Source organism: Phalangium opilio, unplaced genomic scaffold, assembly GCF_054372755.1.
Source record: "Phalangium opilio isolate 3A_F unplaced genomic scaffold, DU_Popi_V2 ptg000013l_1, whole genome shotgun sequence".
Taxonomy (NCBI): domain Eukaryota; kingdom Metazoa; phylum Arthropoda; class Arachnida; order Opiliones; family Phalangiidae; genus Phalangium; species Phalangium opilio.
In genome coordinates, this window is record NW_028324148.1 from 10,088,631 (window position 1) to 10,149,578 (window position 60,948).

At 35.9% G+C, this 60,948-nt stretch overlaps 4 protein-coding genes and 1 long non-coding RNA gene across 5 annotated transcripts; 1 reads left to right on the forward strand and 4 right to left on the reverse strand.

The window, feature by feature from the left end:
• Positions 1 to 5,162: 5,162 nt before the first annotated feature.
• LOC149708957 (uncharacterized) lies at positions 5,163 to 10,677 on the reverse strand. The gene is made up of 10 exons (XM_089863889.1): positions 10,564 to 10,677; positions 10,299 to 10,408; positions 9,122 to 9,173; positions 8,665 to 8,795; positions 8,119 to 8,204; positions 6,812 to 6,969; positions 6,652 to 6,750; positions 5,945 to 6,053; positions 5,344 to 5,410; positions 5,163 to 5,274 (listed from the first exon to the last, which is right to left on the reverse strand). The coding sequence occupies exons 1-10, from the start codon at positions 10,675 to 10,677 to the stop codon at positions 5,223 to 5,225; spliced, it is 978 nt and encodes a 325-aa protein (XP_089720015.1). The 3' UTR covers positions 5,163 to 5,222.
• Positions 10,678 to 11,580: 903 nt separating this feature from the next.
• On the reverse strand, positions 11,581 to 14,161 carry LOC149708958 (cytochrome P450 4V2-like). The gene is made up of 4 exons (XM_089863182.1): positions 13,994 to 14,161; positions 13,720 to 13,786; positions 12,885 to 13,064; positions 11,581 to 12,266 (listed from the first exon to the last, which is right to left on the reverse strand). Exons 1-4 carry the CDS (start codon positions 14,141 to 14,143, stop codon positions 12,109 to 12,111), a joined length of 555 nt encoding a protein of 184 aa, XP_089719308.1. The 5' UTR covers positions 14,144 to 14,161; the 3' UTR covers positions 11,581 to 12,108.
• Positions 14,162 to 35,752: 21,591 nt separating this feature from the next.
• On the reverse strand, positions 35,753 to 43,590 carry LOC149708959 (uncharacterized). Its single transcript, XM_089864405.1, has 8 exons — positions 43,490 to 43,590; positions 42,949 to 43,118; positions 41,828 to 42,867; positions 41,427 to 41,524; positions 38,164 to 38,320; positions 37,894 to 38,111; positions 36,516 to 36,811; positions 35,753 to 36,413 (listed from the first exon to the last, which is right to left on the reverse strand). The coding sequence occupies exons 5-8, from the start codon at positions 38,267 to 38,269 to the stop codon at positions 36,176 to 36,178; spliced, it is 858 nt and encodes a 285-aa protein (XP_089720531.1). The 5' UTR covers positions 38,270 to 38,320; positions 41,427 to 41,524; positions 41,828 to 42,867; positions 42,949 to 43,118; positions 43,490 to 43,590; the 3' UTR covers positions 35,753 to 36,175.
• Positions 38,380 to 40,001, reverse strand: LOC149708960 (uncharacterized). Its single transcript, XR_016380077.1, has 3 exons — positions 39,616 to 40,001; positions 38,836 to 38,862; positions 38,380 to 38,659 (listed from the first exon to the last, which is right to left on the reverse strand). It is a non-coding gene; the product is annotated as an uncharacterized LOC149708960 (long non-coding RNA).
• A 48-nt stretch (positions 43,591 to 43,638) lies between the features above and the next one.
• Positions 43,639 to 59,799, forward strand: LOC149708961 (uncharacterized). The gene is made up of 6 exons (XM_089863890.1): positions 43,639 to 44,200; positions 56,929 to 57,033; positions 57,626 to 57,723; positions 57,852 to 57,945; positions 58,425 to 58,589; positions 59,782 to 59,799. Exons 2-6 carry the CDS (start codon positions 56,983 to 56,985, stop codon positions 59,797 to 59,799), a joined length of 426 nt encoding a protein of 141 aa, XP_089720016.1. The 5' UTR covers positions 43,639 to 44,200; positions 56,929 to 56,982.
• The last annotated feature ends 1,149 nt before the right edge of the window (positions 59,800 to 60,948 follow it).

Sequence of the window (60,948 nt, forward strand, 5' to 3'; positions counted from 1 at the left end):
CTAGGTGTATTTAGAAAACGATCAATCGCTTTGAAACGAATATTCGTCTGGTAAAACCGATTAATCGAAAAATAACGAGTACTCGAACAAGAATTTTTGATAAACGAGTAATATTCGTTTGAACGAGTACTCGATTCGGATTTCGAATAGGAGATTTACTATTCGATTCGTATTCGATTCGGTTTGAAAAACCACTATTCGCACAGCCCTAGTTATTATGTTAAGAGGGATAAGAGTTATTAAGTTTGAAATACGGTACCTAAGCTTTGAATTGATGCTTTATTCGCAAGATACATTTTATAACACGGCTTGCAAGCTTTATACTAAGTAGACAGTATGATGCTACTTCAAGATATGTTATATACAACAATATATAAGAAAATAAATATAGAAGTGAAATGTTACTAATAATAGGTAGATTGTGCTATATTGTAATCTCAATGAAATTTACATCATGAACAAAAACAACGCTGCAATACACGTAGTAGATGTGATATTTTAACTTGCTTCAGTGACTCCATTGAGTCAAAATATACTGTGTGGATTTTAGGTGCGAGGAAGTCTGAGTAAACGCAAGTATCTCGCTCAGATGTAACTCCTTTTGACATGGGCGTTGAAACGGTTCAACTTGACATTAAATTTCCACTTGGACATTAAACACAAAAAAACTCGCAGCTTGAGGAAACCATTTTAGAGCTTGGACTATCAGAACTTTCGCTTGATAGTTTTACTTTTAATTTCCATCAACAGTGATTATTGTAACGTGTCGATACCACTAAATATCGTTAATGGTTCTCGAAAGTTCTAAAGGAAACCAGAGGGATAATGGTTATACCTTTCCTTGGGGGAATAACATTACTTTGGGATCGACTATTTTCACGGTATTGTAAATGAGGACACGATGTCACTGACCCATCATTCAATGTTACGTGTAACTCGATAGAAAGACTGAAATGGGTCTTCCGGTCAAACTTTGTTAGATTGTCGTGGTTATATCACCGTTTGCATCGCAAACAGAGCAGACTCCGGTAAAAATCCGCATGGGGCTTTATCACTTTTACTTTCACATGAATTATCTTTTTCAAGCACGTCTCAGAGTTTTCTTTGATAGGGAATATAATAGCCTGGTTTTCATTTACGTTAGGGTTGGGGGTCTGCTCAACTCATTGAATTCCTAATATTCCAGTTTGGGTATAAGGTACTTGAAAAATATTTACTTCCGATCTGACACTGTTCTGAGAGTTAGGATGTGCAAGAGACATTATAAGAGTACTTTCAATTAAATCGTAGATGAGCTCCTATTCCTGTTACCAAAACTGTTGATGGGAGACGCTGTGTGTTTCCTTTTACGTTCGATTCCAGTTTTTTTTTCACTTTTCCCTACGTTGCTCTTCTTGTTTCTCTCCCGCATCTCTTAATGCCTTTTAAAAATCTGTACCACTTGAGACATTTGAGACAATTTTTACACCAGTGTATAAAAAGGTTCAGCCTAGGAATGTCTATGTCACCCTCTTTAAGTTTTGGTATGGCTGATTTAAATGCTAAGAGCAGCATGCTTCCAAGGCCATAACCTCTTTGCACGGCTAAACCTCGATATATAGGTTTATCACCTTAACCCAATTTGATCAGATTATAGATTTTATAATCGCTAACAGCAAAGTGAACGATATTATATGGTGACATCCATCCTCTTTGACAATCTCGTAATTAATTTAATTTGAGTGTTAGTTCTAAGAAAAGAAGCCAAGTTCTTCTGAGTCTCAAATGAAAGGTGACGTAGAAGTTTCCTCGTTCGTACATCACCGGTCTGCCCATTTCTCTCATTATGTTTATTTAAACTGTCTGGAAATGGTTTTTTCTACGGGCAAATATTGTACCAAGGTAAACTCCTCCACAGTGTCCCCATCCTTCCCGCTTATATTTTTAATTAATAGGAGAGGGACACAAGTTTAAAACCTTGTGAACCTTACCATCATAGCAATGTCGCTTGGAATGAAATGTTGATTTCTCCTTTTAATTCAATACTCACTCGTCGATTTCGTTTGTTCTATAAATACTCAACCCTAGATTTTATTTGATGACGTTCATCATTATTGTCGGTTGAAAATATTTCCAGTAATTCTTCAACAGATTCTGCTGAAAAATATTATTGTCAACATCATCAAATAAGATCTAGGGTCGAGTTATCCAGGGATATAAAGACCACGTAAAAGAAGTTGTTGGTCTGATCTCGTCCACACTGTACATCAAATAAATCTTAAAATTATTATTTAAACGAAGTTAGTGCTACCACGAGTAACAAAATAATAAATAGGAAGTCGTCTCTGCCGGAAAGATAATTTTATTAACAAAGGTTTGTTCCCATCAATACAATAAGCAGAGTTAACTCGCTTAAGAGAAGGTTCATCATGAATGGCTTTATGAAATGTTTGAGCAATGATGACCTTCTCTAATTTCTGCTATGTATACTTTGATGGTTCCAAAAATGGCTTGTTTTGTAAAAGCACCCACCGGTTTCCAAAGCTAATTGGTATTCAAATCAGTGCGGTCCAGAAATCTTGGGATGCAAGCTAATTAAGAGATTTTATAGACGCTACAAATTTAATCAATTGTAAAGCTTTTCGACATTGAACGTATGTAGTACTTTTCAATGTTAGTTTTGTAAATAATTAAACACATAAGAGTTCAATGCTCGAGAACTTCGCGAAGCATGGCTTGATGACACCCCCGTGACGTGGCACTTACAATAAGTTACTTATTAACTACATCTCGGTAACAATGTCAAATTAGCCGTATATCTGCAGCTTTTCCAATAGTTTAGAAAGTTCTCCACTCTCTTTGATTGTGAGATTTAACATAAACTGACTCTTTGAGTGACGCAAACCGTTTTGAGATTTCGATGGAAACGCGACCAGAAAAGTTGAATACTAGCTGCCACAGAATATCGTGAAAGAGCGGAACTGACATGCCCAACCAAATTCCTGTCGGGGTTTAAAAGTCAAGATTAAATTACGTTACCAAAATTAATATTTCCTGCAATTCTACAATAGCTATACCTATATATCCACCGATATTACTGAACAAGTCCAAATTCTGAAATTAACGTTAATTAGTAAATACCAGTGGCAAAAACAACCCCCTTGTATAAGGAATACATAGAATTCTTCTACTTGGTATCTTTAACCAGCCATTTTCTAGGTCTTACTGCTTGAACTAAAGGGGAGGAGATTTAAAAACCGTCACGCCTCACGTCCTACCTAAAGGGGTTGAACTTAAAAGCCAAGTGACACTCACATAGCTATCGACCTATCGACCTATCCGTGTAGAACCCGATTGTAAACAAGTTATCTTTGCAAGTGAATAGTCAATAATACGCGAGGAGGGAGGAGCAGGCGGTTTGACGTATTTTTAAACCCTACCCCTTACATTGAATCTGATATATGGGGTCTATGACCTCTTAAACATTCCAAGATGAAGAAATTTGTGTATTCCTGCTGGTATAAAATGTAAAAACGAAGCCACAATCCGGTTGTGGATTAGGCATGGATTGAATTTCTTGTGTCATATCAAAGACTTAGATGAGACCAAAGAGGGTAGAAAGAGGGGGAGTAGAAGCTAGCGGCTTTGGCAAGGCATTTTGGGTGTTCTCGCTTTTCTTTTTTATTTATTTGTTATATTTTCCTCCTAATATCCGGTTCACCGTATTTCAACCAATAAGAGGGCAGAGAAAGATGCGCGCGCACCGGAAGCTTAGAGGTAAACTTTCAAAGCGAGAACACTCCAGCGTAGCCTTCTACTCCCCCTCTTTATACCCTCTTTGATGAGACACTTAAGGTAGGAACCACGAAGTTTTTTAAAGATTTGTACTTTTCAAGTACAGTAGCGCCAAAGTGGCGAGTTCTTACACCAAATTGATCGGTCATTTAAAACTTGTCTACAGCATTTTTTATTTATTCCACATCAAGCATTAAAATAACTTTATAAGCTTAATCCCATTTTATACTTCAGTATCCCCTTAAAATTTCACTGCTTACTGATATTCTTGGTTTATGATAAAATTCCAAGACAATATTTCCTCGAAGCTCATGATAAACCTCTGCGGCGGTCGAAAAATTATCACTATTGATAAAAATTTTTGAATCATATTTAAACTTTTAATCTAATTTCTTCCGTACTCGGCCCTATAGCATGTAGGCCTATAAACCTAGTGACGTCAATATGTCAAACAATGGCGAGAGGCCTGCCCAAGGCACACTGGGAGGGTTTCAGTGCCACAGGTCGCCCATCATCATAACGCTCTATCTTACCTCATTTCTTCTTGCATAAATTTCCACTTATTGGCGATGGGTGGTGCTTTTAAAACAGTTTATTTCCGCATGGTTCATTTTGCTCAATGAACTATGTTCGTAACTGTGTTGGAGACACCAATGGTGCCACCTATCGCCTATAAGCAGAAGCATGGTGCGTTCTCAATATCTTTCCCAAAAAATAGGACTTTAACGTATTTTTTTCATATTGACGCTACTCGGTCTTGTAGATGCTCTACTCGGTCCACACCCTGGACTACTCTGCTCTATTCTGCAAGACCAAAGTTCAATACACCTCGTAAAAAACGTAATTTTTAATTGGCATTTTGTAGCACAAACTCGCCGAAGTATTAGAGCAATTATCGAAAAAGATAAGAATCAAACTCCGTTAGATAATCATAAAATTTCCATCGAATTAATGAATAAAATGTTGTTTAATTAGCTTTAAGTGAAATAGCATGGTAGGTAGTAAAACAGTGAATTTCTACTGGTGAAGTTCTGTTGTTCCGTGGGTAAGTTCTGATACTACGCTACCTTTTTACTAACCATTTTCTTACTAGCCAATAGTTTCTTGAGTGTTGGGTAATTAATTAGGTTTGCAATTTTCTTCACTTTTTGATATTAATCAAGAAACTTAAATAGGACTCATGAATTAGGGATCCGCCATTAAAATAGCTGCTCTGATTGATAAATGAAAATAATATTAAAGTTTTTGCCCATACCCATATCGTTTTTCGTTCTAAACCTCTATTAGATGTAGATTACTGTAGTGTAATTTCAATTAGATTTAAAATTCAAATACCATTTACTACTGTAGATGTATTTAAGCGACCGCTGGAAATTTTGGTCTAATTTATTTCCTTTGTCTAAACGAGCCAGTACCGTAATGGTTACCGATAATAATGAAATAAAAACCTACCAATGATCGGCAAATATCTGAGTAAGGCTAAAGTCAAGGTATTCAGCTCTGGAAAAAAATAATATATTTACAACGACTAGTGACAAATTACTTTTCGCAGTTCCAGAATCCACTTACTTGCAGGCCTGCGGACATTCAAAATTACATGTTCTTTCTACTTCTTTAGATGAAAATTCGCATAGTTCTAGAAAAAAAACCGGAATTTAGTAGAAAAATTTAATTTAATTGTGTCAAATGCAAACGCCAGGCAAAAGTTTCTTTACAAGGTAATGTTCCTGAAGAAAAATATTTCAAAAATTTTATTCAGTTTTATGGAATTTCTAAATTTTTATGTCAAAGGGACGAAAACTTCTTTTCGTTTTACCCTTATCCAAAAAGAAGTATTCATATTTTGCATTATGGTGCAAATATGCATTTAAAAGAGACATGGAAATATTCCAAAAAATCCCTGTCATGTTGAGGGGTGGAGGTTTTTGTTGGGTTTAGAGTAGAACCCAAGGTAAGGTTATAGGTATTTCTTTTATAAAGCTGTGTATTAGATAAAGGCAGAACCTTTCAAGATAATGCGTGAATCATTTATCAATTTATCATTTTTGTGGATTATATTTTATACTTTCAAAGCACACGTTTTAAGTGAATAAAATCACGCAGTTGCTTTTTATAGTAAAAAATTGACAAAACTCACACCTTTGCGTAAACATATGTGCGTTATGCTTACCTTGGTCCGTTGTGTTACACGCGAAGTATCCTCTAATGAATGGGATACCTCTAGGTATGCATCCGCATATATCTTTCAGAGATCTCCATATACAGTTGTAAAAACATGTCTGAAAAACATTCAAATTAAACAAAACTTGCGCAATATATTTACTGATATGCAGACTTTAGATTAAAAACAATTGAAAGTGCCAACAGGTATAAAGTTATATAGCTCGTATGACAGAGAGCTCATGCATGCGTATTAGCTTGAAGAAATATACCTTTATATGTATAATTCTTCTTGGTATGAGTGTTTAAATCTTATCCGTGACATAACAACATCATTTCTTATTACCAGAAGTAAGATAAGGGACTAGAAGTAAAGAGCTCTAGCATTGGTAATAGATCCTGGCATTAGTGAAGAAATTTGAGGATTTTATGCCGCTCCATCGCGCCTACACTACAGAGAAAAAAATTGGTCGAGTTCCAAGAACATTTCCTACCCCTTTCCCCTCAACCTAAAGCCGCGGAACACGGACGCCTGTGCTTGAACCTAGTTCGGCCGTCTACCGCCACGAGCGTCTCACGTTTTGGAGGGAAAATTCAGAAACCGCTACCAGAGGGCCAACCGTTGGTGTCTTATCAAAAATATTCACGTTCGCCAAGTGAAGAATTTAGTTACCGAGATACTTTTAGTCCCTTATCTTACTTCTGTTATTACTATACCTCGTAGCCCATAATATTGGCTCCGTAGTTTTTTAGAGATGCTCTTGTATAATTATAGCATTTTGTTTGGTACGGTGGTTCCATGCGATACACGATTGTCTAGAATGAAATTAACTTAGTATAACCCTTCTACTTAAGTTTCGTACATATTTTTTAAAACCTTTTTAAACGTAGCCTTGTAACCGTGACCGGGAAGTATGACGTATGATCTGACCCTTCTTGTAGGCACTTCTATAGAACTGTGCATTGACACGTCAAAACCGATAACCCAACCATTTTTTGGTTGCTTGAATACGGAGTTTGCTCGGTACATAAATTCTGAAAAAGCCAAAAAGTTTAAAATGTACACACAATCGTTTTTCAGATGCTATGGAATTAATTTTATTCGGGCTCAACGTCCTTTTTTCCACTCTAATCCTGACTCGTTAAATAGTAATTTTCTCAAAACCTTGAGATCATAGCAGAAGTGAGATGAGACTAGAAGTACTGAGCTAACCAAATTCTCCACTCGGCGAAAGTGAATATTCTTGATAACACACCAACGGTTGGCCCTCTAGTGGCGGTTTCAGAATTCCCCCCCCCCCAAAACGTGAGACGCTCGCGGTGGTAGACGGCCGAACTAGATTCAAGCACCCGCGTCCGTGTTTCGCCGCTTTAGGTTGAGGGGTAGGGGGTAAGAAGAATCCTCAAATTTGTTCACTAGTGCCAGGATCTATTACCAATGCTAGAGCCCTTTCACTTCTAGTTTCATCTCACTTCTGATCATAGTAATATCATACTCGGAAATCTAAGTCAAATCATAAGTATTAAAATTTTGATCCATGGTTCATACAACTTTATTTATAAATTAAAATTAAAATGAGATCTGCTACTTCATCGAGGATTTTTTTAAAAACTTTAATTAAAGTTTTTAAAAAAAAAATCCTCCATAAAGTAGCAGATCTAAGTCAAATGTTCTTCTTAATTGTTATAGACCAATTTTCAGAATTAAATGAAAATTAGAAAGTCTCAAAAATTTTTAAACTTTCTGAACTAGGCCTATTCAGATACACGACATTTTACGTTGATGTATTTTGCTAATTATATCGTGGTTGTTACGCTTTCTTGTAATGGGTTATAACATAAATGCATAGATATTTTCTACTTGCGATCTTGGCTGGTAATTATTTGGCTGAGTTTGCTTGAATAAATGAGGAGGGTATAGAAGCTGTCACCCCCCTGACGTCATGCATAATTTATCTGAACTTGCATATCACGTTATTTCGACGTATCTGGTCTCAGGGTTGTTTGATTTATATCAGTTGAATTAAAATCTCTAATTTAAATCACAAGATTTTTTAAAAACATCTTCGACTAAAATCAAATATTTATTCATTTTTCAAAAAAAAAAAATTTCCAACAAATACTGTTAAGGAACTTAGCTAGAAAAGGCCTCATGTATTCATGGATATAATTTTATCGACATACCTCCAAAACTACCGTTGTAAGTCAACGGTTCATTCCATGCGGCATTTATTATTGAGCACGGTTCGTAACCATTGAAAATCCAAGTTCTATAATTTAATTTTATTTTAGTTTAATAAGTTTAATCACCTCAAAGCCAAAAGAGAAAAAGATAGGAAGTCGGAAGTGTGCAAAGACGTTTTAAACTTAAAGAGAAAATTAATGGTTTTTGGATGCTTAGAAAAATGTTTCGACGGGCTGAGGGGCAACCCCATGTGCCTTTGCGTTTAGTTATTTTTTATAACCTTTTGAATAAAAAAGAAGAAATCCAAGGCCAAAGTATTCCTTTACCTAGTATCCTTTACCTAGCAAAGTTTCCTTGTTAAAGGAGGCTTTCACAATTATTGTTAAATCGTGTATTGATATTTGAAAATTTATAAATAGATATTAAGAAATGATAGACACTGGCAAGTAGATAAAAGCTAAAAACAAGTGTCTTTTTGCTTGGTTTAATAATATTTCTTCTGAAATTCAATTTCTTGAAGGATTAATATTTTTAAAACATCATACCCTTCACAGATTGTTAGTGGTACATGAACTTCACTATTGTTATAGCAAATGAATTTGCAGTAACTAAGAGCGCTGAGAGCATTGTCCGGTTGACTAAGATAATAGCTTGCTTCTGGTGGTCTATTTTCACCCTATAATGGAAGGTTATATTATAAAAGTATGTAATACGTTCTTCTTCACGATGGACCAATAACCTACGTTATTCACTAATTATTCGACATTACTCTCCAAATTGTTAAAGTACAGGAAATGTAAAAACAAAGGCTTCACGAAAATTTTAATAAATTCACAAAAAACAACCTGTAACTTTACGACGAACTGATCAGCGCGGCATATTTAATATTAAAAGTAAGACTTAGTTAATTGTTAAATTCTTTATCTGCAACTGGTTTTTCTATTACTCTTTATAACAAAGGCCATTGTTTCCATCGTGTATTCACCAATCAAAAACACTCACTGCTAATCTGCAGTAATCCTCAGATTTATTACAAATAATCCAATCCAGTAGTCTAAATTAAAAGGGAGGATTATATACCATCAGAACTGCTACGAAATCGTTTTCAAAAAGGTATCAAAATTTGATCAAGATTATGAGTTTTACAAATGCGTAACTCGTTTTCTATCCAACTAATCAAAGTAGACCAGAAATGTGGTGACTAGTCTAATTTGATAGTGTGGTTCAGGGTTAAGTAAAATATTATGTAACCTGGTTTATATTTTGTTTTAAAATTGTGATTCAGAAAGGTTTTTACCTGAAGAAAAGTATATTTAATTACTCGAATTTATGACTCGAAATTTATTTATAAATAAAAGTTAAAATACCGTCAATTTTATTAACTGAAGACCATCCACGGTAAATTTCTCGTATAATAGGAATTTTAAATTACCAAGGTAAATTTCCCGAATGATATAAATTTTAAACTACCATGGTAAATTTTTCGAATGATGTAAATTTTAAATTACCATAGTAAATTTTTCGAATGATATAAATTTTAAATTACCATAGTAAATTTTTCGAATGATATAAATTTTAAATTACCATAGTAAATTTTTCGAATGATATAAATTTTAAATTACCATAGTAAATTTTTCGAATGATATAAATTTTAAATTACCATAGTAAATTTTTCGAATGATATAAATTTTAAATTACCATAGTAAATTTTTCGAATGATATAAATTTTAAATTACCATGGTAAATTTCGCAAATGATATAAATTTTAAACTACCATGGTAAATTTCGCAAATGATATAAATTTTAAACTACCATGGTAAATTTCGCAAATGATATAAATTTTAAACTACCATGGTAAATTTCGCAAATGATATAAATTTTAAACTACCATGGTAAATTTCTCAAATGATATAAATTTTAAACTACCATGGTAAATTTTTCGAATGATATAAATTTTACACTACCATGGTAAGTTTTTCGAATGATATAAATTTTAAATTACCATAGTAAATTTTTCGAATGATAAAATTTAAATTACCATAGTAAATTTTTCGTATAATATAAATTTTAAATTATCCTGGTATATTTACGGTATTGTCTAAATTGGTAATTTAGAGCGGTATTTCGTAAATTACCCACTCAATCTTGTATAATAGAAAAAACACAGTGCAATACTTACATTCGATTGTAGCAAATAGTTATACCAGGAAGTTTCGGGTCTGGATCAATTAAAACATCGGCGTCAACGGTCGTTTCAAATAGAAAAAACAACTGAAAAAACTTAGCTAACTGATAAATACAAACGATTAAACAAATACTCCACACTATCAATTTTGTGCCAATAGTGAATTTTCCGTTTAAATATCTTTCGTATTTTGTTAAGCTATTGGGTGAAATATTTCTTCCTGGGTTTCTAGTCTCCATTGGATCCTTTTGTGAAATACAAAATCCTTTCTTTGTAAAATAACAGTAGAATGAGATCGGTGACACGTTGAAAATTCCCTTGTAACGTATCGCCCCTTGTTCAATTCTGAAAGCTCGAGATCAATATAAGACATCTGTGTTATTCTCCGCATTTATTATTCAAAACTAAGCATATGTATTTCCTTTCAAGCGATGGAAAATTTCTTAATTCTTTTTCTTCGTGCAATGAATAAACTATAACAGAACCAAATTAAAGGGAAGTTTCAAACTAATTGTCATGATACGTTTTACGAGTAAGTTTCTGGTGTTATACTGTACTCTAATTCCATAGATTCTTTCTGTACATCGTTATGTGTAATATGTAGCTTAGGATGTATTCAACCACAGGAGAATAGGTTTGACAACTATGACAAAATCATACTACAACTCTTTCAGCATTGAATAGCCTGTAGTTACTTAACGACGAGGGTTGTAGGCGAACTGAAAACCGAGCTTATGAATGCTTGTATGTGAATAAATACCACGTATTATGAATTTAATATTATCTTGAAAGGAATATTGCTTAAACGCCCGTTGAGGAGAGAAAAAACATGATTTTAATTCCCCCCCCCCCACCCCGTGAGAGAGAGAGAAAATTATTCCTTTTCTTCTGCAAATGAGCGAAATTTTAAACTCATCACTCAGGATTCTCCGGAAAGCTGTAGTTCCTTTTCCCCAAGTGACGGAGCTACTTCCGACTCAGTTTAGAGCTACCTCAATTCCCGTGTTGTACTATGTACTTTTGTAGGCCAGCTTTCGACTGGGAATTCATAATACGTTAAATTTATACAAACCCATCAGTTCTTGTAAAGAAAGTTATTCTAGCATGAAAACAATTTAAATTCGACTGTATGTGCTGTATTCAGTCATCGAAGTTTTATTTTTACTGCGATGAAGTACACTATTTTGAAATTTGATTGAACGTTTGTGAGATTGTTGAATCATTAGATTGTGTTAAAAGTGGATTTTGCAACCCAAATTTAGAATCATAAAGAAGTTTAAAGGTAAAGAAAAACTAATTTTAATTAATATTTAAGTACAGTGGTAACGTTGCGTAATACAATAGATCTTGAAATTAATTCGTATAGATCAAGAATAATGGCAATTGTCTGCAATACATACAGTTAAGGAATAAATATGGGATTTGGAACATTTTAGGTATATTTGAATCGAAACTTGTACTGTACCTAATTAAGGGTTGTATGTACCTTGAAAGAAATATAACTATGAATAACGGGGGTCTCTAGATATTCATGCAACTAAACATTCATAAAAATATACTGTATGGATTCCTTAAGTTTATATGTTGCACAGACTCGTAAGCATTGTATGTATATCAACTTTTCAAACCGATGTTTCATTTTTTTGCACAGAATTTAATAAAATTGTGGGAAATATTTTTCGGCAGTTTGAAGTCTCTTGTAAATGTGTAACGATAAAGCTCGGTATTATTTTAAAAATTCAAGAACCATTCTTAAGTTTCTTAATTCAAATATGAATTGTAGATTAATTAATTGAAGATAGTTCTATCGAAGTAGAAAGGTGACTGGTAATCCGCCAACCGGTCTTTGCACCAATTCAAGTGAGAGAAGAATTTTGTCACGAGGCAGGGATGATTTTACAGTGAAACGTCTCAGTATTGTGCTCAGCACCACTTTCATCTCCAACAAAGCGTAGCGATATCCTGTAAAACGATAATCTAGTGTTTTTATTATCACCACACGTTTTTCTTCTATAAATAATCTTTCTAAAAATCGTTTTAATTCGACACCTTCATGAACGAAGTGAAAATGACTCGACAGTCCCAATGCTGACTTTGCAACGTTTCTCTATATTCTAAAACCACCGCCCAACCCCAAGCAACCACGAGATGTTTAAATCGCTTTTAAAACATTACTATTTGGACCTGTAGTTGATAAAGGATGAGTTCACCCCACCTTCTTATTCTGTAAGTGTGGTTTTTATATTATGAATTGATGTGTGATTTGTAAGTAACAACAGAAAGTCAATGAAGGACCGCGGTCTGTATATCCCTGGTAGGAATTATATCAGAAACAGAAATACCATTTTCAAAAGTCGGGGGTTAAATTGAGCTGTTTAACCACCGTGTTTTATTAAGACGGAATAATCCGGTATGTGGATCCAAGAAGTTAGATATGGATTCTAACAAAGCTCTATTTAACGTCTTTGAATCCACTTTGCATATCAAGCAGACTCTATTGTGGCTCTCATTTTCAAAAAGGGCTTTAGAACACATGCTAACTGATTCAATCGTCTTGACGGTTTAATTGATTGGTATTACCTAGGCATCCTCTGGGACCCGCAGAGAAGGCAAGAAATCCGTTATTGTTAAGTGGTGTTTCGTCGTTAGACAAAAATCGTTCGGGCAAGAAGTACTCGGGATCAGAAAACGCATCAGGATCATGGTGAATTGCGTCCAGATTTATAAAGCATTCAGCTCCTTTCGGTATAACCACGTCACCTATGGAAGAAAAAGGAAACACTTGTAAGTTTATGGTGAAAATTTCAACTGTTTCCAGCGACATCATGCACACCAGGAATATGTACATTTAAAAGAAGCAGGCATGAAGAACAGTTAACCTTTACTTCAGTCCAACTCATAGCCCAATGAAAATCTCCAATACCTTTAAAATATCTGATTGGCTCTCTTAAATCTGCGTTTTGATGGCCTTGCTGACGACGATGACGAAAAATACGGACAATCTGTTTAACTAATTGGCCTCTTATAAATTGGAATAAGCCCACCCTAAAACCGTTGGGGTTCAAATAACCAAACCTAGCCTATTCCAAACACCATTGTGGGTTCCAATAACCAAACCAAACCTAGCCTATCCCAAACACCATTGTGGGTTCCAATAACCAAACCAAACCTAGCCTATCCCAAACACCATTGTGGGTTCCAATAACCAAACCAAAACTAACCTATCCTGATACTAATCTGGTTTAAAAACTAGACCAAACATAGGGTTTTCTATTTTCTAAGGAGTCTAACAACTAAATGATTTCGCGACAACAAATTAAAACTATCGCGCAAAAACTCAAGACCGATTTGCGTTTGCACTGATACAAATTTTTGCATTAATTTCAACCTCAAATCGTCAGGTTATTTAGATTACCAATTTTCAAGTCTTCGTCCAAACGTCTCGCTATTATTGGTGCCGGAGTGTACAGCCTTGTCGCTTCCTAGGAAATAAAAATTACTTTGTATTTGAACTAGACTTCTTTCTAGGTCAAAACAAACACCCTTCATAATGTGGGTTAATGGACTAGATTATAAATGCAATAGTAAAAATACTTTTATGCGTTATCTTTCAGGCCATAAGGTTTATTAGTTCCTACCCTGCAATTGATGATAAACTACAGCAAAAATGAATTCATGGTTCCACGTACCTTGATGACGCAATCTAAGTAGGGTAGTCTTTTCAAGTCGTCTAGTTCCACTGGAGTTTCAGAATATGAGCCAAGCACTTCATCCAGTTCTTGGTGCACTTTCTTTTGGGAAGACTCATTCTGCCCCAACAAGAACAACACCCAACTCATAGTAAGGGTTACCGTATCGTGACCCTATAATTTGATGGCAATTATTGCGATATTTGGATTTCTGCGTAAGAAAGGGTTAATTTCTACAGAGTATAGGCACGAAATTTTCAGATTAAAATCCCTGACTTTTTCTACGATTTTGCCTGATGTTTCTAGGGTAAATTTTAGTTGTTTTTAATTAATTTCGTTTTAATAGCATGTTATGAATATTTAATGTAAAGCATTGCGAAGTTAAGTTCGCCATTTCGATGTCAGATCAAACGAGATCTCTCTATAAAGGCGTTTAAAATGTCACCCAATTGGATGGTTCAACCACAGTTATTTTAGCAACTTTAATTCCCTGACTTTGTTGAAATTCTTAAAATTCCCTTAGTGTGTGAAAGTCTTAAATTTTTAAAACTTTCTTGAAATTCTAAAAATTGCCCTATTTTCCCTAACTTTTTATCACATTTTGACTTTTCCAGGTTTTATCAAGAAATGCTTACCGCAAACAAAATGTTTTCGACTTCGTTTTGAACGTCTTCTAGCCTGAATTCTTCGTCGTTAAAATGCATGTCCAAAATAAGATCCAAAAATGAAACACTTCTATTAAAAGCGGGAACCTCTTTAGACGTTTGTTTTTTCAAGAACATGGATTTTCTTTCCTCTATAATCTGTAATTTAATTAAATTCAGTACAGCAATACCACAAGAGTCTCTCTTCCATTTTGTAGTACTAACATTCATTGTTAAATTCCTTGAGTATTCGAGGGCTTTGTAGTATCGTTTCCCTACTGGAAAAAGTTTGAATATCCAATCGGCCATGTAATATGGGTTTAACAATCGAATCATCAAGGCATTGCTCAGTCTAGTTCGTTGTAAAAGTAGTTAGTTAACACTTGCCCCATTTGCACTTCAGAAAATATATCCCTCTTACAAGTCAATAAGACTTCTTACAGAAAGTGTGTAACTTCGGCTTAGGCGAGCTACATGATACATATTTTAAGCGCCTTGGGAAGAACCTTCCCGCTTACATAAGAAAACAGCTCGGCTATCCGATTTACTAGGTACTACGGCTGTGCGAATACTCGAATTTACGAATTGTAAGTAATCGATTCGGCGAATCAAATTTGCAATTTTTGGAAAAAAGAGTATTCAAATTACAAAACGATTATTCGAAAAGAAATTGGAATAACCGATTAGAATACGAATACAGTTCCCTAAACCGAATAATCGTTGTTGAAATAGGGTTGCAGAGCTAGTAGGAGAGAGAACGAAAGGATATAGGAGCGGTCCGAGATGTGCTTAGTGAGCTCCAAGAAAGAGAGAGAAGAATAGGGTATAGAAGCGCGTTTGAAAATTTGGCCCATAGATCTTTTGGTTTCTTCTTAGTTACATGGAATCGATGGGACCAAGAACGAATTCAGGATACTATAAGAACGTTGAAACAAGGCCATGAAGTCATACTTTTCATAATATGAGGGAGGGGCCTATATTTCTGGGAATATGGATAATGGAGTCTCCTAGTTCCAAGAATGTTGGTGTCTTTGTCAAGAAGAAAACTGTTAAAATCGTTAATGATGAACTGATATATTTAAAAAGTACAGACCATAATGAAGTTATAAAGAATCAGGATTTTTCTATTAGAGCCAGATTTATCTGGGGCAAAGTCAGTACAACGGATTTCTCGAACTTTGGCGTATAAGCTGAATGCGATACTAGCCACTTTAATTGATTTATAACCCACGGATGGCGCTAAAAACGGAATTTAAGGCGTTACCTAGAACGAAGGCGGTAACGGTTTTCCTGAATTCGTTCTTGATGGGACTAATAGTTTTACCCGAGTAGTATTCAAGAAAACAGTTTTGGAGCCGTCGCCAGTTGGTCTATCATAAAAGATCTTATATAAGGTTAGAGGCTTATGATTGAATAACCGCTTTTTAGTTTTTCTGCTTAGGCATGGCGAAAGCTACGGGTGCCTTAGACTCTTGCACTTTATGGAAAAAGCCTATTGACTTTCGCTCTTACAAAAACTTAAGGTCTGTACTTACAAGTGAATGGCTTTTAAGTACTCAGAATCCTCGTTATTCTGAAATCCCAATTTTACACCCAGCGTTGATTCTGCAATGTGAAATAATTTTTTTTAAAATTTGCTATAACACATGATGGTTCCTAAAAGTAGTGGTTATTGAACTATTAGATTGAATTTGTGATCTAGAGCAACAAAATTGCCGAAAATAATAATACAATTTCCCCTAATTAGTGTCAAAAAATAAACAGTTCATTAACCATGCACTTCAGGGAACCCTTACACTTGCTTAAATATAGTACCAGCAACGATGTCGAGTGCACAGTAACTAATAAGTGGTATTATGTCGACTTCTTTACCCGCTGTTTCAGTTAACTTCTTTGTTAGAGTCAGAGTGCATTCTTGGAAAATTGGCAAGTAAGAGTTTACCAATACCGGGTGCAATGTTGGCGCTAATTTCTTCCTGCGATCTCGCCATAAGTGCTTTTCCCTACAAAACAATAGTTTAATTTAAATTTTATGACAATTACATCGCAAGAGTGTAAACGGTTTTAAGAAAGAGAGTCAAATCAAGATAGAACCAAACTTTATAATTTACCTGGTAAATATCCCGTTTCGAAGCCAGGTTTTTATGAAATGGTACGCTAATGATTTCTCAACATTCTCCTTGCTAGACAAAAGGCTCTGTAAAATTAACCATTCTATTAATCAATAATTTAAAAGTTTTCGGTTCTACCGCCTCTTTAAGTTATGAACAAATAGCAAGAACTGGGAACTAAGCCAGGTCCTTGGGAAAGGGGTAAGACAGTGACAAATCACCTTTGTCTGGGAATGATTTAATTATAAGTTACATAAAAGGAACACGAGACAATTCGATTGCGAATGATAAAACTTCATCTAAATCTAATGTATTTGCGGCAAATTTTTTATTTAGTTAAATAATAATTTTAAAAATTAAACTTTTAAAAACCTGAACTGTACAGGCTTTCGTTAGAAACACAATTGGCTGAAAGAAAAAGCTGGACAAAATAATTCCATTTCTCTCCAAATTCGAAATGCCACGAAAGACCTCCAGGCTAACTGAAATTGTAAATGACTACTTTTTAATTGCCGTTACGACTCACAGGCAGAATTAAAAAAAAATTTCAAGAAATTGTTTCTAGTTAGTGTCGGGATATGAAACCGGTATATCTTTATCTGACAAATCGGACCAATTTAAGGAGATATGTTGTAAGACATTGTAGAGATGAAACAAAAATAATAATAAAATAGGAAAAAACACAGTTCTAAGGGTAACTTAAGTTTAAAGCATCGATATTAAGCTCGTCTTTGAAGGGAGTGAAAGAAAAAGGATTGTGATAAGGTTATATTTTTCCCTTCATTAATTTCTTGTAGGGAGAGGATTGTGGTAGTAAGGTTAAGCATATTCAAAGGAATCAAAGCCATTACATAGAGTTTAAATTCTGTGCAATGGTAGGCCAAGCTTTTTGGGTTCCACATACCGGATTAGACCTAGCAATCAGACGTTTTTACCAATTTCAATTTAAATTAGGGTTTTAAGTCGGAAAAAGTTTCCGTACTTTTCCGCTATCGATTTTAATGTTTTTAGTCCCATATTATTTTGTGAACTCCATCACGCTAGTTATTTCTTTTAGGGTAAAAGCGAGGGGGGTCGTAGACCTAGACATAGTAAATTCCGAAGAACGGCATTCGCTTGGAAAGGACTGAGCAACAGTATTACTTTTACATTAGGCTTTAGTTGGAGTTGAAATTGAATCGATAGCGAATTAGATTCAATTAATTAAATTTAAATATAATTCTAAAGTGTAAAAGAACATTTTATATCAATTAAAAAAATGAAAATTCAATGATTTCTTTAAAATTATTAGAAGGTTAAAACTTGAAATTGAATGTATTTATTTTTAATTTAAAAGCAAGGGGGATTACGAACAAATAATTTTGTAGTCAATAACACTGTCTTTAGAACGGTCGAATTGTTTTAAATTTAATGGATACGGATAATCTAGTTGCAAATCACTTCGATAAATTATATATTTCTCGTTAAATTGTAATTGGTTACTCACTGATATTACTGGCGAAATTTCTCTTGTGAAATTGCATATAGCTCATTAGTTGAAAGGTGCTCGCGTAGCCAAGACCAACTTTCGGTATCGACTTCATAGAGTTATAAATTTTAATATTCCTTGGTATCCTTGTGATGAAGCAGAAGATAAAGCTGAATGCGTAAGACATGATCTCCACGACATTATCCAAGAATTTAAAAACGTAATGCATATGAAATTTCATCATCTTTGCTTTAAATTTCAATTGACGTTTTACAAGAAAGAAACTCCTTAATCTTTTACAACCATAGGTACTTTAATATCAAAACTTGTAGCGTCGTGGAAGTTTAATATAAGCAATAGCGCTTTAAATTCATAAAACAAAATAACTCGCTTCACTTTGAAGTAAAGATAAACTTTGCTTTGTTAAGTAATTTGATTAGAAGTCTCTAAGCATTTGGAAAGGCATCCCTCTTAAGAGGACGTCCCAAGCACGTCTGCCTTAACCCCTTCCCTGGGCTCACTCCTTGCAGCTCCCTCCTCAACGTACTACTTCCCCCATTTTCCTCATTTTCGGAGATTTTTTCACATCTGGGCCAGAGAAAGGGTAAGGTTTAGTGCCCACGATAAAGATAAGCTCAAAATTAGGTTGCTTCACATCAAAACCTGAAAACAAAAGACACTGTGGAGAGATGAAGCAAGTAATTGCAGGGTCATTCGAATGTCTGCTTTTACACTGTGTCTAGCAGCAATGGCGCATTTTTATTACCTACCTGATTTTTAATAAATATTTTCAAGAGTTGACGTGCAAAGCTTAATGATTTCTTTCTTATAAACCGCTTTTTTTAAGATAAATTAGCCACGACAACACCATGCTTATCAGCTTAAAGCACTTTCTTTTAATCTTGCGGTTTCATATGACGGTCTTGCTAACGTTTCGTATATTAAAATTAGCCTTAGGTTCAGCACGCGAGCCTTTTAAACTTATAATAATAATTTAAAATAATGGATAAATTTTGCTAACGAATTTCAAGTTATTCTGCCAACTAAAATTGATAAAAATAAAATTGAAGTTAGGCAGTTTGTTTCTTTTACTGCAGAGCCCAAAACACTTTACTTATAGGAAGCTGAAATTTCACAAACGTTTTCACAAGTAGCATGTCTCACTTTTTTTTTCTTCCATTCTGATGCTGTTTTAGAATATGACGAATAAAAATGTAAAAAAAGCTTCCCTACTTAACGTCGTTAGAGACGATTTCGCAATCATTCAGCAAACTGGTTCGCTACATCTTATAGACGGGATTTTTCTTTAAAATGACGGCTGCAGAAAAATAATTAACGTTCTAACATAACTTCTGCCATTAGGGGTTTTGTAAATAATTAATTATTGTAAAATGACATTAATGAACCAGTTTTATGTTTTTATTAATGATATCTGGTTTTAAAATTAAGAAATGAATATAAAATTGATTGCAAAAGGTGTATTCTTAATTTAAAAGTATTGAAAATTGTCGTTATTTCTTTCCACATGAAGTGTAACATTAATTATATGCAACAGTGAAAATTTCCACTACATAAAAAAAATTGGTTTTTCAAATATACATCTAGGCCTAATTGTAGAAGTTAACTTTGAAATCAAACTCGGTAGCATTTAATATTTCCCCTTTATCGGAGATAATAATTTCTGTCTCTATATAATTTTGTGATTTCTTTATATGCAGTGGTGAGTGTTGTTCAACAATAGTTATTGCTTTTATTTATATTTCTTACTTTTTTTCAAGAAATGTATCGTTAAATATATTTCTAATTTTTAATGCAACCGTCAAAAGCCTTCATAAGTTACGACAAATACATTTAAATTTCCATCAAAAACTTTAGTTAGTATAGGGCGCTGTAGGTAAGCTGTGGCATATGGGCTAGCTATGCAATGTAAAGGGACCCACCTGTAAACAAGCCATAGGCTTAGTGTGGAAATCCCTTCATAGACAAAGCCAAGATTATTATTATTGCTAGCGACAAATAATTCTATTTTGTTGTGAAATTCGTGTTGATTTTAGAAAATGAAAAAACAATATCTCAATAAAGAGCATAAGAACTGTAAGTGATTGTGCTATCAGTAATATGTAAATAACTGGTAGAATGTGATCCAAGCCCAGTCCTAGACTGTCGGGATTTTCATTTTGACTTAAACAACGCCTTTCGTAATCCTTATGACTATTCTCTATCCAACGTTCCATTAACTGAGCCTCAAACATCCATCTTACTCTAAAGAAATGTTTAATATAAGTCTTATATTGAAAATCATTGGGTGTTGCAAGAAGAAATACACCTATTAGAAAACCTAAATTCGCTAGATTTTAGGCTTCTACTCTGACGCCGGTGTGAGTGGACAAGTAAGACCCTCCCCTTTTACGTCCGTCATTGCTCTGCGCTTTCCCATTGGATTCCGTATGGATTGGTCATATAGACGAGAATTATACGAATGGCGTTTTTCCGACCAGAAGGGGATAAAAAACTAAGCAGAAAATGGAATCTGCCCCCGGTGCTGAAACGGTACGCGAACTGTTTTAATTGCTATTAACAAGTTAGTTAAAGATTTTGAAACTATATTGCTGGATTTGGAATATGTACCCCTAGGTGAAAACCGTTATATAATTATTTCAAATGTAACCAAGTGTACCATCCTTATGATTTCGTAAGTGAGTTCCAACTTCCAAAAACCAAACCAAGGCTTAACGAAAAGGTAAAAGCGGTAGATGGTGGAGAACATAGAGTAAGATAAAGTCCCACCTCAGTTTCCGCCCCCACCCATGGGGGGATTATCACGCGAGCACCAGAGGCGAATTTAAGCCTTCTTATAGGTACATTACTTCTTGGTGTTGTTCATACCTCGTGTTTAATTTTCGGAGAAAATCATCGGGAAAACTCAGTGTAGTATAGAAAATGAAGTAATTTGAAAGTACCGGTTGTTTCAAAAAGTACAGGCATCGATCACCCTTCATTTCCAAGCAGAAGCTTTGAACCAGGAATTTTACAACTTCCTGCGGATTCAATACGACCCCTTTCCCGGCTTTAGCTGCTTCATAAGGCATCTTACTGAAGAGCTGTTCGATAGTTATTAGTCCATCCTTTCCTTTATTAACGATATTTTTCCAAACTTTTCTGTAATCAGCAGCTGGTGATTCCTTAAAATATAAAGAAACATAGTTATTAATAAAACCAGAAGTAGGATAAGGGACTAGAGGTAAAGAGCTCTAGCATTGGTAATAGATCCTGGCACTAGTGAACAAATTTAAGGATTTTATGCCGCTTCCATCGCGCCTACACTAGAGGTCGGTTCCAAAAAAGTTTCCTTCCCCCTTTCCCTCAACCTAAAGCCGCGGAACACGGACGGGGGTGCTTGAATCTAGTTCGGCCGTCTGCCGCCTCGAGCGTCTCACGTTTTGGAGGGAAAATTCAGAAACTGCTACCAGAGTGCCAACCGTTGGTGGGTGATCAAGAATATTCTCTTTCCCCAAGTGAAGAATTTGGTTACCTCAATACTTCAAGTCCCTTATCCTACTTCTGATAAAACCCTGCTGTTCCTAATGTTTAGGTTAAAGCAAGAAGTTATATCAGTATCTCAGAGAGAAGGTATAAGGTGCCTTTGTATTCGCGCGCCATAGTCCCAGTCCCCCTTTCAAAATACAAGGGGGGACGTAAAAGGAGGCGCCGGGCTATTTCGCCTCTCCTCAGTCGGAAAATATGACTGTAATTTTCGTCACTCGCGCCGTCGCGCTGACGTGAGTTTTCAAGAACCAATGAGATGCTGGTTGTAATTTAGAGACGGGGACTAACTCCGGACCTACGTTTGGACTGGAGATAAGGCTGGAAATCTGGCGAATTTATACCTTCTCTCTGAGATACTAGATATAACTTCTTGGTAAAAGAGATCCCCGATTCAACACAAGCAATTATTCAATTTTTCGGCATAGGCTGTCTGGAGTTTCAACGCGCTTACACTTATTTTGTTTATCTCCAGAGATATCCAACTAATAAATTGTTTTCGACTTTTTAACCTTCTCATTGTAGAACCATTTCATCGATACAATGAGTTAAAAATGTATTATTTATGGTAAATATTTTCTTCATTCAGGTTTTCTAACTGGTTTGACCTTCAAACTAATAACAAATGACACCATTAAGCCTTGAAAATTCATAGAGACAATAATATCTGTCTCTATAAACTTTATATTTAATGTTGAGTGTTGTGCAACAATAGTTTTTTCTCTTATTTAAGACTTAGTGGTTTAGTTTCTTCTATTGTAACTGGGATCTACAAAATATAATCCATTCTTCGGCGCCAACAACGCGAGGTGTTACGCGTAATAGCGACAAAGTATTTACTTGTCGCCCATAGATAATTAATTATTTCATATCCTCTTATTCGCGTTCACGATTTTTTGGCAAAAAGCCTAGCCCATGAATAAGGAAAATTCTATTGCCATCTAGTCATTAGGACGGATTCCAAAATAAATAAATAAATTAGATGTCATACTTCGAATTGTTTTTCTAGGTAACCAGATTTTCGAATGAAAACAGTCAAATCTGGTCTTTCGGATAGATCTTTGATGGTGTACATCGTATCACCGTCCCCTTTCACCATCAGCGCAGTTTTCAATTGACAGGAATACGCGTTCATCATTGTTAAAACCGCCATCAACCAGATTCCGTATACAAAGCGACTTTTGTGCAAACTAGGCATCCTCGGTGTTCCTGAAAGTACACTACCACGTTTAATATAACCAAAAGATTATAGATAAAATCAAAAAGTATACTTCATTGAACCTTGCTAGCGCCGTGTAATATAAGAAAACCCCTCCTCCCTTTACATCACAGAATAATGTATGATTGCATTCCCGACCATGCTTGAATAGCTTTTTTAAGATGCAGATAGTTCTAGTACCAAGAATTAACGTTTGGATCGCCACCATAGAGTTCTATTTTCTATGCCTTTGACCTTCAGAGACCTCCCCTCTCATTGGTTGTTTCGAGTTGAGGTTAAGTGGAGAGTCATTTGGTTCTCATTTTACATGGCGTCTATAGCCAAAGGCGGAGAAGTGTGACCCAGAGACCTGCACGGACCGAATTTTTCGGCCCAATCCGAGCCCGGCCCGGAATACACCGTTTAAAAAAGCCCAGAGCCCGGCCCGTGTCCGAGTATATAATTGATTTTCCGGCCCAGCCCGACCCATTACATGCATTGACCAAGCTCGGCCCGACCCATTGCATGAATTGACCCGGCCCGGCCCGTTACATGTAGTGCAGTTGTTACTGGTTTTACATATCATCAATGAAATGGGTTCATATTTGCTTTGGCGTCATGTGGTATTATTAATTTCTATTAATATTAGTTTTGTCCCAACGTCGCATTTGTTCTTAGAAGCTTATATTCATTTAAATTATCTTTCATTTGAATTATGAGAACCAAGTCCAGTCCGACCCGAATTTTGAGAAATTAACGGCACCCCGGCCCGGCCCAGCAAAATTTATCTATGAATTTTAGATATTGCAAATATATCGAAGTAGTATTGGAATGAAGATACCTTCTAAGAAAAAAGATGCCATGAACATCCAGAGATTTGTTTCAAAACATTTAAGCTTGTTTTTCACTATGTGCCCTCGAAACCTTTCATCACTGATATCGAAAATCGTTACCGAAATTGCCAAAATTAAAATGAATGCCAGCAAAATGTACCAGATCTGGAAATGAACCAAATTTATTTCGATATCTGAAATTTTTAAAAACTAAATCCCAGGGTTGGCAAAAATCCGGATTTTTCTTGAAAAAGCCAGTGGTATGGTTTTTTGCTGGTTTAAACCGGATTTTATTGGATTTATCTGGCTTTTTTTAAAACTACTCTCTAGTGCTTAATTTTAGCACTTCTTTTTACATTTAGCGCGCTAGTTGTCTTCTGCTAGGCCGTGTAATTGAGAATCATTTTTATTGTACATAAAAGTTGATAAAACTATAGACATTTCCCTTAGAGATGAGTAGGGCCATTGATTTAATCAGGATTTTTCTATCCAACCCGACCCATATCGGGTCGGAAAAGCCTAGGTCGGGTTGGGTGAGAAAATTACTTAAAATGTTTTGCTGGTCGGGTCCGGTAGGTTTATCATTCCGTCTACCCGGGTAGACATTTTTATTATCTTCAATAGGGCAGGGTTGGGCCCGGGTAGGCTTTTTTGTGATCTTCAATAGGGCAGCTAGGGTCGGGCCCGGGTAGGCTTTTTTGTGATCTTCAATAGGGCAGCTAGGGTCGGGCCCGGGTAGGCTTTTTTGTGATCTTCAATAGGGCAGCTAGGGTCGGGCCCGGGTAGGCTTTTTTGTGATCTTCAATAGGGCAGCTAGGGTCGGGCCCGGGTAGGCTTTTTGTGATCTTCAATAGGGCAGCTAGGGTCGGGCCCGGGTAGGCTTTTTGTGATCTTCAATAGGGCAGGGTCTGATAAAGATTTTTCTAAATGCGCGGTCCGACCCAACAATATAGCGTTGCGAAAAATTCAACTCAGTCTCACGAGTTTCTGGTGGGCAGTGGGAGGAGGGTGCGTGAAACTAACCCACAACATATGGGAATCGACCATTTCGATGAAATAAAGAGGTAAAGACATGTGGGTCAAACGTTTCTTTCCATCTCACTTTATGGTGCCTGCGCTGTACTCTTTTATTATATGTTTTGAAAAATCCACTGGATTTTTCATCGTGGATTAAACCGGTTTAATCCAGGTGGATAAAACCGGACTGGATACCAGCGTGCCAACCCTGCTAAATCCTAATGAAACGTAAAGACGTTAATGGATTAAATTTAAAAACTTCTCTTTTCATTATGCGTGTTCATTTAAAATATTAACCAGTGAAAAAAAAAATTTACTTCAATGTCGAAGGCCAGGATAAGCTTGGAAAAGTCAACAATATCCGAGACTCCTGCCGAAGCAAAGAAGACGAAAGTTCCGGCAGTATAGTAGTTGCCAAATTTCACACCCTCCATTTGTTCGGCCATTAGTACTTCAGGACCGAGAGCCAAATCACTTTCCTAAAATTGAGTAAGCGATTTATCATATCAAGCTTTTTGAAAATTGGTTGATATCGAGATTTTGTTACATTTCGCTCTATCATTCCCCGAAATGATGTCCATGATCCGTTGGCCATCTTGAAAGATACTGAACAGTTGTCTGAAGGCACCAAAAACTCGTAACTGTAGTATGACAACATAATTAATTCTTATCGGGAATTTAATGATAATATACAAGTGTTCCAAGGGAGGTCGCCCGTTTTCGCACAGTTTTATTTTTAGCACCTTAACTACCTATAACCCCTTTCCGCTCAATTTTTCATAACTCATTTTCGCATAGTTTGCAAATAAAACATTTTCATTTTCTTGTTGGTTACATTTAAAACCATGAAACTTATGCTGCTGGCCCATTGGACCGAATATAGCCAAAATGTGAGGTTATGATCATAAAACACTTTCCTACATCGATAGTGATATTGCAATGAGTTTAATCCTTACCTAACCCTAACCGAACCTAACCCTAAATCATTGCGGAAATGGGTTATGGTAAAAAAAGAACTAAAATTTCGATGTAAAAGCTGTACGCAAATGGGCCGTAAAAATTGTGCGGGATTGGGCTATGATTCTCGGAAATTGTGCGGAAATGGGCATCCTCGGTTCCAAGAAAGGGTGATAGGACAAAGCTAATGCGGGTTCTATGAGCGAATTTAAGTAGAAAATGTTCAGTGACATTATGTCCTAAGGGCCACTGTTTATAAGTTATTATTCGAGTGTTTTACTAATGATCACTTAATTAAATTTACACTGATTTTAGTTTATTACTTAATTTTAAGGGGCCATAATCATAACTTTTAAACGGTTGACCCCTTGTGAAAAATGTCAAGGAATTCTTTCGACTCAAAATCACCCATAGAACCAACTGTCTATCACCCTTTTCGAAACACTTTGTAATTCATAAGCTTATAAATTACGTGAAATTTAGCCGTTGACTTAAGTTTTCAATCATAGTGGGGATTGGACCAACGAAGGAGTTTTTGCCATCACCTGCCAGCAAGGTGTATGGCGGAATCTAATAAAATATCGAACACTTTTATTGAAAGTACAATATACAACATTAAGGGCAGAGTGTAAAGAGTCGATATAATGTATATATTTCATAATTAATATGAGGGAAGAGTTACCCCATTTCATTAGAAATCATGGAAGATCTCTCCAAAGTTAATATAGGACACGAAAAATTTATAAAAACAGAATAGAGATTCTGATTTAGTTTAGTTAACAAATGAGGTATCTCGTAAAGCTCTCTCAATTACTGTAGAGATTATTCATAACATAGGAAATAAGCAACCAAAGCTATAGTTCGACACATTCAAATTTATTTAACGAATGGTTAAGATAAGCGATAACATAAATATTCCATATGACATAATTGGAGAGGTAATATTTTGGTTTTCCCAAACTTGTTGAACCCAATTTGGGACTTAGAGTTTAATACGAGTCTGTTTGTCAGGATTTTAACCTCTCCCAGTGATCATGTCTTCATGGAGAAGTATTACACAGGACATGTCTCTGTGTGTGTGTCTATCTCTTACCGCGATCACAAATCGAAACAAACGTGTTGTCATATGCGGACCGCGTTCGCAGTTCACAGAAAGTAATATTGGCTTCTAATTCATTATCATCTTTAGAGTTAAGATATACGGTTAATGTTACGAGAAACGTCTAGCCCCCCAATGGCAGGGCTTCCACCAATGGTGCACCCAATTGCCTATTTCTTACCACTTATCGGGACTCAATCGCCTCTCTAAATTTCCAAAAATTGTGAAAAAGGTGTTCGCTAGAATTCAAACGTAAACAATAGCTATGTTTAAAATGATTTTAGGAATAACGTTTCTTAAAACAGAATTAAGGTATTTCAATTGTAACAAGTTGGGAAACCAAAATAAACCTCTCCGATTTGAGACGCGAGCCATCTAACCACTTAAGATTTTTCTTAAGTAATTAAATATAATTGATATGAATTATTTTGAGAATGAACACTTACTGGAAAAACAGTAGCTCTGATGTGCATGATAGCCAGAAGCTGCTGTATTGCGTTAATCTTTCCGTAAAACCAAATAAGAAATCCTTATCCAACTTAAGAATTCATTTTAATTTGCATAACATATCCATAAATTGTCTTATCACGTTCTACGATTTACCAATATTTCCCTTAGTTCGAATGTTCCGGAGTTTCTAACATTGTGGATTGAACTTCACAAAGGGATAATGAAACAAGAAATAAATATATTGTTAAAAAATAGTGCTTTTAAAATAAGCATACTCTCGTGAAAAGTAACTAATAGTTTCTTGTGAAATAATTGGAATTATTAAAGCTAGGTCTCTAATTTTAACGGTAAAATCCGTGGTTAGTCACATGATTTTAAATATTTCTTTCGTTCAGGTGTGATTACGATTGGTTGAACCAAGGACTATTATATTGGTCCAACACCCTTGGTGGAACATTTTTTGAAGAATTTTACCATTTTAAATGATTTTAGGCTTCACTAAATGAAATCGTATCTCGTTCTACGTTACTAATTGTAACGTTATGCGGCGTTAGCTACTCCCGGTTGTTTAGCTCCTGTTCCGCTCTATTGAATCCCATTCCATATACGCTTCCTTCGCACTAACTAACAAGTAATCGATTTTTAAAACCCCTTATACAAAAACCAAAATTTCAAAAGTAAATAAATCATAATTCGTTACTATGAAAACTGACAGTTATGGATTTTTCATGTTCTAAATTATTGGTATCCAAATATTACCAGAGTAGCTGTATAATTTTGTAATTTCAACCATATAAATAAAACATATAAGATATGTTCCATAAGTATGACACTACGTATTCTTAGTAATGCTAGAGACTTGCTGAGAGCTATTTCGAAAACGACGCGAGAATTGACCACACTCAGTTTCGCGGTCCATCTTTTATTTAGTCTTTACTAAGCCTTTGACAGCGCCTCACTACTACACTAGGCGTCGCTTTACGAGAATCTGTGACGTTCACCTACGTAACTTCATGACAAGATCTCATTAACCAGTGACAAACTTGTGAAAAATATCTTATCAATTTAAGATAAAAGCATGTGGTGGTTATAGCAAAGTTCGTATATATTTCGATAGTGTAGTGGCTTGCTTATAATACAAAACCTTGTCAAACAAAGCAAGGTCAGGAACATTTTCATATTTAGTTAATGCAGAAGTGAGATGAGACTAGAAGTGAAGGGCTCTAGGATTGATAGTAGATCCTGGCACTAGTGAACAAATTTGAGGATTTTATGCCACTTCCATCGCGCCTACACTAGAGAGAAAAAATTGGTCGAGTTCCAAAAAAATTCCTATCCCTTTCCCCTCATCCTAAAGCCGCGGAACACGGACGCGGGTGCTTGAATCTAGTTCGGCCGTCTACCACCGCGAGCGTCTCACGTTTTGGAGTGAAAACTCAGAAACCGCTACCAGAGGGCCAACCGTTGGTGTTTTATCGAGAATATTCACTTTCGCCAAGTGAAGAATTTGGTTACCTCAATACTTCTAGTCCCTTATGATCCTTATCCTACTTCTGGTTAATGGTATGGCTCCCTTTTGTTACTTATTGAAAACGTTCTTATTCAAAGATATTTTTATCGCAAATAAAAATCATTTTATTATCCCTTATAAAAAAAGTTTTATTGAATTTTTTCTTTGTAAAAAGAAACTTTCTAAAAAAACTACATTATGCAGATATTTATTACGGGTGGGGTAAAAACTGTTAGGTATTTAGGGTCTGTTTAGATTTGAAAACTCTTCATGGTTTCCAGGTCCATAAAACACCACGGGCAACGCCAAGTAGCTTAGCTCGTAAAAGATAAAGATAAAGCATATAACGATCAATAAGTGTGTTGAAAGAAAATTTTCTAGGCGTATTTTTTTACCAGTTTAGTATTTTTCGATTCGGAAATAATCGCCTATTGTTATCTTTATATCCTATGGTTTGCTTGTTTGTTAGTTTTATATGCAAAGCCACAAATAATTACGGAATTTGACCAAACTGCAAGGTTGATGTTGGGAAAAGAGAAACCCCTAATAAAACATCGTTTTAATGAATTTAAAACTTAACAAGTTGGGAAAACCAAAATATTACCTCTCCGAGTCAAGAGGTCTACTACTACAAACTTATTTACCTAGATATGGAATTATTTCTCTATTTTGAAGTAAAAATTTACGAAATATTGAAGCAGTATTCCAAGCATAGCAAATAATACAGTAAAGCAGACGACATTTTACATCCAATAAGGATAAATCTTGGACACATGGAAATCAGTCAATGGGGAAAAGAACAGGGAATGAAGTCTACGCTTCAGCTGTTTACCGTATAATCTGATAGCTACATTCACAACTGGTCTGCAGTGTAAACACTATCGTCTCGTCTCACCTCAACAATATTCTTAGTTTGCCAACATGAATGTTAACGTTAAATAACACCAAAGCTAAATTATAGCTAGACGCACTAATAGTCAATGCGCACCATAAAGAGAATAAAAAGTCTGTAGCTACTACCCGTTTACCATTAGCCCTTTTACTATTCTAATTGCCACCATGATCTTTTCTTCTATTATAAAATCATAACCTGATTATTTAATAGTGTATTTAACTTTCGGCTCACTCTGAACCGTTGATGTCTCTTCATTTCAGACACGAAAATCAAAGCCCAAAGTTTACTTCACCTCAGGCCTCAATTATTTACTCTTTGTTTCACTAAGACTATTGCGGATGATACTTTATATACCCGCCGGAGTCTAGGTCTTAGTTTTCTTCATGAAATCACTAGACCAATGATTATTCTATATTCAGATGTAGTATAGCTTAAGTAATATATAAACGGCCATTTCAAATAACAATTCTAAAACAAATCTTTGGAATATCAAAATGAAACAGAGCTTTAAAGCTACAAAAGTACTAAATGCATCATAATTACGAAAAATACTTCCACATATTCACTTTATATTATGGAAAAAGGGAATATTAAGGTTCTGTATGCTTTCTTGACACATCAACACAAGGCTAACTGCTAACGCGACGCACTAGTGTAACAATGGACGGACACACACAGACAAAAACATAGACTGCTTTTTAACTCTTTCCGTATTAATTTTGAGTTGAGAAACAAGATTATCTTTAATATTTAAATAAATATAATTATTTTTAATTATTTTAATCTTCAATAATTAACATTAATAATAGTTAAATCGTTTAAAATAAAGTTATACCTATTATCATCTCAAACTTTGCTAATATTGACGTTTAAAGTGAAGGGTACCCCTCTTCCCGCTTTCTTCAAATTTTGGGGTATATATACGATTCGTTTCCATTATAATAGTAAGGAAAAACCGCAAATGCGAAAACCTTTGGTAGCGATCCTACCTTAGGGAGGCTAGACGTTTCTCGTAACCCTAGCTGATCGCCGCGTATATCCTAAAACCAAACGATGATAATGGAGTAGAAGCCAATGATACAGATTGGTGTCTATGTGGAATAGACGGAAGACCAGTGGATGGTGGTGTTAGAAGCCAGAATGTACAGACTGGTGTCCAAGTGGGATGGACAAAGACCAGAAGATGGTGGTGATTAGAAGCCAGTATGTACAGACTGGTGTCCATGTGGGATGGACGAAGATCAAAAGCTGGTGGTGATTAGAAGCCAGTAAGTACAGACTGGTGTCCGTGTGGGATGGACAAAGACCAGAAGATGGTGGTGTGAGAACTCAAGTAGAGGAGCCATTTCCGTGACTGTGAAAGCAGTTCGGCAATGGCGAACACGTTTGCTCCGATTTGGAAACTGCGAACGCGGTCACGTGGGGTCTGACAGACAGACAGACAGACACACAGACACACAGACACGGCCGGTGTAATACCTCTCCGTGACGTCATCGTCACTCGGAGAGGTAAAAAGCTTCGATTCTTGAGAAAAAACAAGATATTTTTTACTAGTGGAATCAAAACTGTTTAATGTCTAAATAGAAAGGAAACTCATCCCGCTTTCCAGTCTTTTAAAACTAAACAGGCATCGCCAATTAGCTTAGCTAGTAGTTTTTTTCTGATTTAAAAGTTGTAAAAACATTAGTCTCTAAAAAACTACATCATGCAAATATTTGGTTTTTACTGTCTGCGTAGACAGACTGTTCATGGTTTAAAGTCCTGTAAATAACCGGGTTATTAATTTATTAAACGTTATGTTTAAAATCGTAAAGTTTTTTTTTTTAAAAACAATTAAGAAAATTTCTCTTAGTTTTTTTTTTTTTTTTTTTGCGAAAACAAGTTTTGTATTCATAGTGATCCACGCTAAGGCATTTGAATTTTCACTCCGAATAAAATAACTCGCATTGTGGTATATTTTTTCTCAATTTTTTCTAGCCTCTAGTCTGACGGTACCTTTCAGAGAGGTAACATAGGCACTCTTTATTTAGTCTATCCGAGTGACTCTTAAAGTTTGCAAATCGGGCCTAACTTGTTCCCAATTTCGAAAATTCTTCTACTTCATCATCCTAGTTATAGTCAGGGGACACTTGTATTTTACTTGGCAAAATTAGCCAAGTTTGATTTTATAAGTGAAATAGATTAAACACATCATAAACTATCGATTTATACTTGTCTTCAAAATTTTATCAGCTGAAATTAATTAGTTTTACTCTTTCAATTAAACGAAAAAAATCACTTTTTGTTGCTGGAACTTTGTGATTCTTAGACCTGAAGCTTTTAACTTCGCTACGCTTCCCATACGCTTAACACTACTTACCTATCTTACACAAAATCTAAGAAACATAATACATTATATTTAAATAAACTAAATTCAACCAAGTAAAGTATATTTAACATATTTAATGCAATATTTTGGTTATTTATGCTTGAAAGTGAATTTTTAAAACAGTTTAAATCAGGTAAATTACAATATGCAACTCATAAAAAGTTCAAATTAGCAAAAGTCTCTTCTTCAATATTTTGAATAATTTTTCTGCATATGTTTTCTGTTATGACATGATTCGTTGCAACTACAAAGGTCTGTACAGTTCAAATTGTTCTCGAATCAACCACATCTACCATGACAGCCATTCTTGCAAGAACATTTTCGCAAAGCTAAAAGAGCTTCTGGTGCTGGAGGCAACGTACACCGCTGTGGATGGAAAACACCATTCCTTTCCTCCCAACCGAACTCCGTTGGTTTGGGAAAGTTTGGCGTTGTTGTGTTAGATTTTTTAACCACTAAGCTTTGTAAATAAGCTCTCTTAATGTGTGGTATCAAGGTAGCCATTGTTGGTGGAAGTTGCCTTCCTTCCTTTCCGGATTTGGCAAACATATCCCTACGAAGGTTTTTCAAAGACTCAAAGGATGATCTGCATTCGTTTTGTAGAGAAGGCAGACGTACCTTTCCATTTGTACAACGATTTCATAACATATAAGGGCATTGGTTCCAAAAAGGGCAAATGCCTCCAAGATGCTGTCATCACATGCCATTAAGGTTTTGAAGTGGGATTTAAGAGCTTTGGTTGCGAAACATCCAGTACTATCACAGCCTTTAAGGCAATACCAACCGATCAACTCTGAGGCTTTTTTTGGTCCTAGTCTGTAGTAGAAGTCGTTAATTTTATATTGGTCTTTGTTTCGGATCATCGTTGTACTAGTTGGTATATCTTTGTAAAATCATGTGAGGAACACTAGTACATCAGTGTCTAGCGAATATACATCCAGTTGAGTGCCTCTGGGACTTATTCTCGCAACGTCTTGGGCGTGAAGAATAATTTGTTGATCTGCTTCTTCCAATGAATGACGACCGTGTCTCATGATCTCTTGGCTTGCAAAAACATCTTCCAATGGACGATTCGCCGAAATCAGATTATGATGAGAAACTACTAAGATCGTCTCACTGTCTTTAAAATAAGACAATAATTTATCCGAAAGATAAGAAGTCAATTTGGACTTGGTTTCAGAATGGAGAAGAAATGTTTTCACGTTATGAAATTTGGTTGCGTCGTTTACGTGGTAGTGGACGGCTGTATTTTTCCCAATTCTCTTAGAACGTGTTGCATCTTTCAAAGAAGCCACAACGTATTAATCAAACTGAACCCTTATTTCGTCGTACATAAACCCATGCGCTCAACTTTTTGCAAAAATATATCTGAGAGTTCTTGTGCCGAGGTAATACCCTTTGAGCTTTGGAAGGATTGCACGACGCACATGGCATCAATAATGAGGACCTTTCTTTCAGGAAGTGTACGGCCATAGATGTTTAGGACTTCTGGTAGTGGCAGCTTTAAGATTTCCGTTATAAGTTCGTGTTTATTAGCTAGCATGTGCATAGTGCCGTCGGGATTGAAAAGTGATGGAGGTGACACCTGAAACTCGTATTCCCCAATGGCATCTTTTTTAATGGATTTTACTCGGGGGTATTATTAAGCATTTTTGGTGTTTTTGAACTATTTTTTCATTCTTTGGATTATTAAACATTTTATGAGATAGTTATTCACTTAATTTCAGTTTAGTTAATGTATAATGTATCATATTAGTTGTTTGATTAGCTGAAATATAATTTTAATATAGGCGTGGAAAGTTGTTCGTATTGTGTGCAAATAAAAAATTTTGAAAAATATTCCAAACTTAAACAATGAGCTCTTGAATTCACAAAGTTCCAGCAACAAAAAAGTGAATTTTTCGTTTAATTGAAAGAGTTAAAACTAATTAATTTCAGCTGATGAAATTTTGAAGATAAGTCTAAATCGATAGCTTATCATGTTTTTAACATATTTCACTTATAAAATCAAACTTGGCTAATTCCGCCAAGTAACACCGAAAAATTAACAACTCTCCCCTGACTATTAGGAATACGAGAAACGTCTAGCCTCCCGATGGCGTGTTTCTACCAAAGATTCACGCAATAAAGTAATATTGTACCAGGGATAGATAGACTTTTTTAAGACGGAATAAACAATTTTTGGCCTTTACTTCAGTCCGACTCATAGACGAGTATATAGTCCCTTCCTTCAACACGTAACCAAAAAATTAAATTATCTTATTGGCTCACAAAAACTACGTATTGGTGACGTTGCTGACGGGGAGGGCCAAAAATACGTAATTCCTGTTTACCTCTGTCGCCATGACTACGACCCCTCTTGCGTTGTACCATAGCCCACTCGATCACGCGCGTCACGACGCAAGCTGCTCGCGCTATAGCTATAGAGCGCGGATCGAGTGGGCTATGGTTGTACAGATAAGCGTCTTCACAGGGGTTCAAAATGGAGCCGTCTAAATGCGAGGGTCCGGTAATTATTCGGGAATTGTTTTTAATAGCAATTAAGAAGGTAGTTAGTGAATTTGGTGCCGGTGTTTTGGATTTGGAGTACATCTGTAAAGGTGAAAAGTGTTCGTTAATTCTTTCTTAAGCCAATCATTTCTACTATCCTCATGATTTTGTAAACGAATTTGATGAAGTTAACCAAGGCTTAGTGAATGGTCAGGAGTTTTGTGAGCTTAGTGTTTGGTTAAAACCTGTTCGTGCTGTAATATCTATGAAGACTTTTACTCAATTCTAACTCACTTTTAATTTTCTTGGGTCTTCCCCGTTTTTTTTTTCAGTTGCAAGCCCTATGTCTTGTGTAACTTCCATTTTTAAACAATGTTATTTCAAAAATTAAAATCCGAGCCCATTCCAACTTGGCAGACGAAGGGGCAGACGACGTTTATTTGACCCGGATATACATACAACGCCATAACAAAAATAAGACCCGCCTCTTCTTTCATACCCCTCCGTCACGGGTAAGGGGGTCGTGGACTAGGACGCACACCCGAATAACCCTGTTACCCATTCCGTCTTAAAAAAGTCTATCTATCCCTGATTGTACTTGACTCGGAAATGTAATATTTTTTTGGCCAACTTGTTCACTTTGCACGCATTTGCTGTGAATGTCTGTTTTAATGGCGTTGAAGCAATTAAGTACTGTTAGAACTACCTTTCAATGAATCGGTTTTACTTCAATGTTATCAAGAAACTTAATCAGAATTAACCAATTAGTATTGATGACTGTTAATATATTTCTATTATCTCTCAATATATTTTAATATTGGCTCTTACACTGCTACCTAATTGCATGAAACTATATTATACATTGGCTTGTAATTATGAGACGCAATTTCTCGGTTCAATTTTCGTAATTATATTATGAAATGAAATGAAATATATTTTAGTGTGTATAAAAAACTACAAAATATACACAGTTAAATTCAAATCAGAGTTATAAAGTAACTATATAAAATATTTAAAAATTCAAAAGGGGTATGTTTATGAAACGTATTTACAAAAACGATTAAGACCACTTTCATTCCTGCGATGTGGTAGTTCAGATTGCCATCCGTTCAATGAAACAATATAATTAATTGCATTGGTAAAACTCGTCTAAGTCGGGTTCAAAACATTTATTTATTTGTGTTTATAATACATAACAATATTTTTGGTAATGCACAAAATGTACTGTAGTATACAGAAAATGTTTCCATAATGCACGATGGCATTTGCGTTCTTCAGAATAACATATACGTAATTCACAATAATAACGCGAAAGTACTTCAAATTCAAGATGCTAACGCTTGGATCTGCTCCTAAAGTCTTCGAGTGTGTTTTGTATTGCATAATAGAGTGTACAATTCAATACAAGGACCTTGAACCCCTAACATTCATGTTCGACGTTGTATTATAATTTAAAGATATAATTATATCTTAGTTTATGAGATAGTGGATATTGTACATTTAAATGCAGCGTTACCATATAGAAAAAGTGGCCTAGCTCTTTCCCTCTATAACGATGGGCAGTTTTCATGTAACTCTAAGTTTTACCAGATGTTACTTTATCGCTGTTTCTTGAAGCGAAATGATATTATCTCCGCAAACAGAACAAGAACAGTGAAAGATTGCGCGATTAACGTAATGAAAACAATTGGCTGAATGTGCTCCAGACCAAGTCCTTGAGTTTCTGTGTTTTCGCTATGCAGACGTTCACTGCCGCTTGAGCAACTTCTTTCGTAATCTTTGTGGGTGTCGTCAATCCAACGCTCCATCAAATGAGCTTCTAAAATCCACCTTACTCTGCATTACGAAGTATAGGTAATGTCATCTTATAAACTTATGGTTCAAGTACATAAATGAGATTATTCACTTCTTGATTTGCTTATTAGGAAAATAGTTCACCTTTTATTTAGTTCACGAATATAATTTTCAGGAAACGTCGGTGAAGTGTAATACATGTAGAAATTCGATAGAACCGGTTCGTTCAAAAAGTAGAATCGTCGTCCACCTTTCATTGCTGGGCAATAAGATTGCAACAAGAACTTGACCACTTCTATTGGGTTTAAAATGACCCCTTTTCCGGCTTTGATTACTTCGTAAGGAGATTGACTGAAGAGTTCTTCTATGTTTAGTAGTCCATCTTTCCCTTTATCTTCTATGTTTTTCCACACTTTCCTGTATTCAGCCGTTGGTGATTCCTAAATGTATAACGAGATTGTGGTTTTGTACATCAACGACTAGTATTGTCAGAAGGGTAACTCGAGTTCGACTAATTTTCAAAATACCCAACAACTTTTCCAACTTTACAGCGAAAATCCACTCACTCCCTAGATTACCCTACTTGTTCCTCAAATGTTTTTTGCTACAGTGTTGCACGACCCTAATTTCGGAAGATTTCGTTTAAAGAATGCACATTACACTACGAACTATCATTTTTGTTTCCATACGCTCCCTCAAGACGTTTAACGTGACCACGACGACAACAATCGGGGAAGGGAAGTTAAGTGTGTTAGTGGCCCTTAAATATGGCTTTTCTACTACACAGTTTAAAGGCTAGTTTAGCCAAAGGCAGGAAAAATTAGATCTGATTGGTTCCTGCCATTGGCAAGATAAAATTCATGTTCAGAAGATTAGCCGGAATGTTAAGTGTGATCATGGAACCTCCTGTTGCTTTGAAATTGCTACCCTCAAATCAATATGCATATAGAAATTTCCACCCTTCTCTTACTATTCTCTGGTATTAACCCACATCAGTCTTGATCTCACTTGCTATAAATGTATTTAACCAAGCTTTTATTGACAGTAACCGTTATGAATGTCCATCTTGCTATAGAACCTAGCTAAAATATGATTAAACTAATTGTCGGTGGATAAACAATTACATGGGACCAACGAATTACTTACATATTGTGATGGGTTAGGTGCGGATTAGTTTCCATAGACCATTCCATTGTTGACATAGGTGAAAAGAACTTTACAGGGCGTAGGGATGCGTCTAGCGACACCTCTACAGGCAGTGCGCGTTGACTAGCCTCTTGCGTGTAGGGAGATCTGGCTTCATCTGGCGTTGCCTCTGGCGAATTGGAAGAGACCCTCCCCCCCCCCCTGAGCCTTGGTGTCTCTACACGTATTTACAGGAATGGTCTATTGTCGCCACTACACTCTTTCGCTTAACATATGCTAGTGGTTCGCATTCATTATTGGTATATCGCGCCCCGTAATCTTCCATGAACATGTCCTCTATAGCATAAATTACAAAAAAAGTAAAGCGCTGACATACTTCAAATACTTTTTCTAAGAATCCAGATTTTCGGATGAAAACAGTTAGGTCTGGTCTTTTGGATAGATCTTTAACGGTGTACATTGTATCTCCGTCACCTTTGAGCATCAGTGCACTTTTCAATTGGCTCGAATAGGCGTTCATAATGATGACAACAGACATTAACCATATCCCAAATATGAAGCGGCTTCTCTGTAAACTGGGCATTCGCGCTGTGCCTGAAAGTACTACGTTTAATTTTAAAGGTAAATTTTTGCCATATTAAGGTACCTTCTAAGAAGAAGGAGGCTAAGAACATCCAGAAATTAGATTCTAATGCTTGAAATTTATTCTTAGGACGTTTTTCTCGGAATATTTCGTGACTGATATCAAACATCGTTACAGAAATTGACAATACTAAAATAAACGCCAGCAAAATGTACCAAATCTAAAAGAGAAACATTCATATATTTATTTCATTTAAAAGTTTGAAGTTAAAATCCTCAAACAAGCAAAATGCTCGCGCACTAAAACTATTTTGTATTGTCGCATAAAAACTTTTCGTGCAATTTTAGTAAATCTAGCGGCCAGTTTCTATATAGAGATGTTAGCTGTCCTAGCTGTATAAACCATTAACAAAAAACAAATATACGTCAATGTCGAAGGCAAGGATTAGTTTCGAAAAATCTACAATCTCAGAATCCCCAGCCGAGGCGAAAAAGAAGAAAGTGCCACAAGCGTAGTAGGTTCCATATTGGACTCCTTCCATTTGTTCGGCCACCAAAACCTCAGGTAGAGCTCGGCATTTTCGATCAATTATCCACGTTATTTTATCTTTATCCATACCCGAAAATTATCCACAGAACTTACATGTTAAATCGTATTATAATCCACAAATTTGTTTATAAATAATCGGTTATCCACCAATTTGTGGATAATTGATCGAAAATGCCGAGCTCTAACCTCAGGGCCAAGAACTAGGTCAGTTTCCTTTAAAATTCAAATTGTTAGTTCTAGGAGCCATCTATGGGACCGGGCGGCGAAAAAGGTTTCCAAAAATGTAAATACGCGGCACTTCCCATTCCCTACTGATACTCAAAGTGGTTTGGGAGACGCTAATTTCCCCACAAGACCACCAACATCATACTCTACTGGTTCATATACTCTCTCCTACAAGGAGTAAGGACAAATGAAAAGGAGAAGGGACAGAAAAAGAATTGGGCTGCGCTTAGAGACACGCACACCAGAGTATTCTAATCGTAAACTAGCCAAGTTAAGCGGCGTTGCCCGGGGTGTAAAAGGGCGTGTATTAAAAAACCGGAAGGCGTTTCCTGTCTATGTTTACACTAAACAGGAAATAGTCTCTGGATCTCCCCAGTGAACCATGATATTTTACAGACTAAATTGTTTCACATTTTTCAACTTCAATAAAACTATGCTTACTTAGGAGTTAATCATAATGGCTAGGGGTTCTACGACCCAACCTTGTGAAGACCTCAACAAAACCACTTCGAAATCCTAGAAATGGTGTTACTGATATCAACTATAGTTTGGTCAAATTCTGTAACGAATTGTCACTGTGCATAAACTACAAACAAACCACTTTCAAAAATATTTTTAAGATTTTATAACTCCCCATTGTTATCGTATCAACGCAGTTCACCACTTTTTTAAGTATGGTGTTGCTCAGACCTTATTCGCTCGCTCGGCCAATAAAGATTTAATGGATATGAAATATATTACATTGCGATCGATCATTCCACGAAAAGATGTCCATGACCCATTTTCTAGCCTTACAGACACTGAGTTATCGTCTGGAGGTATCGCTAAATCATAACTGTTCAAATTTGACACGTCGTAATTTTTTCATTTGTATAAAAAATTTGAAAATGAAGTTTTGGTCATAAGATTTCACTCGAAAACGATATCATAAGTGAATCATATTACAGCTCCCTATAAGTACTGGACGTAGGTTATGCTTTTGTAAACAGCGTTTTCTTCCAAGACATCCAAGCCCGCCATCTATAGCTCAGTTTTACAAGTATAGTTTTCCCATTAACCCGGATCTTGAGTTAGGTTAACCTACGGAAGTTCCGGTTGATGATAATGGCTGTCAGACCGCCGTCAGTGTCGTGTGATTAGTGTGAATCTTATTATCGCGTTATAATTTTGATTTAGAACGGCTTATGTTAGGATCAATGTAACTAATTGCAATGGTTGCATGCCCACATTAAAGAGACATCTGAACACGATCTATGTGATATTAAAAGCACTTAACCGTAAGCAACTAAAAAAACGTTTTGTAAAACTGAAAAATATTGACCAGCATCTTTCGCAAACGGAAAACGTTACAGCATTGAAAAAATTTGTCACACTTAAAAAAGGAAAACAAATTTCCATGTCGACGCACATAACCTTTAATTAGTAATAAATCGGTCCAACTATCCCCGCTAAAAACCTTTAAATCGGGTGAAGCTTAGCTCAGTGCTGTACTAGGGATGCATTAAAAATATTCTAGCATGATGAAGGCTATTTTGATAATTTGAATTCATATTAATTTCCTTTTCAACACAAGCGTTTAAAAAATACCTATAGACCGCCAATTCATATTAATTTCCTTTTCAACACAAGCGTTTAAAAAATACCTATAGACCGCCAATTATTTTTTAAAATCGGAAAAATAAAGTGGACTTCTACTATTATATTCACAACCCAACACTTTGTATGGAGCAACTTGTTTCCTTCCGCGCTCTTCTCTCTAACCTTTCCTCATTGGCTACCAGCCTACCACTTACTTCCGATTGCTTCGCCCGCTTATTAAAAATTTCTTTCGCGCCAAAATCATTCCTCTGGTTTAGTTCACAAATTCGCCGCTGCGTTTCGCATATACCGTTTTCTCTTCAGTGCTAGGAGACAATGCTGATGCACGGCGATGTTATATCGTCCAGTACTTCTAGGGAGCTGTAATATGATCCACTTCTGACGATATGTATATTTGTGATATAGATCTAAGTTCACATGACAGGCTAAAATTTTGATATATATATATATATATATTTAGATTTATTTGATATTCATAGTTTGGAACGCTACAAAATCCTAGGCTCTCAGTTCTCTTCGAAAATGACAGTACCAGTTACTACGAGCCAGAAAAAATAGTAGGGAGTATAATATGTGGGTAAAAATTTAACTATAGCGCAGCTTTCCACCTCGTTTGAGAGTCTCCAGTTTATTACCCCCTAAAACTTCAAGTAGCCAATCAGGAGGCTAGAGGTTAGATATTGAGTTTTTCCAAAAGTAGCGCTGCTCATGGGATTCTCGGAGAGGGAGCCTATCCTTGTCCGCCGCCTCTAAGCCCGTAGTGCTTTTTGGGAACTATTTTTCTCCCTCTACAAGCTGTGAGGAGGCTTTCGTGGAAGGGGGTCGCGATAGTAGAGCGGTAGAACTCTAACCCCTCAAACGAGGAGGCACAAGTTTTATACTCTCTTCTATTCTCTCTTGTTACGAGGTATACTTTGAGGTGAAGTTCAGGATTAAGTAACAGTTATGCTTACGTGAAATTGAGGCGTTGGCTAAGGGTTTCAAACATGGTTGGAACTGGACCAATTAATGGTTCGATTGCATTATTTCCCCTAATTGCGTAAGGCGCAATCTATTAACGAACAAAATGGAAAATAATATTTTCTATTTGGCTTCGATAGAAAGTTTTAATGTTATGTAATTACATAATGTTTAATACAGAAAACACTCATGTTTCTAAAACCATGCAAATAAATAATTATTGCACATCGTAACACATATTTCAGTCACAGTTATAATTATAATTGGATTCATTGTCAAAATTGTAATTAATCAAATATTATAAAAGTAACTGTTGCTCTCGTCAACACAATATATCGAAACGTATCCAGTTCTGGTGCTATTAGTTACAAAGACAGTATAAAATCATATTTACTGGGTAAAGCGAAGCTCTGATATGCATTGTCGTCTGAATAATAAACCGTACGGTTTCACTGTTTTCTTACAAATAAATTGCCTTCTCTCAAACTTGAAACTTATCCTTGCTAGAAATCTATTTGTAATGAAACTTAACAGTTGGAGAATTGCCTTTTACTCTTTTCAATATAGCCTTACTTAAATAATTTATGAGGATATTGGTGTACAATATTTTAAATGACTTCGTATTTGCAAGCAAAACGCTATTTCCAATCAAAACAAAAACCGTCCTTGTACAATAAATTATTTATCAAATGGATTTCTTGTGTATAAGATAATTAAGCGGAAAAAGTACTTTTTAAGTCTGTTTCTGTGTATTATTATTAAGCTCTGTTTCTGTGTATTATTATTAAGCTATCTTAAAAATTAATAGTAACTATTCATTTTAAAATTAAGTGCTACATGAAATAGTAATTTAATGGGTACCAACAACGTTAACTGAACTTGTTTCTAATTCTAATATCTTATCTTAACAAGAAAAACTAATAAATTTTCAACTTAGTATTCAACGAAAGAGGTTTCGAACTAATTGATTTGCAATTGAACCCAATTTAGAGATAAATTTCCCAAAAAAATATACTGTGCTTAAGGGCTTCGAGGACCGTTATCAGACCAAAAAGTTACACTTTTTTCAATAAATCTCTTTGAAAACCTTTTTTTTTATTCATTAAACTAATGGGAGTGGGGGTGTTTTTCTTCTCTAATAAAACACATTTTCCCAACGTTCAATAACAATTTTGAAAGTCCTCTGTTATTTAACCTTACTTGTGTTTCCAACAAGTAATATGAACCAACATGGGTTATAAAATAGTTTATTTAAATTAAGATATAATTGCAACGTTTATTTTACACTATGGCTTGCACGTCAAGAGGTAGACACTGTTAAATCAGAAGACTGGGTGCCGATGCATTAGCAATGCTCATGACTGTTATATTGTATTTGCAGACAAAAAAGTAGTATTGAGTTTAGTTCAGTTCCGTTCACTAAGTGTTGGATTTCTAGGCAGTTTGGGTTGGAGTTGGTCAGTCGGTACATTAAGAAATTAAAATTTACTATATTGTCCATAAAATCATACTTACCATCAGCCTATGTAAATTCCCTCTAAGAAGATCATGGGTGCATTGATTATGACCAGGGGTAACCCGGGTAAATAACGAAAGGAGTTAGAGACGCTAGCTTCCATAGTGTAGAATACAGTGGGACTTTCAAACGTAGACACAGAAAAGAGAAAACGCCTCGGTCGCGCCGTCTATAATTCAAAATAAGTATGATATTTTCCAATCAATAGCGTGGCAGCAAAGTTTCGAAAGTCATGCTGGGATATCGATTTTCTCCTGTCTGCTAGTGTTCGTCTGCTTACGACTGAGTGACAATTAGGCTTAGAGTAAATTTTATTCATTAAGGTGCACTTGAATTAGAAACATGCAACTTTAAAGTTGGTAAATTCCTTATTCGATAATGAAATGGAATTAAATGTCGTTTTTGTACAGTTTTAGTTGTGTTAATTTCTTTAGTCACAGATACAGTCGATGATCCTGATCCCACAGTTCCCCCTGGCACTGACTCGGAAAAATCACTAAGCCTTGGCTCACTGGGCCGACTCTGTAACCCCGCACTTACGGCAAAAACAAGTTTGAACTCATTTTGAGGATTTCCCCGGCTTCAAATTGCAAATTGTTGACATCTTTCTTCTTTAAATCGCTGTTTACTCGCGATTGAATATAATAATTATATTGGGTTGATTTATGAGACGACTTCACAACATCGACACCCGCCATTTTACTTTACCCAGAATACCTTGCGGCGCGAGATTTTAAGGCAAAACTTTTAAGGTTTTGGTCTTATTTACAATTCATTTCCAAAGATGGCACTACGTTAGTTACAAATTCTATGACGTTTCAAGGTCCCACTGTATTCTACACTACGGAAGCTGGCGTCTCTAACTCCTTTACCCCTGTTATGACTAAATGAAAGGCAACATGATTTTCAATAGAACCTAATCCTTGACTAGCCTAACATAAACTTCACCCAAACCGTATCCGAACCCAACCTATAGGCTCCTGTGTTAGTATGCACTGAACGCACCAACGTATTCGTAGTTGTGTGAACTGATTAGAACTCCCCTGCAGAACTCTATATATGTAACCTCTCAGACTAGTTAGGAGGTCAGTAACGACAGAGCGTCTCGATGTAACCACTTTTTAATAACATGTAAATAAACGTAACGTTGACTATGAATTATTGTGTTTAGTTAGAAACAACAAACACGACAGCTCCCATTAAAGTATAATTTTTAATTAATCCAAATGGAAAGGAGAACGCTCATGTCTGGTAAGATTGTTTATATTCTTTTAAGGAATTCGACTTTGCTGTTATTCACTCTAAGCTCTTTCAGACGATCCAACTTTTTGACTCAGCTCGATGGGTCAAAAGGTTGTATCATCTTGCCTAACTTTTGAAGGGAAAAGTGAAGTAAATCCTTCCTTTTCACACGACCAAACTTTTACCGCCAAATGGAACTTTTTAAGCGCCACCTACCTTGGCACTTATAACTCGTGAAAAAGGCTTTTTTTTTTGTAATTCATTTTCATTGGCTGGAGAAATGAAATTAAAAAGTTGATCCAATTTTTCCTAGCCAACTTTTTTGGTGACTCAACTCATCCGGCGTCTATTCACACGATCCAACTACTTGATTCAACTCGAGTTGACCCATCCGTCACAAAGTTGGATCGTCTGAAAGAGCCTTAAGAAAAAAAAATGTCAACAAAAATGGTCGCTTAGTAACGCTGAATAATTCCTATATCTTAGAAAGTCATTTAGCTCATTTCGCAATTTTAAATTGTTTCAACTCTCTAAATCAAACACACGCCTTTATTCGACCTCTTTTACACAGGTATAACGGTAGGGTATTTTTAAAGAACTCTTATTGATCGATGTTAGTAAAGCTGTGCAGCTCCTATTTCTGAGAAATGAATTTAAACATTATAGAGCTCTCTGGGTTCGAGTATGTTGCGGCTCTCTGATTTTTATAAAAGCCTATATTCGATGTAGGCTTGCCAAGCTTGATGTACGCCGTTTTCTTTGAATCACATAAAAGCTTTAAGTTCAACAAGTATAATATTGGGGAAGACAATTTGAGAACGCAAGCGTGAAAAATAGGTCCATCGTTCACGAAAGAAATATTATTGCTCTTTTTGAGCTGTCGCCGAACAACTGTTGAAGACCACAGTTGAGTGTCATCAAATTTCCTTGTTTATTCCACCTAATTTCTTCAGAGTTTTTGCGAATTAAAGAAAGAACAATAGTCTTTAAATATTCTCAACTTGAATAAAACCCAGACCCATGGATCTTCGTAGAAACTGTTCACTAGCTATTGCTGTCGTTAACGTGAGTAGCTATTTCCTTGCTTTCGTTGCAAAAGAAATATTGTTTTACTACAAAAGAGAAACCAACAAACAGGGGCGACACTCTTAAAGGCGTTGTGCCGCATTCTTGAAAGCGTTGTGCCGCATTCTCGGAAGCGTTATGACGTATTCTTGAAAGCGTTGTGCCGCATTCTTGAAAGCGTTGTGCCGCATTCTCGGAAGCGTTATGACGCATTCTCGAAAGCGTTATGACGCATTCTCGAAAGCGTTATGACGCATTCTCGAAAGCGTTATGACGCATTCTCGAAAGCGTTATGACGCATTCTCGAAAGCTTTATGAAGCATTCTCGAAAGCGTTATGACGCATTCTCGAGCGTTATTTTGAACTCTCAAAGCGTTATGACGCATTCTCGAAAGCGTTATTTTGAACTCTCAAAGGTGCTGTGCCGCACTCTTCGAGGAATTACAAAACACTCGTAAAAGAGTAACAAATAGCTTTTAAAAATAAAAGGTTTTAAACTGCAATTTCTATTATTAACTTTGACACACAATGTTTAGAAACAATCATTTTAAATAAATAAAATAAAATAATAAATAAAACCTTTGGACTGGACAAGAGATCTAGGTTTTATCCAAGTCGTGCTAATTGGCAATTTTTCTCTAAGGTAAATGCGTGAAAAATATTTCCGTGTCCCAAATAGTATACAAACTAATTATCTGAGCCGACGAAATATAATTATGTTTTTACAAAAGTCGTTCTACTGTCCGCAACTAGAAGAGCGAAAATCGTCGCATACAGAAATGTTTATAGATTCGCAAAAAAATTAATTAAGAAAAACGTAAGGCCAATTCAGGCCTTGTAAATTTAAATTAAGCAGTATCAAATAACAGCCAGACATGCAATTGTGCTTGGTACGTTCTTTTTTCGTTTTTCGCTCTTTGGGGCTGAAAAACGACTGTTCCGTTGAATCCGTTCACTTGCGGCTGGGTGCCTTTTCGCCCCTTTCTTCCCCATACACACCAAAAAATAACAATTGTGAATTATGAATTTTGGTAAAGGTGAATATTTACTAGAGATGGGCCGATACCGATGCCATATCGGTATCGGTACCGATATTTGGCTTTAACCGATATATCGGTATCGGTTATAAATGAACCGATATTTCTACCCGATATTTTTTAAAGAAAATAAATACTTATGTTGAGAGTAGATGGCGCCATAAGACCTAAACTCTGAGACAGCACAGTTTTCATCTATTTTTGGATAACGTTACTAGTGTCCAAAATGGGTTTGTCGTATGATAAGCCAGTTTTATAGTTTCAAGTACCGAAATTGGATCGAGAATCATCTATAGAGATGGGCCGATACCGATGCCATATCGGTATCGGTTTGATATCGGTTTAATCGAAGGATCGGGTAAAATATCGGTATCGGTACGTATCGGTTTCCGGAGTATCGGATCATATCGGTATCGGTTTGAACTGGTATCGGCCCATCTCTAATATTTACTAAAAATATAGAACTTTTTTACATTAAAATTTAGAATTTTGGACAGAAGTAAAAATATAACTAAATGAAAGATGAAATCATATTAGGATCACAATTTCGTGAAAACGCCTTGTGAAATAATTTATTTTTATTGACTTTTCAGTATAAGTACATTTAAAAAAGTCATAAAAATTTGAATTTGTAATTTTTAAATATTTTTTAAATTAGAACCGTCGTTTGTAAATACAAAGTTATGTAAGGAAAAACAAACTTAATCTTAGTACTTGTGGGCTTCTGCCGAGCTCGAGCAGACCCGAACCGACTAAGCGGTGGCTCCATTAAGTAGCGTGCGAGCTAAGTCCGTTAAATAGTGCTTTCTTATTATTAAATTTTCTCTCCAACAATATCATTCCGTTGTATTTTTACGTGGAATAAAGCGTGGAGAAAATTGCTTTCTCTCGCCTTTAACCGTGGGAATTTAATTATTTCTTGACTTTTTACCTAGCGATTTATACTAAACCACTATAATCCTAAATATGGAATAGCATTTCGTGTCGTTCTCAAGTTTCCTGTAGGTAGTAGAAAATCTTCTTAATATTTTTTAACCGAGCCAAGACCAAGCTTGGCTCCCAAGACTTCATCGTCACGAGATAATTTAATTTGTCCCAAGACCTTACTTTCACCAGAAGTAGGATAAGGGACTAGAAGTATCGAGGTAACCAAATTCTTCACTAGGTGAAAGTGAATATTCTTGATAACACGCCAACGGTTGGCCCTCTGGTAGCGGTTTCTGAATTTTCCCTCCAAAACGTGAGACGGTCGCGGCGGTAGACGTCCGAACTAGATTCAAGCACACGCGTCCGTGTTCCGCAGCTGTAGGTTGAGGGGAAAAGGGTAGGAAATGTTTTTGGAACTCGACAAATTTTTTCTCTCTAGTGTAGGCGGCATAAAATCCTCAAATTTTTTCACTAGTGCCAGGATCTATTACCAATACTATAGCACTTTACTTCTAGTCCCTTATCCTACTTCTGATTGTATTAAAGGGAGACTCTCAGCTGAAAATCTTAGTGCCATGTTTTATTTTTTCCTGGTTCGTTTCAATTAAATATGAAGCCTCAAATTTTTTTCTGATTTTTCAAACAATTTTTTCAATGAAAATTAAATTTTTTAAAATTTGTTAGGCTTAGCAATGGGTCTCGATTTTATCGCACTTACCTACCGGCCAATAAAAACCTCTTTAGGGATAGAGCCAAATCAGCCAATCCCGTGAGGGTTAGAAAATATTAAGTGGTATGTTGTCTGCTTCAAACAGGAAAAGCAGGGCGGGAAATAAGTATTTTTTCAGAGTGGGCTCGTTACCAGTGACTCCGCGGGGCCCGTCGTCTGCTAAAGTTTGAGGAGGATAGTAATTGTGTTGCAGCTTCACTCTGCTGAGGTGTAAAAGATGGGTTTTTAATTTTTTCCATCTCGAAGATCACAAAAAATAATAGTAACAATAATAAGTACACAGATCTTCCCATTCCAAAGGCTATAACTAGACACTGAAGATATACAACAAAATACGACCCGCCACATTTTAATATAATAAGATTACGAGAGTAATTTGAGTTTAAGTGTAACGTATAAAAGCATAAACCTGCTAATTACTAAAGTTTCTAATCCGCTTATCGTTAAACGATCGAAAACGCGTCTTACTTTCGAGTGTTAAAAAGTAGATTACATATTACTGAACATAATGCAGACGACACAAATGAGACTCGCCCGAGAAAACCTTTGGGGGTTGACTCTTATAAATCGCGGGCGCTGATTGGCCGGTAGGTCGCTTTATCAAAATTCAAATGCATGTTTTGGATGCAAAACTTCAAATATTGTTTAATACTATAAATAGCGCTTCAAAAAATCAGAAAAAATTCAAGGCGGCATATTTTAACATAAGGAATCAGAATAAAAATACTTAATTTTTGCCAATAGTGTCCCTTTAAGACCTTACTTTAGCGAAACCAAATTTTACATAGATCTTACATTCGCGTGAATAAATTGTCCTATCGGTGGCACCTAAACGACAAGAGCACATTTTCAACTAAATTTTTAGGATTATTCTAAGGACGCATGTAGTAAATACTTGCAAAGGTGCGATAATTTCCGTGCATTTCGTTACTATTTATACTTTCTTTACTATTAATAATTTCTTGATCAGAATTTTTACAACGAAATGAAGAGAAAAATCGAGAGGTCAATCCCAGTATAAGAATCCCTCCACCAATTAGCGTGTACTTGGTCGGTTCAAATCCATTGAACAACACTTCAAAACCAAACGAAAATGGAATGATAGAAATTCCCAAAAGGGCCTGAATGCCAGAATCCCCGGATTGATACGCTAAACTAAATATCAGGGAGCTCACTGAGGTTAGAACTCCCGAAAAAGCTAACAACAATAGTGAGACTTTACAATCGAGTTTAAATGCCTCATATTTGTTTAACCCTAACACCTGAAAAATTGCAAATATTGACATCGATACATACAGGATATAATTAATTAGGCACAGATTAGAGCGGTCAATTTTCTTGGAAGCGAAACAAGCCAGGGATGTTGAAAACGCTCCAGTTAGGGCGATTAAGATGCCTTTATAATTAACCGCGTTGCCATCCTTGAAGATGAAGGTTGGTTCACTCATTATGAAGACTCCTACGACGCCTAAAATCGCGCCGAACAGTGTCCATTTTTGTAATTTCATTTTAGTTACTATTGGCGATGACAGACTAACGATGATGGCGTTAAGTGTTAAGATGGACGTCTGATAGAGGGATGAAAAGCAAGGCGAAGTGTGATGACAATAGATAACCCATCCAGCCTAGGATGCACAGGCACTCGAAGATTATCTAAAGTTAATTTTATCATTAGAAATACTGAAGTTTGTCTGTAGGTTTTTTATATCGCAGTGCTTGCTTTCAAGCGACATATTGGTCTCCCCAGTATGGTCAAGGGACAAAACTGTCAGCTGACAAAATGATTCTTATATCAAGAGAAGAAAATCATTAGAACGATCCGCCTGTATGACAACTTGTCCTTAGACCAAAAATCCGTAGACCAATCTGTCCGAGATCTAAGAATCTGAAAGCTAAAATTGTTCTCGACTGAATAACTAAAATGGTCCAAGAACAAGTTCTAATAAGTCTACTCTGTTTCGCGTCCAAAATACCCGAGTATTGAATCGGTGAGACCATATCAGTAATCGTTTAACATTACAGAAGAGTGTTAGGTCGTATTACAAGGGCCCACCGGCCCTGTAGAATACCATATTTTTCTCTCCCATGAGGGAGCAGGCTCTAATAGAGAATTTAAATAAAAACTCGCAATGCCTTTAATGTTAGAGGCCAAATTAACCCTAAAGGTCACTGGTCACCGGACTAACAAATCGAGTGTCTCTAACCCATTGTTTAACAAGCCACATTAAGTCATTGTGCGCAATTCTTTCCGGAGCAGAGCTGAAGTGATTCCATATCAATTAGACACTTTTAGACCTCTTAATTTTATTTCTTCTATAGCGGCTGTAAATACCCTACAAATTAACCCTGAATAATTCGTTGGTAGAAGTATAGACTGGTCGACGAGCCTTATTTCCATACTGAATAGACCATTTGAATAATTCTAGCAGAGAAGCAAACACCACAAGAGGGGGACGCCATCTTAAAATTTACCACGTGCAAAGAAGCACGGTTAGAGTTGAACTCGGTCAAATAATATAAAATGTCGGCCTCAGATGATGAGTTTTTTTTTTTTATAAAATTAGTGTGGGACCGTCCATAAACTACGTCACACTCTTATGGAAAGGGAGGGGTTTCTAAGTTTGTGACGGTCCGTGTCAAGAGGGCGGGAAGGGTTCTATCATACGTGATGTCATATTTAACATTTAGTTTGTTGCGAAGGTTTTCGTGTGAAAATGTTGAAACCTGTGAAGTGTTCCCCTTGAATTAAGCTTTATGACAGTTCTTTTGAAGCTTATAAAAAAGCACATTATAAAAGCAGACATTTAAGTTGAAAAGCTTAATCAGAGGCTATAACGAATTAATCAAATTAAATTTTCAAATTACGACAAATCATAATTAAATCCGTTGTTGGGGGTTATAGAAATGTGACGTGGTTTTTAGAAGAGGGGTCTGAAAAAACGTAATGAAGCGTGATCTGTGGGGGCCGGGGCGGTCAGATTGTTTTTTACGTTACATAGTTTATGGACGGTCCCTGTTTATTGAAATCCCAACCCACGCGTATACTTTATAGTGTAGATTATTTGTCCCATCGGAAGGTCACAAGTGACCTTATCGAATCTTACCTTATTCCATCGTAGTTCTTTGGTACTTGGAAGATGGGTGAATGGTAAAAATAGCTGAATTAAGAAGGTGCCAATTATCCACCGATACATGCTTAGAACTTCAACGTTGGTTTCATCAATGTATTTCTTTTGAAGTACTTGAGCCAGAGCTTCCATGAGGTTCGCAACTAGGGCATAAATAACGGGCCATGCAACATCCCATTTTTTGTTGAAAACAGAATACATTGGGATTGACTAAAATTCGACCTGAGCTGCCGGAAATTTCCCTCAAACTGAACCAAAACAGTTGAAATTGTAAAGGAAGTGTTGAAAACACCTGTTAAATCTACTAGCTTCACAATAGAGAGCGTAAAGGGTCTGTAAATCTGTCGTTATTGACGTCACAACCTCCAGGGGTAACAAAATGAGTCTTTCCTTCTTTCCTGGAAAATAGTGTTAAGGCATTTTCCTTTTTTCTTTGTGTTATTCAGATTAATCGGCAGGTGATACAAATTCTTTGCTCTCTCACTGGCCATTACTAAAATTACGACGCCCCTTACACGTTGGGAGTTTTTTCATTTTATTTATTTTTTATTTTTGTTCGTTTTTTGGTTTTTAGTTGCCGTGACTCGAAAAATTCTCAGTCCAACAAAAATATATAGCAAACCCCCCTCTTATGGAACTTCTTGTGTAAACTTCCGTGGTGGTTGGTTTTAAGCTTCTGATTCTATTTGCTAACACATTAAAAAGAAATTTAAAGCAATTAGTTACATATTTTGTTTAGGAGGGTTTCTCCTAAGATGTCTTGGTGTAATCATGGATAGATTTAATTTTAGAAGTAGGAATGGAGAACAGAGTAATATGAGCGCGCGTCAAAGTCCCGGACCCCTTCCACGGGACGGAGGGGAATGAAAGAAGAGGCGGGTCATAGCGACAGAGGTAAAAACAACTACATTAATTTCGCCAACCCGTTAGCAACGTCATCAAAACGTAGTGTAAGTGAGCCAATAAGATAATTTAAGCTTTTCGTTACGTGTTAGAGGGAGGGGCTCTATACTGCGCTATGAGTCGGACTGAAGTAAATACTAACCGTCGTCCATTCCTACTTCTAAAATTAAATCTATCTCTGGTGTAATTAAATATTTAGAAAATGAAAATCGTAACGTTTAGGCTGCTTGTTTTAGACTAATTTCGCAACGCAAATAACAAATTAACTATTAGTACTATTAAAATTTTTCAAGATTATGACCTAGTTTGAACCATTTAAAGTATTTTAGAAAATAGCCCAACCATAAGAGCTGCTTTAAAGTCCTGAAATTATAAGGCTTCGCCTTAAATTATGCTTCGATACTTGAATGAATTGATTTGACCCTCAGAAACGTTGCGTTAGCTTGCGTTACGTACTGTGTTTAATTATTTATGAAAGTTGTGTGGAAACGTGTATTGATTTAGGGTATGCGTGAGAAACACAGCATAAGCTTAGAGAAACGAAATGATATACTAGATACTGGAAGTTGCAATTTATGAGAAACGTTATTTATAGACACGAAACTGTGTAAAGAGGTACTCTTTCCAAGGGAGGTAAGATAACTACATTTATTATACATATATTAGTGAAATCCACTGACCACGACTGATCGCAATATCTTCAGAACTTCTTGATCGAAATTAAATCTGTTGGGAAGTTAATCTTATGCAGGGTGTTTTTGATGAGTCTAGGATAAATTAAATGGTGTGCATTTTTGACCGAACTGAGTGAAAATTGTCAAAGAACATGCGGTTCTTAAAGCATAGCGCGGCTCCAGTAGATCCCCTACAAGAGGACTTTCCTCCTGATCTCCGGGTTTGGCTTGTCTAAGGCTAGTGGGCGGGATTTATACATGCACGTTTAAATCCCGCCTCTAGTTTCGCCAAGCCAAAACTGGAGTTCGCCAGGAAAGTCAACTTGTAGGGGATCCACTGGAGCCGTGCTATGCTTTAACATTTAGTTGCGGAGATATGGGCTACCAAACATGTACCCCTAAAGCAACTCTTGTAGAGTAAGACAAATCAGCCTGCCCATTTAGTTTAGAAATATTTGACGATTTTAATGGTCTTCAATCAATGAAAGTTATTGCACCTTAAAATAGGATATTGTAAGCTAGTAAATTGAAAAGGTCATTGTGACAAAAGGTGTTCCAGAACCCAGAACAAGAGTCTCTTGTAACGGTACCTTTTATCAGAAGTAAGATGAGACTAGAAGTAAAGAGCTTCAGCATTGGTAGTAGATCCTGGCATTAGTGAACAAATTTGAGGATTTTATGCGGCTTCCATCGCGCCTACACTACCGAGAAAAAAATTTGTCGAGTTCCAAAAAATTACCTACCTCCTTCCCCTTAACCTAAAGCCGCGGAACACGGACGCGGGTGCTTGAATCTAGTTCGGCCGTCCACCGCCACGAGCGTCTCACGTTTTGGAGGGAAATTTCAGAAACCGCTACCAGAGGGCCAACCGTTGGTGTCTTATCAAGAATATTCACTTCCGCCAAGTGAAAAATTTGGTTAGCTCAGTACTTCTAGTCTCATCTTACTTCTGCTTTTATTCATGTAATTTAACGTCGCTATTGGATTGGGGGTCTGATTATCCGTAACAAAATGTTTTAGACCCCATGTTCTTTGACACTTTTCACTCAGTCTGACCCAAAGAACACACCCTTTCATTTATGCCTTACGCATTTCAAAAACCAACTGTATATAATCATTAGCAAGAGCAGAGGACTTTGCGTGTGTTATCAAAGAAAGTAGTTTAGATCATTGGTAAGAATTTCTGTTTTTTGCATAGTTTTGATTTAAGTTTCAATAGATTCTATTAAGGTCGTGCGTCAACGGTTCCTTAATTGTATTCTATTCATGACGGAAGAGAACCCAAAAAAATTATATTTCAAATTATAAAAATAAGATTGATAATCAAAGGAAGGGCACTTTAAATAGTGTCTTCTTCGGAATTAATATTTTCTTCGAGAATTTTTAAGAGTCGCTTAAAAATAATAATTTAAAAAATTCCAGTTTTATATTTTAAAAACCACTTTGTTATTTTAAGATTAATATTTTCTGTTATGTACTTCAATATTCTAAATTTGAATATACACAATTAGCTAAAGTATATATGTATTGAAAAAAACAAAAAAACATTCGGTCTAGCTGGCAAAATAATGCCATGTCATAGCCGTTTCCCCAATTTCCTGCCCCTTTTAAGCCGACCAAATTCGAGTGCAGCGGTAAATGTATTTAATCACGATAGCTATGCCTATATGTTTATTTACTGTATATACGGTTTCTCGTATTTTGCGGGTACTTTTAACGAAAGCGGTAATATAGATCGCAAAATTTTGTTGAACAAAATAATGGTCTAATAATTTACTTAAAGCGCGTTTCCTTTGCATTAGAGCAATGAGTCTATGCAAAAGAATTCAATCCCCTAGATAATGGTTACACCAGAAGTGTGATGAGACTAGAAGTACTGAGCTAACCAAATTCTTCACTCGGCGAAAGTGAATATTCTTGATAACACACCAACGGTTGGCCCTCTAGTGGCGGTTTCAGAATTTCCCCTCCAAAACGTGAGACGCTCGCGGTGGTAGACGGCCGAACTAGATTCAAGCACCCGCGTCCATGTTTCGCCGCTTTAGGTTGAGGGGAAGGGGGTAAGAAATTTTTTTGGAACTCTACCAGTTTTTTCTCTCTAGCGTAGGCGCGATTGAAGCGGCGTAAAATCCTCAAATTTGTTCACTAAGGCCAGGATCTATTACCAATGCTAGAGCCCTTCACTTCTAGTTTCATCTCACTTCTGGTTACACTTTTATATAAACGTTTATTTAGCGTAGAGCACGTAGTCACTCACTATGAAATGATAACAAGATGGGAAAACCAAACTATTACCTCTCCGAATCGAGACGACGACTAGATATCTACCTACTTATAAATCTAAATATGCAGCTGTGGCTATTTTTTGATAGGCAATTTCGTGTGTTAAATTAAAAATTCTGTATTATTTAAGAGTTATTTAGAGTTCTATTGACAACTCTATTGATCTGTAAACACTACCCTCTCATTATACCTCAACAGTATTCTTAGTTATTCAGCATGGTTGCTAACATTTGTCCATACTTGACGTAAATAATCTGTAGCGTACAAAAAGAGATCATGCACCAAAGAATGGAAGCTATTGTCCGGTCAGATCTATAACCAATGCATTCTAATTGTGGTCTTGATCCTTCGTTTCTTTGAACAACCAAATGGTTTCATGTAAAAGTGTCCATGTCTGAACCATTGGAGGGAGCCCTACCATTTGGAGGTTCGATGTTTCTCGAAACCCTAGCCGATCGCCCCGTGTAAACGTCTAATTAACCCTAACGATTATAATGGAGCAGAAACCAATGATGCAGATTGGTGTGTATTGTATGTGGCATAGACAGAAGTCTAGTTAGTGTATGGTGGTGGTGTTCGAAGCCACTAAGTACAAATTGGTGTCGGAATGCAATAGACGATAACTAATGGGGCAAGCAGATACCTAGCCGAATGGTAGATGGCTAGTTAATGAGTGTCGCTCATGTGAGATAGGTAACGTAATGAAGTATAATTTTCCGAATTACTAAAAAGGCGGTCCGGAAATACGCAAACACGTTAACTTCGATTGCACAAACAGGAACGTCCAATGTAATACCTCTCCGGGACGTCATCGTCACTCGGAATATATACAGTTAATAGGAATCATTGTATAGCCCTTTTCTCAGCGTATATTAGGTATGGCCAGAAGTATATAATACTTCTCCTCGAGAGAAGTGTATCAGAAATCGGGGTGAATGTAACATGATTCTCACCAATATCAGAACATTTGGAGCAAGGTTTTTAAACGCGATAAATCGTTCCCTCGTCATAAATCTATTAGCGCATAACTATTTTCCAAGGCGCGGTTTAGGATTTTGTCCCACGTGAAGATGAGGTTTTTGGTTTAGTTGCTAAGGATTTAGTACCAAAAAGTTACAGAATTCACCCCACGGCGCGATGTCCATCTGAAGTTTGATGAACAGGACAGCAAACAAAAAGGGTGAGCCTGGGGAGAATCATGTTAAACAACTAAAGTATTTATAGTATACAGAGTTACATCCTTCTTCTATTATCCCCTTCTGATATTATTTATATTTTCTTCGTTGCTCAATGCCTGTGGTACAGGTTAATTCAATTGTTATTCTACTTTTTTTTCGTTGTTGATATCTAACTAAATGCGTTCACGTTTCTGTAAATGTTGTTTTCTGCATTGCGTTCCGTTATTGTTCATTAGGGAAATATTTTTCATTAACAGTTACATTAAGTAAATATATAGATACGAGCATTAAATGCCACACGCACTTTGGCAAGTCACTTTTCTCCCGAGCGATTGGCTTGCGAAACTGAAACGCGAGTTTTCAAACTAGCAATGTTGACCCAACTGCCCGCTGAATAAGGAACTCGAAATATGACTCAATTTAGCTAGGTAATTTTATTGATTAGAAAAATTGGAATTATGAAAAAAGTAAGGAGTAAGATTAGCCATATCAAATGGGGAGTTATAGCTTTTTGAGACGAAAAGTGAGGACAATGGTGAAATCGGGATTATCAACTGAAGGTATCGTCGTTTTCAGACATTTCAAATAAAAGGTAAATATTACAGAACGTCTAAATCGTTTCAAAACCTTATGATTTGTAAATTAAAATAGATGAAGAGATGTCGAATCTCAAAAATTAAGAATGTTGAAAGAATATTTATGCTTATCTATCGTGATAAATTCACCCAGTTTCAAAAGTTATCAATTTGTTTTGATCTGTCACCATTTTTGTAGTCTTAGGCTTATACTGTAAAAGGATGTATTTTCCCCAGGGTCCGTTTTACACAATCCCAACAAGTTTGTGAATCAAGTTAATTGGTATCAACATGGCTGTTAATGAACAATCGAATGTTTCACTTCGCTATACAGGAGTAGAGGTACAAATTCTGTCAAATATTTTTTTTCATCATTATTATATTTGTCTAAAACATAATTCTTTGAATATTTTAATAACGGTATGTTATAGACTGAAGAGCGTGTTTTTGACATTTAAACAAATCAGGGATAGATGTAATTTTAGAAGCAGGAAGGGAGAACGGTTAGTATTTACTTCAGTCCGACTCATAGCCCAGTATAGAACTCCTCCCTTCAACACGTAACGAAAATTTTAAACTATCTTATTGGCTCACTTAAACTACGTTTTGATGACTTTGCTGACGGGGATGGCGAAAAATACGTAATTCCTTTTTACCTCTGTCGCTATGACCCGCCTCTTCTTTCATACCCTCCTCCCTGGGAAGGGGTCCGGAACTTTGACGCGCGCCCAGATTTCTTTGTTCTCCATTCCTACTTCTAAAATTACATCTATTCCTGAATAAACATAACGTTTAAATTCCATATTTACCATTATTTCCGATTGTATACGCTCTAATATCTTTTGTTCACCCATGTAAAAACCAGTATCGATTCGCTACGTCAAAGGTCTCAACACTGTATTTATAAAGGTTATTAAAAACATAATGTTGACAGATTCCATTATGGTCCGACTTTCATGAATACGTCCCAGTGAATGTGGAAGGCCATTTCAAATTATTTATTGAATCAGCGATACAAAAATTTAACACAAGGTAATAGTACTATCATAAGTTTAAGAGGTATGTTCCATAAATTTGTCACTGGTTACTGAGAGCTTAGCATTATAAACTATGAAATTATATTAAAGTATATATTAACAATTTATCTTCACACTTCTCAGCTACAGTGCCGATGTTCCCGAGGACTTGGCTGACGTAGGAACAGTTAATGGTCCGAACAATGTAACAGGCATGCTTGGAAAATTATACAACAATGTGAGAAAATTTTTCTCAATATTGAAAACTTTAAGGGATACTAGAGCATTTTATTTCTATTGCTGTAAGGCTTTGATAGTTTTGAGTACGAGGCTGGTGTGGAATATATTCGGATGGTGCTTTTATAAATTGAAGTTAATTCATATAATTATTGATTATTTTACGTTATTTAAATACAGACTTAAATTTCTTGGACTTATAGGAAGATGACGTAATTATGTAAAAATAAATAGGTATAGCTCCCAAGTCTTCACATAAGTCAATCATAGTTTCTATAATTATGGTTGAAATAATACTTGCAACATTCATAGATCCTTTATGAAAAAATAGATGGTGTCCTCTTCTGATTTTTTTTCAGAACTAGTGCGCATTACATTACGCATTTTACGCAAAAATCACTTTAGATTAAAGTTATGGTCATGGCATGGAACTAATAATTTCTTTGAAAAAAATTTTTTCTATGTAATTGAAATAAATAGGTGTCGGACATAGGATTCTTTCCCATTCCATGGACTTCGGAAAATTTCGATTTCCTTGATTTCACTTGTCCAGTGATGGAAGAGAAGTGGATACTTTTAAGTTCCGGCTTATTGCGAGAGAACAAAAAGGAATTTTTCGCATTGTTTATGGTTTTTCAAAATGAGGTAATTATTTTCAATTTAAATCACAAATCATTACTTTGTATACCTCTGTAGTTAATTTAACGACAATATATTATAAATTATCAATATAATGAGGAGAGAAGCGATCAGATCCAGGCTAGGGAAAATTTTTAAAAATCGTCTACACCAGTTGAATATTATCAGGGAGTCTCTGTAGCAGGATTTGGGGAGAAGTAAAATTAATATACCGTAGTGTCACCAAGCTATCGCGGTTACCTCCTCACGGAGAACCCTTTTTAGTCCACATGTTTGGAAAATTTCATTGTTTTAGGGGCCCGTACCTTCGAAACCATGTTTTAGACCCCATGTTATTTGACACTTTTCACAAAGTCTGATCCGAAGAACACGCCCTTTAATTTATGACATACTTATCAGAAACACCCTATATTTTAGAAATTCTCGCTTATTTCTTCAAATTATTTTTTCTGATAATATGAAAGCTTTTATATCTTGCATTGAACATTATTTAAACATAATGACTGATTTAAATTTTCTACCATGATGTTTTTAGGTTTGGTTTGCTTGTTTGAGCCTTCTAATGATTATACCACTATTTCAACTTGCCACTGACTTCTTTAAATACAAAAGAAGAAATTATTTACCTTCTCAAACGTTTCAAATTCATTTAATGAACACTTTTCGGCTATTGGTATGTGAACGTAAGTAAAATTTAAAGTGAACATATTACTCAATTTCAATTGTTCAAACTGGGAAATGGTAAGTTGAACGAATACATTCATCGCAGTAATAAATATCACCAAAATTAAAGAGGTTTTTAAGCTCCACTATTTTAAGGATTTTTGTTTAAAGGAAAAGTTCAAGTAATATAAAATTATACCTTAAAAGAACGGCCTATTTCTAAATATAAAAGGAAAAATTAAAAAAAAAAAATTATTTCATATTACAAAATAGTTAGCACATAATTAGTCTGAAAAACGACTACTGCACCATCCACCATTGCTTTAGTGGCGTCTGCTAAATTAAACCACTTACCCGTACAGGATTGGTTGAATTCTCACAGGCTGATAGAGGTAAAGGTAAGGTAAAAGGTTTGGTTTAGCAAACGCCACTAAACGAATGGCGGCACAGTATTCCTCGTTTTTGAGACTAATTAAATACTAATAATTTTGTAATAAGCTATCATTTATTTTTTTAATTTTTCCTTTTATTTTAGAAAAAGGCCGTTCTTTAAGGTACAATTCTGCTACCTGGAGAATCCCTATCTCTTTTGTAAAGAATATCCTTTACAAGCAATATCTGTAGGTAGTTATCGCTAATTTCAGCTATCACACTTGCCAAGGAACGTCTTTCGACTCGTATATCATCTGGCGCTTTTATGATTGGTTGCTTTCTATTAAATATGTTCTACACCAAATCAATCCTATCAAAGGTGACACTACCACCTAAGGTTTTAAGAGTAGAAACTCTCAACGATGTTTTGAATCATCAAGATATGAAATTTATAATATTAGAAGACACTTCCTTCCATTGGTACATGCGCGTGAGTAACTTAACCGATGATAGATTAAGTATCATGACCACAATAATAATAACTTGTTTGATATATATTAGTAAAAAAAAATATAACACTACTTCCCTTGCCTGAGATAGACTTAAAGTTTACTTATATAATCAACTATTTGGTTTATTTTTGAAACAAGCAAATTAAGAGTTCTTTCAAAACTCGGAAAGGCCACTACTTTAGCCTGTATTAACTACATTTTGTAGAGTTCTGAAGAAGCTACAATGAAAAAACTATACGAACATAGTATAAATACGGGAGGTTTAATTCACCCCCTTTCCATAAGTGTAAACGACGAATTGGAAAATATATTCCATCAACGGAGTTTTGTAGTTTTTCCCAATCATGTCATTGTTGATGGTGCTCAACAATTCGTTAACTGCGACGACTACCTGGGAAAGATTTATATTTCAAAATTGCCTGTCTTCGTCACTTTGTCTGGATTTCCAATGAGAAAAAGCTTTCCTAAAAATTACTCTGAAAAATTCAAACATATGTAAGTATTTCAAAATTTTTAATTAATTACCAATTTTTGATACAAGCCACCCTCAAGTAGCAAAAAGTAGCAAATACTTCTGTCCCCATAACAAGTAGTTTTCCGAGTAATTTAACAGAAAAATATGTAGATGGTTGAAACCGCTAGATTAAAGCACCTCAAAAAAGCTCATCCAAATAGTTTTTTTTATCTAAAACCCCTTACCATAACTATTTTAAGAAAAATTGAGAGATAATATTAACTGAACTCGAGCCTTTTTCAAAAGGAACAGTTATCTTGGTTTTAAAAGTTGTTGCTCTTAAATGGCTCAGTCAAATAGTCTA

Bases quoted from the DNA above. Each gene is read 5' to 3' on its own strand.
- LOC149708957 (XM_089863889.1), bottom strand. From the start codon at position 10,677: ATGTCTTATATTGATCTCGAGCTTTCAGAATTGAACAAGGGGCGATAC. The intron at 8,205-8,664 runs GTATGATGTTTT...ATTAAATTATAG, and splicing joins CCACTAACAATCTGTGAAGG to AACTTGGATTTTCAATGGTT. The intron at 6,751-6,811 runs GTTTTAAAAAAT...ATTTCATTCTAG, and splicing joins ACAAGGCTACGTTTAAAAAG to ACAATCGTGTATCGCATGGA.
- LOC149708958 (XM_089863182.1), bottom strand. From the start codon at position 14,143: ATGAGTTGGGTGTTGTTCTTGTTGGGGCAGAATGAGTCTTCCCAAAAG. The intron at 13,065-13,719 runs GTAATCTAAATA...TTTCTTCCATAG, and splicing joins GGACGAAGACTTGAAAATTG to GTGACGTGGTTATACCGAAA. The intron at 12,267-12,884 runs GTAATACCAATC...ATCGTTTTACAG, and splicing joins GGGTCCCAGAGGATGCCTAG to GATATCGCTACGCTTTGTTG.
- LOC149708959 (XM_089864405.1), bottom strand. From the start codon at position 38,269: ATGTTTGATATCAGTCACGAAATATTCCGAGAAAAACGTCCTAAGAAT. The intron at 38,112-38,163 runs GTACCTTAATAT...TAGTACTTTCAG, and splicing joins AGCCTCCTTCTTCTTAGAAG to GCACAGCGCGAATGCCCAGT. The intron at 36,414-36,515 runs GTGAACTATTTT...TTCGTAATGCAG, and splicing joins ATTCGTGAACTAAATAAAAG to AGTAAGGTGGATTTTAGAAG.
- LOC149708961 (XM_089863890.1), top strand. From the start codon at position 56,983: ATGGCTGTTAATGAACAATCGAATGTTTCACTTCGCTATACAGGAGTA. The intron at 57,034-57,625 runs GTACAAATTCTG...TAATGTTGACAG, and splicing joins TTCGCTATACAGGAGTAGAG to ATTCCATTATGGTCCGACTT. The intron at 57,724-57,851 runs GTAATAGTACTA...CACACTTCTCAG, and splicing joins ATACAAAAATTTAACACAAG to CTACAGTGCCGATGTTCCCG.